The 72,089-nt window shown below is 33.6% G+C and overlaps 3 protein-coding genes and 1 long non-coding RNA gene across 4 annotated transcripts; all 4 read right to left on the minus strand.

Moving 5' to 3' along the window:
- Window positions 1–3,713: 3,713 nt before the first annotated feature.
- Window positions 3,714–12,076, minus strand: LOC113508466 (proton-coupled amino acid transporter-like protein pathetic). Its single transcript, XM_026891534.1, has 8 exons — window positions 10,691–12,076; window positions 9,476–9,626; window positions 8,072–8,193; window positions 7,687–7,771; window positions 6,144–6,388; window positions 5,447–5,659; window positions 4,425–4,594; window positions 3,714–4,092 (listed from the first exon to the last, which is right to left on the minus strand). The coding sequence occupies exons 1-8, from the start codon at window positions 10,765–10,767 to the stop codon at window positions 3,842–3,844; spliced, it is 1,314 nt and encodes a 437-aa protein (XP_026747335.1). The 5' UTR covers window positions 10,768–12,076; the 3' UTR covers window positions 3,714–3,841.
- An 869-nt stretch (window positions 12,077–12,945) lies between these two features.
- LOC113508467 (proton-coupled amino acid transporter-like protein pathetic) lies at window positions 12,946–21,352 on the minus strand. Its single transcript, XM_026891535.1, has 8 exons — window positions 20,919–21,352; window positions 19,406–19,556; window positions 16,725–16,846; window positions 16,442–16,526; window positions 15,290–15,534; window positions 14,638–14,850; window positions 14,152–14,321; window positions 12,946–13,292 (listed from the first exon to the last, which is right to left on the minus strand). The coding sequence occupies exons 1-8, from the start codon at window positions 20,990–20,992 to the stop codon at window positions 13,042–13,044; spliced, it is 1,311 nt and encodes a 436-aa protein (XP_026747336.1). The 5' UTR covers window positions 20,993–21,352; the 3' UTR covers window positions 12,946–13,041.
- A 1,476-nt stretch (window positions 21,353–22,828) lies between these two features.
- On the minus strand, window positions 22,829–26,949 carry LOC113508468 (protein yellow-like). Its single transcript, XM_026891536.1, has 3 exons — window positions 26,724–26,949; window positions 24,771–24,959; window positions 22,829–24,458 (listed from the first exon to the last, which is right to left on the minus strand). The coding sequence occupies exons 1-3, from the start codon at window positions 26,947–26,949 to the stop codon at window positions 23,341–23,343; spliced, it is 1,533 nt and encodes a 510-aa protein (XP_026747337.1). The 3' UTR covers window positions 22,829–23,340.
- Window positions 26,950–36,855: 9,906 nt separating this feature from the next.
- Window positions 36,856–37,748, minus strand: LOC113508469. The gene is made up of 3 exons (XR_003402026.1): window positions 37,537–37,748; window positions 37,084–37,288; window positions 36,856–36,928 (listed from the first exon to the last, which is right to left on the minus strand). It is a non-coding gene; the product is annotated as an uncharacterized LOC113508469 (long non-coding RNA).
- Window positions 37,749–72,089: the final 34,341 nt, after the last annotated feature.

Below are 72,089 nucleotides of genomic sequence, written 5' to 3' on the forward strand. Positions count from 1 at the left end.
TCCTACTGATATCAAACGCATTAGTGCACGAGTGCTTCGATAAGCCTTTGATTGAGCAATTTAATACGAGTTTAACTATCTTCTAGTAACTCTTGTTTATTTATGTTAACTTCATTATAGTATCTATCACAATGTAGGTAATACAAGTACTTATAATTCAATAAATTTATTATTACATATAAATTTAGGTATATTCGTTTGTTAGGTTATACAAATGAATCCAGAAAGTCAGTACATTCCTGTAAATTCGGAGTACTGCATTTAGGTCAAGTTTTTCCCACATTGTGTTGGCTTCGGCACCAAACCTCAATGAATTTTCTTAAACACTGACTTATAGAAGGTGCAACAATAATCTATTTAGTCTCCACGACTAATTTCTCTTGATATTTTAGCATCCTTTTGCATGTAATATCTGATTGATTAATTTCTGCTCTATGTTACGAATACAGCTGTATTTTAAGAGAAAAGTTAGCAGAACTCTTGAGGTAAGTTCTCCATTTGGATAAATATTACTAGAACAAGAAGTTAACAAGAGTAGGATGTGACAGATCTAGCGCCGCTGTTTTATTTTTAATATTTTGACTAATGTGTTTTGTATTTAAAGCGTCACTGTTATTGTTTTCCTTTCATACTTACGTCATTTTTAACGCTGGCAGTCATAATGTTTTTTTTTTTTAAACAGTAAATGACTTAAGAATTTAAAATAACATGGCACAGTATTTACGAACATAATATTTTAACAGGAAATTCTAAAAATACGACGTATTACGTCAGATAGTTTTTGAATCTCATAAAATATCTCGTTAAGGTAACACAGCATTAATTCAATGAACCCTCTCCAAATTTGACAGCATGTTCTTTTTGTATTCACCTAATAAGGTAAGACTTGTATTTAAGCCCACACCTACAATTATCGCAGAACAGATATTACGTGTATCAAATTAGTCTATAACAAACAGCTAGTAGAAATTAAGAAGTAAGGAGTACCTTTGTTCCTATTCTGCTTTATTACACATGTGTATTATTTTTTGTATGTTATGTGTTCATACTTAGATAACATATTAAAATTCAAAACGGCAGCATTTTCCAAAACACTTGTTGACGCTTGAGAGTCCATTGGCGTCGGTAATAGCTTAACGTCTGCTCGTTTGTCCTCTGGTACCATAAAAAAAACGTCAATTCGTGTTATTTCCTAGCTTATTTAGATTTCAGATTAGAGACAGCAGACGGTTGCCTCAAAAACCGTCAGTCACTGAAGCATTACTAGTAGTCATCATTATTCGAGATAAAGTTTTAACGCGCTTTAAGCAAACGAAGCGTCATAACGCAGTATCATGGAAGGCTTAGATTACAACTAAGTATTATCATTGACACCTATACCGCAGCTTATACATATTAGCTATGTTATAATTATATCTACTAAGTACTGCGCATTTGGCTCAATCTCATAGAATTAACGTATTACTTGTCCAAGATTGTCAACTACATTGTGACGATTATAGCATTATGTATAATGGGTAACTGACCTAATAATTGCTCACACGTGCTGTCTATTGAGGTAATAACTATGTCAGACTTTCTTAATAATACCACTTTGCAAGTGAGGTGAAAATTAATCGATGATTGATGAACGAAGTATTTCCTATGTAATTATTAGTGACCAAATCAAATTTACTCTATTTTTCGTTACATTGTATGGCAATTCCTTTCCATACTTTTGATCGACTTCCATTTGTTATCTGTCCTTTTTGGGTTCTTTTTATCTTCCCCCGAGTCTGCCTTCCTTGTATCAATTTTACTAATTTATTTTATGCCACAGTATTTTTCGTATCTCTTCGTAAAATTTATTACAATTTATTTTATACCATCGGGTCAAACATGTGAATGAAAATGTGTTTTTTTAACGATTTTTGCACATGTTTCCACACGAGAGAATTCAGTGAAAGGTGTAAATAAAAAGTTCAAGAGCATTCGGAAAAGTTTGAAAGTGAATAAACTCTTTTAATAGCTTAGCAACAGTAGCATCTAACGCAATTAATGGGGAGATTGGCAAACGTTGATATTTTGACTTTGAATGTAAATATCGCATTTCATGTTGGGAAGAAAAAAATAATGAATGACCTATCTTCGTATTAACGTTTATATTAAAAGTAGGTATAGGGATTTAATTAGACATTAGAATAAAGAAAATAATAATAAAATGGTCTTTATTCAATTTAAATTGTTCCTTCTGCGTTCCACCATAACTGGTCCAAATTAGTTGTTGGTGTTTTGTAAGTTAAGTATGCATATTATTTTGCGCGCTTAAAACCACACTTAATGATACTGTCGGGTGTTCGGAGTCTGCAGACTATTAAAATTGATTTTGGGTTATTTTAGTAAGTTCGTTATGCATCATCACTATCGAACTGGCTATGCCGAATTAATCCGGACATTTGACACTCACATCAGTAAATAATTTTTTTGTCTTTTTCGCATTGTGTTGCGCTGGAGGCAATTAAATATATAAAGGTTTCTTGCTTCCCATCAAATAAGAATCACCTTCTTTCGACTACGAGTCATTAAAGTATCTCTGCAATATTTGGAAGTATAAGGTACTCTGTGGGCAAGCATAATCTTTTGTGCTGTCCTTCAAAAGGAAAAGTTACCACTAGATGTAACAAGAAGGTTTTACCGAGACAGATTTTATTGATAAGGTTAACAAGGATGCAGGAACTGCGTACTTAATTATTATGTAACATCTAAATAATTTTGACCGTATTACCTCTTAATCGAAATGTAGCCAATATGAGACATTGTGCCAAATGTAAGGTCAATGACTACGACAATCAATGTCAATTTGTCCAAATACCCACCAGACAGATTTAGATCCAGCGGCTCGTGTCAGCTGTGACGTCATCAAATATTTTTTAATGAAAATGTGGCTTTAGGGAGTGAAGTCAATATCAACAGTCTAAGTAAACATTGTCTATAAATGTCTTGAACTAGCTTTTGGCTGTGATCCGTTTCGCGTAGGATACATTATATTTAGAATAAAATTACGCCATCTATTGGCAGACGAATGTCAATTGATGGTTAAAGAAATACTTTGATATTCAGGTGAGATTTTCAGTCACACTTTATCAGTGAACGAAGTTATTTTTAAAGGATTGCTAAATATACAAATACCGGCCAGATTGTAGGTCACACCAAAAATAAATAATGCGCGACAAAACACGATGTCTGCATTTTATGACGATTTGTCCGAAACTATGTGTTCCAACGATGTTTTCTGTCATCATAAACTTAAGAGATCATTTAAATTCAGGTCGCTTTCATTTTTTTGACACATTTCAGAAAAATAAATTATTATTTCAATTTATATCCCTTTTGCATCTAAAATTTATTCGATAAGAATAAATTTCTTTCAATTGTTTTATATATGTAGATGAGATTGAATATTGAGTTTGTTTGCACTCAGCTACTTAAAGATTTCAATTCGGATGGATACGATTCAATTGAGATGAGAAGACATTTAGCCTAGTTTTGGTTTTAGAATTGGAACATATTCAATTATTTGCTTATTTTCATTCATTGTTGTATTTGATCTCAATATTAACGGGTAGTCTTTTATTCAATGGGTAATTTATACTTCTCACGAGAATGGCGCGGAGAAGGGATAATAAAGAAATATGGAAAGTAAATAATCGTGTCTTTGATAATAAAACAGATGACGCACTTAACGCTATTTATTATTATTGCATTATTTTATATTTAAATAAATCACAGGCAACGCAAGGACTTCAGTATACTAAGACTATTCAAAATTATGCATCCAATAATCATTCAATTATAAAATTATTTACACTGTTTTCTCATGAGTTAGAGCGATTATATCATAAATGGTAACGGTACAGCCTGATACTAAGCTAAACATTCCACAGAAGACAATGAAAATGTTTTTATACAGAATCCAGTTGAATCTGCCGAGGTCTTCCCACCGGAACACAGTTTCCACTAACCCGGGTATGATGAGGCCAAGTAGAGAGTAGAATAGAGCTCCCACAAGGTTTATGATCTGTTCTAGATATGGTAGAGCGATTCCAATGGCACCTGAAATAAGTACAGAGTAATTAAACTTCAATAATAGGTGTGTACTCTGTAAACCATGTTTAATAGCAAAATTAATGCCATAATTTAAAGAAGATTGTCTCTACGATTGCAAGATTGATGACATTGCAAGTGAAGAAACAAGACCACACACTGCGTGGCTTGAGCTGTCTCTCCTTACACAATTTGCCATTTTTTTTTAATGAGGTGCTAAATACCCTGTAATTTTACCTTTTAAAGTTTTTGCCAAAAGTGCTCTGAAATTTGGAAACATTATTACGAGTCTTGAATGTAATGCGAGATTCCCTAAAATAATGTACGTTTTTTAAACTTACCACAAAAACATACAACGAAAACTCTTGCGCTGATTTGCATAACATTATGATACTTTTGTTGGATTCTGGGTTCCGCAAATCTTGAAATAATATCAATGACCACAAAAAAATGCAGAGGATAGGTGAGAAATATCGTCACTGATATAAATACTTTCGCACATATTGCTGGCCTGAAACAAAACAAAATAAATTTAAAAATGGAGATTTACATAAAAACAGTACTCTACGTCGAGTCTTTTTGAAATTTTATTGCTTTTTGGAATTGTAGAGTAAAGAGGATTTCAATTTTTTAAACTAAGTTCTTAGATCATGTGACTTCTTATGTGATAAGCATCATTACTGCTGTCATTTAAACTAAGACCTAAATAATAAAGAGATTAGAGATATAATCAACAAAAGATTCCAAAATAGTTTTCTTCATATCTTTTTATTAATTACCTCATCATAGTGAGGTACCTAAGTGTTAATTATACCAACGAGTAATAAATAGGAGCAAGACCCTGAAATTGAAAACGATTGTTTTAAGATTTTTAAGGAAGAATTCGATAAATTGTTAATGACAATAATTATGATTTGAACTGAATTTTCATCTCGACCTTATATTACATCGTTTGATGACATGCCTAATCATTCAAGGTCGACTTTATTTATTTTAAACGCTCTCTTTGTTTAACAATATACATATAATTAGACTCTACCTACAAAATTTCACGTAAGTAGGTATCTCATAGACTATTTAAAGTAGAGTTCGATCATAATTATAGTTTGCCTACAAATTAAGAACGGGTTTTTAACAATTTTACAAACCAGGTTTAAGGTAACTAGTTTATTCAATTGGTTTCTGAACTCAAATTCGTGAAAAATATTTAACACGAAACTTAAATACATAAATTTTTAATTTAACTTTTGACACTTTTCTTATGACTAGTATTCGAATAATGCCATAGTAAATTTTGAGAGAGCTGAGCTAATGTGTTTTTTGATAAGCACTTGTAAAACAAAAGTTAAACAAAATTACCTACCAATCATCCATAGGCAGGTTCAACGTGATCGTCCCTCTTAACACGTCTCCATATCTCAGGTATCCGAATACACCCAAAATGGTGTAGAGTAACATGACAAGAGTCATAGCTATCACCATCACACTTGGGCAGCCGAGGAAGTGCTGGGGTTTCTTCATGGTGTTCTCTACTGGCATCACCACGCCTATACCTTCCATTGCGAAGATTACTGTCCTGTAAGTTATCGAATGTTTTACTGTTGATGTTGTTTCCTTACTCAATGAGCTGGTTGGTATGATAGGCAACATTTATCTTTATGTTTTATTGGTATTCTGGCGAATGTGATGATAATGCTTTTCTGCTTTTTGCACATTGCTTTGTTATAGAAAAGATACCTGTTTACTTAACATCCTATTTCTTTGTGAAAGAGTAGTTAATTGTTTTCTATTACCTATTTATTTTCTACTAGAAAAACAAAGGTGGTAATAAGTAAATTCCCGTCAGGTCTTTACTCATGATTACTAGATGTTTATGAAACGTAATTCTTTTTCCTAACAAACAAACATATATAAGAATCAATTATAATAAATAAAACTAAGCATATGTTTGTGGCAATAAAAGTTCGAGAACAATGTGCAATAGAAATAGTAATTATGTAAAACGATTCTGTTACAATTCTAATATGTTGAAAAAACAAAAGACTATCAAAATGACTTACGATAGAAACGCAGGAAGTCTAGACAGATCTCCAACAACCCTCTTATCACTTATTTTGATTGGTTCTCTGAATATGTAGTAAAGGCATATTGCAAAGGTGGCGAAGAGGAGTAGGTTGGCAAGCAAAGAGAACGGTGCGAGCCATTTCAAGTGCCTGATCTGACACAGCAGGCAAAGTGGCGCGAGCAGGATTAGGCAATATTGTTCCACCGGTAGGCTCGCCTCTGTTAGGTATGTGTCGAACAACTGAAATATATGAAATATTAATTGTAAGTGCGAATCAATTCAATTAACAAGAACCATGTACACAAATAGTTATAAAATTGTACATATTGGAGACCTGCCTAAAGAAATATAGTAGGCAGAAGAGTGTAGAAGAAAATTATTGGACCAAATAAAAGCTATTTCAAGTTAAATGAAAACAGTCAAATAAATTGGTTTCTTCCAGGTCTAAGCTCTGAGAAACATAAGAAAAATACATTCTGCTGAAAATACACTCAGACCAAAAAGAAATAATTTATATCACCAATTAACTTGAAACATTTCACTATTCATCATGTTTAAGGAAAACCACCTTGTTTGAGTGTTTCAGAGATTTACTACGACATTGTTGACGGAACAATTTACGGTCGTAGTTAGACTGAGGTAATCACAGGTGCATAATTATGTAGGTAAATACCCCATGATTGCGACTACGTTGTATTTTCCAAACTACTTGTGGATAATGCTGACAAATAATGAGTTATATACAACAGCTAGTATTCACTTTACGTGTATTTAAGTAAACCTCCAATAAAATCACAATTCGTTAGTTTCTTTCATCTGGGCTGATTCGTGAATTTAAGACATTAAAAGCCACCCAAAAGCATATAATAAATCATTCAAATCAGTCCAGCCGTTTAGGCGGAGTTCAGTGACATTCACACAGAGGAATTATTTTATATTTATAAAGATAATACAAATATTTGTAAATCGATAAGAGATGGAAGCGCAGAGCTAGCATGAGTGGCAGATAATAGAGGAGACGACAATAGCAACAGTTCTATTGATACAGTGATTCTGGGTAGAGAAGTGTCAAGTTTGACAAATTAAGCGATTTTATAGCACTTTCAATATGAATCCCTAGTGGCAACACAGCTTAATTTTAAGAAAAAGCTCATATCCAGCATTTGGGTGGCGGTTGCAGGTTAAACTGATTGATTAAAGATCCTCTCTCATCAGTGAATTCACCTGCATAAAGGAGTATGTTGCGAATTAAATCTCGTCATAATGGTAGTGAAGTTGTAAAGTCAATAAAAGAGTCAACATTTGCTACAACCATAGCTTGAAAACACTCATAGACATTAAAAAGATGCTTGCAACTCAATTTACTAATTTCAGATTTTCAGATTTAGACCCCGCTTCTTGAGGGTGAATTAAACATGAAACTTGACACATTACATATTACAAGGCAAAACAACTTCTAGTATTTTATTGTCTGGCAAAGATGTGACATATTATTCGGTTGATTAGTTATGGTTTCTTATAACAAGACAAGTTCTTACCTGTTTTATTGAAGTTGCTATTAGCACGGTGAATATACAACATACACCAAGATATGTAAAAAATAATGAAAATTCGGCAAACAACCTGAAATGGAAACAAAATACTTTTTTCAGTTTATTGCTAATTATTATCTAGTGAGTAGTTCCATTTTTTATGTTTATTTTAAACTTGACGAAAAAAGAAAATCTATTGTATGTCAAAAATCAAAAGTATTAATAATTGTCAATTTGCAAAATGTTGATTTGATTACCAGGGCTTCTGGGATGAAAAATATATATGTTTATATTTCATCGAAATCAATTCATTTTGTGAATATAAGAGCATTTAATCTTGGTCCCTAAACTTCACTATAAATTGTATTTTACTTAAAAGGTAAATATTTACCGTGAAAAGTTCGCAAATGGCCGGATCCACTTGGGACCGTTAGCAACCGCTGCCCCACAGGTTTCTGCGTAACTTAACAACGGCTTTCGTTCCAATCGGCAACAACCTCGTGAGGTTTCTACCTGAAAAATGATGTTTTGATTTATCGAGTGAACTATTAATATATTTATAGGGTACCTGATGAGAGTAAGGATGTAGTTGTGAAAGGGAGATACCGAGAGCGCCGATATACTTGGGGGACTATCATTGCCGCGGCGGTGGTAGTCCCCCAAGTAGAACTATAAGCTGTGATAGGTAAATAAAAATAGCAAATTCTTAAATGGGACATATATTATATGAATATCATCTTATACTTGTACTATCTTTTAATCAAATTCTTTTAACATTTGTATTAAAAGAGAAGGCGAGAGATATTTTCTGGAGAATTTCAGTCATGTGATCTTAGAATCTCATAGAAGATAGGTATGATAACCGAATTCCCATGTGTGTGCGAAGAACTAAGTTGCGGTTTATACAATTTTATTTTGAATTTTATTTGAAGAAGTTTCATTTAACATTTATTATTTGTTTTATGCCAATCGGTTCACAAATAAAGTTATGCTGATTTAGAAAATCGCCTAGAAAAATTGTTTGAAAGATCAATCCAAAACTTAGCCCAAAGTAAAAGTTCCACGCGAACGAAGTCACTGGCATAGTTACTATAAAAATAGTTTTAAAACTATACCTGCCTTGGGTTACACATTAGTGCAGACTCAGTTCTAATATTGTTTAGCAACAACGTAAGTGCATTAGTATAATTGACGACTCATGAAATTAATGGATATCATTCATTCACCACGTGGTGATAAGTGCATCATCATTAATTCGGTTAAAACTAGAACACTGTGTCATTTAATATTAAATGACGTCAATAATTAGTAAAAACGCAAATTATTGAGATCGTTAGGAAAAATATATTGTGATACGGACAGCAAATATAGTCGATGAACTAAATCAGTTTTATTTAGGCACATAAGAGCTGATAGATATTTTAAAATTTACTAAATATAACGATTTTTTGTCTTTTATAAATAAAAACGGAACCCTTAGAAGTTTTTTTGTCCCTTACAAGGATGTATCTTATAAAATTATTTTAGATGATTTGTTTTAGTTGCCACTACAGTAACAAATACTGAAAATAAAGATCGAGTTTAAACAATAATTTTAAATGTGGAGTCATTTGTTTTGCTTTGTTGTATTTCTATGAAATTCTCAGTCTTGCGAATTGCACTTGACAGATTTTTGTTGTTTCGTCGTGTAAGTACTTTGTCCCTTTAGCCTCAATTCTCAGTTATTGTTTTTAAATGTATTTAGCGCCTTGAAAATCTTATATGTTTAAGAATTTGTACTGCTGGCTGTACTTACAAATATGTGTACACAATGGCCGCAAATGAAAGCTACGATGACTGTGCCGACAACACCAACACCCCAACCAGCGTTTGAGAACGCCAATGGCATGGCAAGGAGTCCCGACCCCAGCGAAGACTTTATTAGATTCGCTAGTGACCTGATGTCTCTGAAAAAGAAACGAGTGCTGAATTATTAGTAATTCTACTAATTATATTATAAACGCGAAACTTTGTTTGTATGGATGCTGGTTACTCTTTCACGCAAAAACCACTGAACGGATTTAGATCAAACTTGGTATAAAGATAGTTTACAGCCTGGATATTAACACATAGGATAGGTTTTATCCCGAAGTGATGTTCCCGTGTTATCATTTTCTATTTGTCCTTTTTGTATTTGTTATAGCTAGTAAAATAATAAATAAGAGAGTCGCGGATTGATGATAAAAAATATTATTTCTTAAAAATACTAGATTGCTTTACTTTTACCGACGAAGAGGAAAATGAATGAGACCTTTACTCAAGAACGATAAAAGAGAGTTTTATGATCTTTGATTTTTGGAAAAATAATAGGCACATAAAATCTTTTTATTTCTGAACTGGTTTGTTAGAAACGAATTTATTGTGTGACATTTCCTTCTTGTGATATTTTGACAGCTCAAATATTTAAAGGTCATAAGTGACCGGAGTAATTTAATTGTTTTTTCTGTTGGTAAAAAGAAGAAATAAGATGTATTTGATCATCAAAGAAGTAGATCACTAAAGAAGTGTTATATGGATTTTCGTACAATATTGATCAAGGCAAGACACGTAATTTTAGATTTAATTTATTTTTAAATAAGAGGTTTTGCTTAGAACGGGAGGATTTCACAGTTGTAAATGTACGCGATCAGTTCAAGCTAAATATCAGTTCTTACTTTCAATAAGTTCAATGCCAATTTTAATTCAGCAATAAAACTAAATGCCGGTACGATAATGTTCAATACATGAATAAACATAGGAATCCCATCTCGAAGATCTTTCCAGAAACGCGAAGACTTTGCTGAATAACATTTTGACCCTTTTTATCTGTATGCACAAATCAACTGAGCGATTTGTACATTACGGTTATGAAGCATTCAACATTGTAATCAAAGATAACAACCTTAACAATTCGCTCTGTTAAATGGTCACGAGGAATTAAGATTTCGGCATATATAAAATGGAAGAAAAAACAATAAAAAAATTTACTTACGAATTTGGTTTCACAACTTGCCGGTGTTCAAAAGGGTTGTACTCCTCCACATTTTTATCCTTTTCTTTTTCACCCATTTCGTATTTATAGTCGAATTAAACACAAAAAAAATCTGGACTTATCGAATCAGTTGTAGCTTGTAAAGCAATCGCACTGGATGGAATACGCCACTAATCTGCTATTACTAATCGTTTACAATATTTTTCCACCACTTCACTTCAATTAAGAACTTCACAATTAATACAACTTACATTATTTCACAAAGTGATCGGTCTACTTAATTGAAGGCTGCGCTATTTTTCTTGTTTGTATTGACAATTGTTTTACAATTATAATCTCTTATCTCTAAAGATAAATTCTCAAGAGGGATAATGTTTGTGAAGTGTATTAGTTTAAGGATTAAAAAATACCAGCACTCGAGAGACACAACCTTATTAGTCAGATGCCAGAAAAATAATATCCAAATGATGTATATTTTCACCTATTGCAATAAATAGCACGTTTTGAAGTCACGATTTTATTTCATTTTGCATTTTGAGACGAGCACATCGTGTACAAAAATGTGAAACCGTATTCTTATCACACCGTGTCAGATTTCATGAAACTAATTTGATTTCTTAAGGAGACGTACAAAATTCCATTGGTTCCGGTTTTTTTTCAATTATTGTTTTTTATTAGGCACTGGCACTCACAGCCGCAGTGAACACCTCACCTACTGATCTCGAATGGAACTAACGTCGTCTTATAGACACACGTGACCTGCAAACGTAACCATACTAATAACTCAGAACGATGTTACTTAAGGAAAGTAAATATCATTATTTTTTAATTTATAGTTTTACTGATAATTTTGAAACAACGGGAGTATTGTAATTTGTATTTATCTGTCAATCAATGTTAATAAAGGATTCTGTTTTAGTTGGCGAAAAATTGAATGTTGCGTGGTCCGATACGTAATAAGATGAATTAAAATGTTGAAGGTCGGTTTGAACTGGATCGCTATCCTCTTTAAATGGATCCCAATTACCTGATGTCCCACTTATGGGCTACTGTTTAGATTTGAGTGTTACTCTAATTGCTCACAGCGGGGACTAGCTGTTGTTGTGGCACAACTTGGAGGAGGACTGTATCCAGAGGGCCATATGCTGATATGCTGACTTGTTTGATCAAGCTAAGTGTGTGTACTTTCTTTCTAAGTATCTGTTTCTAATGAGATTAATACGTATAAGACTTTTTTTTAATATTATTTAGAACAAAGCCTATCTAATTTGCAAAAGAATTCTGCATATTTGACTGCGAATATCAACCACTTTTCCCAAAGCGAGTGTGCTGAAATGACGAATCTCTTATGAAATAAGCAAAAACCGTAAACTTCTTTTATTTTTTATCTGTTTTTGTTTCTATTCTGTGTGAACATCAACTACAAAATAAATATAGAGAGTAAGTAAAGAAGAGGTATGTATAACGTTACATTGAAGACAGTTGCAATGAGTATCTAGTATTGCGTGCGAGGCATCAAAACTGTGACAATTTATGCAATGCATGCATTCCAATATTTGCAGCTCTGTACCTATTATGGTTATGCAACATAAACAACTATACTCACATTGGTTTAGGTTCTTAAAAAAAGTAAACAATCATAGCGTGTCTTTTTACAAAAACACATTTTATAAATAAACGACTGATATATTTCAGTTTAAACTTAGTTCTAAATTAATAATCACCCAGATGGTATCTCTTTTTTTCAAGTAACAAAACGAATGAAATAATGTTTTATGTATATTTTTAACGAAATCCAAAAATATATTATAGCATAAAGCAAATAAATGTTTGACCTTGACAATGATACCATCAGCTGATGTAACAGACTCCGTTTTAATCGTAAACATCGCTTCAACAATTAGCCAGTTTTAATAAAGCCAGTTCAGATCTTTTAAGTATTGGACTTTCATAATGAAATTGTAAAGAAAAGTTTTTTTTTGGAATAGCCTTTTTTTGTACAAATGTTTTTTCTTCCTCTACAAAATGAGTATGGGTAATATTGTGCTGGAAAAGTTGTATCGATGTTATAAGAGGTATGGACTCTGATATATTCCGAGTGTAATCTATGTGATCAACGCTCTCTATTCTAATTTACTATGTATGAACTAAACGTTAAAAGTTCATTCTGTCGGTTGATAGCATTGCGACGATGTTTGCTCATGATTCAAATATCCCTTATTCTTACCTATAAGGTAAATAAATAAAACAAAATCTAACTCAAAACAAATTTTAATAACATTAAAAATAAATTATAGTCTTAATTATAATAAATATAAACTACTTATCTTATTCACCTATACTTACATAACTTACACTGTCTTACGATGTAAAATCTCTATGATATCAAGAATAGTGACGGTACACCCAGACACGAGGCTGACCATGCCAAAAATACCGATAAATAAGTTCTTCCATAACATCCAGTTCCATTTACCAAGGTTTTCCCATCGGAAGACGGTTTCAATGATGGCAGGGATTATGAGGCCAAGGATGGAGTAGAATAGTGCGCCGACGATGTTGATGATTTGTTCTAGCAAAGGTAGAGCCATGCCTATACCAACTGAAACAAGAAGGTGGAGGTTTAATGTCTAATGCCTAGTGCAGATGTTGAACCAGGACAGTACTATTCGCTGATATGACAGCGACTTTATTCCAAAACTTAATTGAATAGGTGGCGCTAGGGAGGGTCCTTGCACGGGTAGGTTTAAAGTGCTTTTTTTACGCAAAGTTCTTACAGTTAACATTTAGTCACTTGTCATTTTTAAGTTATCTAGAAATATATTGTAAAACCTTTTACTTCGTAAGTAATTCTTTTTAATTCTTAAGTATTAACTTTCATTTCATTTATCAATATTACAATGTAATAATGTAAGTGAAATTAAATCGTAGTTAAGCTCTCTATGAGGACATACATTTTATTAGCCTGTACTTTTCCGCAAAGGGTTTTCAGTACTTACGAACTATTAAACGCAGTTCTGTTTTATCGAAAACTATATCACATATAAGTGTGGTAGCAGATAATGTTATAAATGGGATTAATTCGATTTTGTATCGAGGTGAATTATGCTATCAAAGAGAGCGCCGCCCTTCTGTTTACGATCACATACAAAACACTTGAAATATTGTAGAGAATCCTTGTACTTGTGAAACTTTCGCTATTGTGTTTGATTTTCTGTTTATTTATTTTGCAATCGATTTCTTTTGGAGAGAGAACCTTTGCAGCAGCCTAGAAACTAAAAGTGCTCTAGATAATTTAATACATCAGACACATTTTAGATTTCTCTGCATGAATGAATGCTCACTTACTATTAGACTGACAAAACTTTGTTTTTTTACTTTCTAACGTACCTACTACCTGAATTTTATTCTAGAACTTTCTTAAAGATATACATATGGTACCGAATCAAAACATTCCTTACCGCAACAACATACACCAACGGTTCTAGCAATAACTTGAGTGATTTGCCGGTAGTTCACTTTGATGTGTTTTTGAGTGTACCTCGTGAAGATATCGATGACCACGTAGAATTGTAGAGGATATGTAAGGAATATTGACAGCGCAATGGAAACTTTTGCTAGGATAGCAGGCCTGGAAGTAAACAAAAACCGCTTATAAGTATTGTTCAAGTAAGGTTATTATAAATCGTAATAATTGGTCGTATTTCTCGCATTTGTTAAAACGAACGTCAGGATTTAAAATATTCAAAACCAATCCGTTGCTGATTAAAGGGACTAGTCATTAGATGTATTGTGGTTCAACTGAAAAACTGTCAAATCAGTAGACAAAAGTCAGGCGTAGGAAAAATGCTGTACGATTATGATAAGGATTAAAAAAGAGGATTACAGAGATAATCTGTTTCATATACCTTAATGCTTCTAACCGTTACCAGTGCGAATCAACATACCATTCGTCAGTAGGCAAGTTGAGGGTGATAGATCCTCTTAAAACATCTCCATATCTGAGATACCCAAACATTCCTAGAGTGCCGTAAAGAAAGACGATTGCTGACATGGCTACCACCAGCACACTGGGACAGCCTAGGAAGTTCTGTGGTTTCTTCATAGTGTTCTCAATCGGCATCACCACGCCAACGCCTTCCATTGCGAAGATCACTGTCCTGAAATTGTTAAAAGTGACTCATATTATTATTTTTTTGCAGATTTATGAGGAGAAAGAGAAATTTGAGGATAATGGAAATTCATCATGAAATTTTTCTTTTGCCACTAATAGTTGAGATAATACTGAAACTAAACCATTTTTAGGAATTTTCTTGAGTGAAATTGGAATTTTACCAAATTATTCACTGAAACTAATTAATTTAATTGTATTGTTTTTTGTTATTTTCTTTTAGTCCAAAGAGCTCAAGGTTAAGAAAAAAATCAGGTTAAGTTTAGTGATTATTTCGTTTAGTTTTATAATTAAACGTCATTTATTGTAATGAAGGTATTAACAAATAGGTTACAAAGAATAGGTATCATTAACTAAAGTATGATGATTCATTCAATGAGTCAAGGTTCTGTCTACTTTTATTATTATTATATATTTAATTTACTTACGATAAAAAGACAGGATATCTAGCAGGATGTCCAGCTGCAACTTTCCCCTCAAAGGATATATCTCCAGAGAAAATGTAATATAGGCAAATAATATATGTAGCCACTAGCAAAATGTTGGCAATCCCTGAGAATATTGCTAAGAACTTCAGGTACTTGATTTGACATAGTAGTATTATTGGTACTAGTATCATGAGGCAGTAGTATTCCACCGGTAGGATCGTTGATGGAGCGTATCGGTCAACCAACTGAAAAATATTAGACAAAATTAGAATTTTCTGCTTCGGCAATACCTTGGTTTGTTTTTTATTCCTGACGGCATCATGTATTTTAGACTAAAGAAGGAAACAATTTTTATATATAGCAGACATGAGAAGGTGCTATAATAGTTACGCTTACTATCTTTCTTGACTTATTCGACATGAATAGCAAGGTGGTAAAGGTCAAACAAACCAAACCAAATACACTGAACGAGACGAGCTGCGGTTTTGATCTCTGTGCTGGACAAGCATTTGTGTTATTAAAGAATGCTTGCTCAGAGTTTGAGTGGTTGTGCATATGATTTGTAGTCATGTACTGAATTCCGTAGTGCTTAAAGAATCTTCCTGGTTTCATTTAGTGTTCTACCTTTAGGAAACGTATTCAATTATATTAAGCATATTTTGCTCTCGTCACTTATATGTAAGGTTACTTTATTTACGCATTAGCAATGTCAATTATTCTCTTATCTATTAAGTTAATCTGCTGACAACCGAGGGGTACCGTTTTACTCATAACTCTACAGCTTATATACATGCTGAGAAATGTTGGTTATAAAACGATTAGCAAACGCAAATATGAATGAAACCTCTATCTTAAATACGACTCTTATATTGTTCCAAGCGGTTTATGATTTTAATCAATCCTCTTTGCGTTATAAACATTTATGGCTACTCTGCAGTGACGAACTAATGCTTCTTTTCTTAGGATTTACCACTTGTCACTACCGAAAAAGATAATGACTGCTGTTAGAATTCTTTTTATCCTTTCGCTGATGTCAGATACCTAAGTGCCTAGTTTTATCCTCAATATTTAAGAAGAGAAGTAGAACCATAAAGGAATGTTTTAATGATTTGTAAGATTGATTTAAATATTCATTGTTTTATTTTACCTTACCTGTTTTATTGAATCCGATATTAATACAGTGTAGATGCAGCAAACTCCAGCATACGTGCATAGTAATGAAAATTCAGCGAACACGCTAAAATAGAAATACATATAACGATAAAATTTAAAAAGGTGCGCAGTACGTCCAATATGTAACCAAACGTGAGCCTCATTGATCTTCTCATAATTCTTACTTTTATTTTACAAACAACAGTAGAATTTTGAACTATTTTACTCGACGAAATTGGCGGTACTTAAAATATGATTCATGTAAATATTATTGCTGTTTTACCTGGCAGTACTAGCGAATTTTCTCATGGCCTTCGGTCCATTCGTGAAGGCGGATCTGCATGTCTCTGCGTATCCTAACGACGGCTTCTTCTCCAATACACAACATCGCTGTGATGTTCTCACCTATGGAGGAAGAAGTTTCATAAATGAGGTTTGTGATTAATGACGTGATGTGATTAGATTAGAAGAATTAATTCAAGAAAAGTTTTTTTTCGAATCAGCTCTTTTGCTTAACGATGCTTTTAGTAACTATTTGTAATTATAGCGGCAACAAAAATACATGATTTGTAAAATTTTCAACTTTCTAGTTATCACTGCTGTTATCATAAGATAAAGCCTGGTGACTGACAGACGGACAGACAGCTGCCATAGGGCTGCTGTTACTTTTTTAGTTCGGAATCCTTAAATTAAAAAAACTTTTTTTGTGACGCTTGACTGCACAGATAGACAAATGGTTGAAGTCACCACGCCAAACCCACAGTGCGGGACGAGTCGCGAGTTCGATCTCCACGTAGAAAAAGCGTTTATGTACTCTATGAATGCTTGTCTACGCTCGATCTAGGCTCGATTAAAAAATCGTTACATCCAGATCCGTTCACTGAACTTCTAGGCCACTATGTTTTAATATAAGTGTAGAGATAACAAATTGTAATGTTTGATTTTTAAATATATACATGTGAAAATATTTGACAAGTGTTTAAGCGGACATGGAAAACTCCCACGGAAAACAGGCTGATATGTTTGCATAGTTGGCCAAACACTTATAACATAATTGTATTATTTTTGGGTGAATCTCCCGCATAAAAAATAATCTCACTAGAACAGGCATTCCAGGCATAGCAGGGGAACAGACAATCCATCATAATCACAAAGGTTCTCGACACTCAAAATTTGTCGCACAAATACTTTTGCGGGAATCGATCCCACTACCTGTCGCACACAGCAATAATTGGTGCGGCAACTTATGTATCTCTCTCTCATACTCTTATATCCGTGAAGCCAAAATGTAACACACGTCATTATACTTTTCATTTTGTTTTTATATGAAATCGGCTTACGTTTGCACGCGTATTGGACATTTGTCAACCAATCGTTCTAGAGAAGATTCGTGCATAATATGTGAAGGTGAGTTCGGGAATGGGATGAGCATGGCAGAATGTGAGTTACCACTCTGATAGTTGTTTCGGATAACCGCAGATGGTCGAGCTTTAAGTCCTTCAAATCTTTTAAATATATATGTCACTGGAAAATTACAAGAAGCGCCAACTTATAAATTTTCTAGGAAATATTTACATCTGATCAGATTGGCTATTTGAACAATAAGTTTACATTCATTATCGCAATACTTACTTATGTATTATTAGTAAGTAGTCATACATAAATACATTTCAAGTACAGCACAAGGTTTTGTAACACTTGGATGGCAGTACCTTATTATAATAAAAAGTAATGGCTTAGGCCTCCGAATATTTATTATAACCACATTTAATTAATATTATAATTACCTAATATCCGTTTTTTACTAGATAGCGAAACAATTAAGAATTATTGATGCCCTTGATATAAATGTAACAAACATTATGGAAAATTTATACTTATGTAAAAAGCGTTAATACAAACAAACAATAAGGTTTTCATGAAAAACGTATTTGAATCAAGTGCAATGTTTCTATTGTTATTTAATGATCGACAGTTGTTTATGCGTTTTACGACCTAATCGTTTAATTTTGGTTTAACATTGTAAGCCTACGTTTCTACCAGACATATGCGATGGCGTGCGACCTGTGCTGACCGAGTCGAGGTGAATGAAACGATTCTATTGGTTCTTCACCAACACATCCCTCGCTACGCGTCCTCGCTCATTGCTGGTAGAAACGCAGCCTAAAGATGGATTCGTATGTAGCATGTTTTTTGGCGTGATCGGTAAAGGTTCACTTTCATATTATTCTGTAATGTTACCTAACTGGAAACAATAAATATTAATTGATTTGTATCTGATTCTCGGACCTACTTGGAAGGCTTAAAGTGAAGGGAATCCTTAACTGTTAATAAACTCCTGCAGCTCACGTGCAGCGGTCAAGGGTTTAAATCCTGACCTTATGTACAAGTTTGTTGTCAACACGTGATTAACACGTGGATTCTTATAATTTATTGTTTTCTGATTGTAATTGGTAGCAGTGAAATTCTCGCAGATTATGGCATGTGTTGCTCCCCCATGTTAAATGAATTAAGTGTTTCTTAAAATATCCTTCAATACATCTGAGCATAAACGACTTTTACATACCTAGTGGAAAAAAGTACTTGAAGGTTTATACCGGAAGATAAGTGGATTTATTCCTCTTCCCGTTATAGAAATCTAAATAATAAGTTATTACTTAGATTTCTGTCTTCCCGTCGTCTTTAAATTTAGATATTTATATCACCGCTATTAAAATAATTCATTATTCATAGTTGGCCTTTTAACAAAAAAAAAAAATGTTTTACCGCTTAGAAAACTGTGTCAGTTAGATGAAAACTATTTTCAATGTTACTTTATATCCAATGCAGGATATAAAGTGACATTGAAAATAGTTTATCTTTCAAATAATATGTCTTGTGCCTTATATTAAACATAAGTACTTAAACCAAAGATAAAAAAACACTCAAAAATGATCACTCATGGAAGTTATTATTTAAGCTTACCAATATATGAATACAGTGTCCACATATGATTCCTACTAGGATTGTACCGAATAGTCCGACTCCCCATCCTGCATTTGCGAACGCTAGTGGTCCAGCAAGCAAACCAGACCCCAAAGAGGCTTTAATTAAGTTGGCTGTTGACCTTAAATCTCTGAAAAGATAAAAAGATACATAAGTAATGAATGTAATAAGGCCAATCGTGCATAAGGTGACTAACTCATTTAACGCGTTTAAACGCCAATTCGATTCTATGAGTTTGTATCATGGTAGTGCCTTGGAAAATAACTAGTGAACTATCTTCTGGTAGTGAATGCTCGACTAATAATCGACTATTTAGCCGAATGCTCGTGTCAGATCTTGTATGAAAAGATTAACGTCCTATTCTTAATGGGATAATTAAAACACGAATGACCTTACCACAACTTCTCAAACGAAAGTTGCAGTTGCAAAGCAGCGTCTCTTAGTTTACCAGTTGCATCAACGAGCATTATCAGCCGACTTGAAAGAGGTGGAGGTTTTCAATTCATCTTTTTTGTGTTTGTTACCTCAGAACCTCGGACTGAATTACCGATAATGTTTATTCCTTTTAATTCAACGTGAAATAGCTGTCATTTGGTTCCATTAAAATTTCATGAAGTTTAGTTTAGTAGTCTTTACTTGAAGTCGCTTGTACTTTTTTTTCATATTAATATTATTGTTCATTTGATAAACTCAAAAATGTTGTTTGTAGTTATAATAATGTATTATTTGTTACCTAATAAATTTGATTAGAGTGTGCATTTATGTGTTAACGATAAATGAATACTTCATTTTATGTAAAAATATTTGAGCGGTTCTATACGTTGTGAGCTGATAATGAAAAATGTTTATAGCTTTGTGTTATGCATTATGATTAAGAGTACAAATATGGAAAATAATCATGGTTTGTTTTTTTTTTCTTTACTTCACGTTTTCGCTTTGTATAACGTAGGTGGGTTTAACTGAAACAACTGTATTTATTTTTGTCGAAGCACGTGATTTATACCTATCATTTTGTACATCAGATTTGGTTAGCGATAACTATTGTAAAAAGATCACTTCTCTTTCGTTATACGTTGACCTTCATGATTTTCAGACTTTTTGTAAATTAGCCTTAATTCCCAAATATTGCGTAAGTCATGAATTTACCATTAGAAGCATTATATTTAATGTGTACGAAGACCACGAATTATTTACTTAAATTGTAACTTTTGTAACAATTTTATTTTTGATCATGAATTAGATCAAAATAGATAGGGGGAATCTAGACCTTGACTCATACTGTCACATTACACAAACTGAAATATATATTTCAAATGAAGAACCTTTGCACTCTTAAATTCACGACAATAGTAGGTACATATTTCATTTAATATTTGTCCACTATTCTATCGGAATGTCAATAGAAATAAAAAGTAGGCGTGTAATGCTTTAACTGTAATTAAAAAAACCTTATCAACTAAATAGCACCACAAACAAAATGAATGTCACTCACGAGTTTGGCTTCTCAACTTTTCGATGTTCAAAAGGATTGTAATCCCTTTTATTCTCAGCCTTTTCCACGTTCATACTGTTCAGTTTCCCATACACGAATGTCTAAAATAATAAATCTTTTAAACACATAATTATAAACCCTTGGTGAGCATACAGGCCGAATACATTTTATTAACTGACGCGCTTAAGCAGCTATTAAAAATCATACGCACGAAAAGAAACACCGGAGATAAAGCACTCTACACTCTCGGTTACTCTTAAAAGGTTTTTACACAAAGGTTCAATATTACACGTGAATAGTTTCATAAAATTACAACGCTTAATTAGTTTACAGAATGACGGTGTTTAGTGTTTTCTATTTAATAAAGACTGCAGATGTACTGATAACAACACGTTCCTACGGATTTTATATATGTTAACACTGTACATATAATGTGGTGAGCACACATTTGTTTTATAGATAGGCTTACTTCACGGTATCACTGGGTTGTTTTACTAAAACAAATTCGCCGTGACCGAAAAATATAATTGTCTTGTAAGGCATAGAAATGCTCTTCTTTGTAGGAATTATTGTTCACCAATTTCTACATAAACATAAGTTTTTATATTATTTCTAAACACTGGCATTTCTTAAAACTATTTTTTTGCTTTCAAATGTCTCATGAAAAAATGTATATCACTTCTTCTCATTAACAAAGATCCTTATGTTACACTTTAGGGTATGCTGTCTTTAGTTTTATTTTAATTTTAATAAAAAACACTTAACTATATCAAGAGTTGTGCCCTGAATACACACAAATCAACTAATTTACTTATTCAGTTCTAGAGAGCTAATAAATATATTTATTAAACTGGTTTTTGTGGTATTATCAACAATTACTTTTAACCGTAACGTAACTTATTTCGCTGGTTTAAATGTTTATAAATGACACGTCGAATATTTCAGGAATATCCTATTTTTGCAACTGTGAAATCGAAGACCGAGAAAGGAAGGTCTATACTCTCTAGTAGACCTCAACAAAACTAAAGATGATGATAGCAAATGCAATAATACGGTAATTTTGATAAACTACGATGCCTTTTATTGCGAATAATTTTGATGCCGTAATTTAAAATAATACAGAAAGTCACGCAAAAGGAAATCTGTGGGACTAACGCCATCTCTTATATCTCATTTATACGACGCTAAAATTATCGCTCAAGTTGTAATACATTGCTGGGGATCATATGCCATGATAGATATCCAAGCTACGCGAATGTGCAATGTATTGCAACTTCCATGGTATTTCTCGCATTGTCTGAATGGTAAATGGTTTAAAGTAAGATTGCTATTGCTGTGTAAGCGTGACAACGTACTAGAAGGCGTAGAACGGTATCTCTCTTCACACAATGGTTGCAACATTAAAAGGTAATTATTATTTATAATAATAATTTAAACGAATCAACCTTTGAATCTAATTTACTTTAACTTACCTAATGTAATCTACGAATGAAACACACATTTTGAAATTTGTTAAACAAGTTTTTTTTTGTAGAACCCAATATTGCCCAGAAATAAAAACATTACAATGTTTTGCAAAGTCCAAACACAGTGGCTTTAAAACCAGCCATAGAGGGGTTTTGGCTTTAGTATACTCTACTTTATAGAACTAACAATATTATCAAGACCTTTGTTTTCAGTTAAACTGGTATGTAGTGCTAGCATGAATAAGAAAATATTTCAGAATTGGTGTTGGCTATCTACCGTTCTATTGAGTTAAGTAATTCTAGAAAAAAATAATACAAATGTCAGAAACCTCAATAAGTACTTAGGGGACTTAAAAGGGGAAAACCTTAAAAAGGCATACGACCGGCCAATGTGGAATTTGAGGAAAAGATTACAGTATTTTTGGAAAAATAAAAGTAATAAAATAATATAAAAACATTTATTTATAAAAAATAAATAGTCAATCAACAACGTCGTATAGGTACTATTCCTGTTTCATAAATCACAGGTAATACATTGTTTTAACTTACATCTAAACTACAATATGGACAGCAGCAATTGTTACTTAAGTCTAAGATTCATATTCATCTCCTAAAGTTATTTTAAATATTACAGTATTTATGTCCGTTGTATATGTAAAGTTATTAAAAACTGTATTCTCCTGTCTATGTCGTCCAAACTGAATTAGTTTGTGTGTCGGTGTGTTTGTTTACATATGTTTATGTACATGTATTTATTGGTAGACACATTTAACTATTATCAAATAATAGATAATGTTCTACAACATGAATAATGCAAATATGTAAATGTATATTAAAATACAATAACATATCTACTTGGTAGCGTTATTTAAGTGTATGTTAGATCTTAATCTACAAAACAACTTAGTTTTAAATAGCATCTTTAAACTTATTCATGTTTCAAATTACTCGGTCTTTTAGTGTTCGAATACATCGTAGGTACGTTTTTCATAATACCAAGGCTGGCCATTACTGGGCTTGGATCGACTAGCGTAGTAAGGGCGAGAGGTTTGTTTCGGAGAGCTGAAGTAGGTGTGAACTGTAGGGATGACGTTCTTCAAGCCGACAGGGCTGTAGTTGAGCTGCGGCCGAGGAGAAGTAACAGGGGAGTATAACGCGACGGGTCCAGACAAGGGGTTGGCGGTCACACCCAAACCAGTGTTGTAGAACGTGAAAGGAGGCTGAGCAATAAGTTTCGGTTGAGGAGCGCGAACCGGGTCCACAGTCTCAAAGTACTGCTGCGGCTGACACACAGTCTCTTGAACCAACATGTCCAAAGGAGCCGTGTAGATTCTGAAGTTTATATCACTGTAATCCAAAGTAGACTCTAAGAACACTGGCATACGGTCAGAAATAACCCAGACGTTGCGATCGGCATCGATCTTCACGTCACTTGGGAAAATAAGTCCAGCGTCATCCTTGTCTACTACAGCGTGGTTCTGCGGTTTGTATGGAAGGTCTCCTCTCCAACATCCGATGGCGTTTTGGTCAATCAAGTTGTACAATTCGACTCCTGTGCTTTCGTCCATTACTTTGGAGGTGGTATGACCGTTGGCGCCTCTAGTTCCGACCACGTGGAAGTCTTTGTAAGAGCCCTTTACTTTGGTTTCATCTCGTAATATACGAGTGGAGACTGCGAATTGGGTGTGACTGGCGAGAGGACTGAAGTAAAGCGTTCTGTATCCATCAGGACCCATAGGAGAAGTTGTGATTCCGAAAATTCCTTCGGCGCTCCATTGGAAGTTAAGTCCGCCAATGTTGAAGTCACCAGTGAGGGGGTCGGGCATAAAGAATCCGTGGTTGAATCTCCATGATCGGTTTTCTTGCCACGAGTAGGCGATGAGCCCGTATCCGAGTTCGTCGGAGAAGTAGGCGAAAGTGTCGTCACAAGTTTTACCTTCGTCGAGAGCGATATTAGCGATGAATGTCGAAGCAACAATATCTTCGGAGCGGAAAACGTACCTCCGGATGCGCTGATCCGTGTTTAAGTCGTACACGTTAAGTGTGTAAGGGCAGAGTTGGGTAACGTTGGGATCTGAAATTATAATAACAATATTTCATGTGATGCTGATAAGGTTGGATCAAATCCGAATTCAAAATATTTATAAAATGTGTAATGATACTGAATTCAACTGAAACTATTTTCAGTAAAACAGCTGTAAAATTAACATTTCCTAGGATTGGCACATACCAGCAAATAGGTTTAATTATATGCCTAACGCATACAATTATAGTCCGCGCCTAAAGTAGAGAAACTCGCTAAATATACAAAATTACCTGTTAATATTTTTTCTCGCTTATTACACTAAATGGTACCTATCATTTAACATTTCAAATGATTGCTTACCATATCCGTATGTGCCTACATCTAAGACCCAGAGACGGTCGCATTTGTCAGCTTTGATTCTGTAGACGGTGTTCAGACCGCTCTGGCAGTTACCCAACTCGTTGCCTGCAAAACTTGGGTAGGGGTTCAACTTCGGTGACGGATCGTATGGCGCGTCCAGAGGTATGTAGTTAAGTGTTGCGGGTATACCTGTAGAGAAATTAAAAATATGCTTTATAGCCGAATATTTAGTTGGAAAACATATGCGGCCATGTTCAATAATGACACTTAAAGTGACGCCCAAACATGTCTGTTGACAATAACATAACAGCGCGACACTGAAGAGCGATATATTGCTCATTGATTTTCTAGACATTTTTGAAAGATTAATATCTTCAAAAACAGCCTGAGCAACTGCCTGAGCCAGAGCCACAGGATACCATGCCCATTCATGCTCAGCGAGACTCTGGCAGTTCGTAAATAGGCCTGGTCGTATCATAAGATATTTTCTTTATCTTTAAGACGTAAGTAGTCAATCTTACTTGGTACCATAAGAAATAGAGTAAAACTGTGTTTTATTTTGTGGTTTTATCTAAATTGTTTGTGTCTATGCGAAGGTGATGTTTAACTTACAATACATTTATTCAATTTACACAAAGAGTGGTTATGTAAATAGTTTCACATCATTCTTTGAAGTTTACTTCATTAGAGACAGTCATTTACTTAAATAACAGACCATGAGCGTATTACTATGAATCATCACCATAAAAGTCCGTTACCTATTATTAGGAACGCGGTTTACGAAATTTGCGTATCACGCGACGCTAAATATGCAACACACGCAAAGTGAAATGCAAGAACCGAGTTGTTGCAAGTTGAAACATAAGTCTAAAATAATTAATTCAGTCCGCCGAAATGATAGGATTACCTCTATTAATGACATAACTCATATTGGCATCGATTTAACCATAATGAATTCGATTATCGATTAAGTTTAAACTTTGGCTCTCGAGTTTCAGAAACGTTTGTAACTACAGATTTTATAATATTATAGTGAACCTTAGCACCTATATCGATTCTATCGCCGACCCACTTCGTTTAGCGATTGCAGTCATTAATCGTTTATTCGTCCAAAATGAAATGTGTTTTTTCCTATCCCCTATGTAGCAAGCAGCATTTGTGATTTGTTGTAGTGTAACGCTAAACGGTACGGTATACTGCATTGTTAAAACTGTAGAAAAAAACGACAGTCTGTTGTAAAACTATGATAAAACTGCCGGTTTTTTTGCTTTGTTTACAGTTTTTATACATTGGACTCTGCTGTTAATCGAATTAATGATGTAATTATCAACATTAATTAACTAGCTTAGATCGCACTGTGCGATGATTTTCAAGTAAATATGTCAAAAGAACAGAACTTACAAAGATACTTTCTTTTATGTCCTAAAATAAAATAGTGACGGAATCGCTTTCGTTGGAAAATTCATTTCACATTTTAACCTAAATCTTAAAATCCAATTATGGTTTAACCTAAGATTAAAATTCAATTAGGTACTAAATCGAAATAGAAAAGCGTGACGTAATCGCGCCATGGTTTCATTTCCCATATGACAGCGACGGCTTATTTAAGAGCAAATTATTATGCAATAATTTGATAATGCTTGATAATAAAAGCTATCAAACTTTAACTTAGTAATGACATAATTAGTTTTAATCCAAACTTTTCGTGATTTTATTTAAATAGTCATGAATCTTTATGACCTTTTCTAATACTGAGGCATCCATTCTTGAATGGTGAAAAAGAAGAAAATACTTTGCGGCAGCACAAGAAAGAGATGGCTCGACGAAAAAATATTTTCTCGCAAAACAGGTAATATACCGCATTAAATAAATATTTTTACCCTGTAGTGGGTTACTTTACTACTATAATAATTCTATTCTAATAATGATATAACAATCATGATATGTACATACCCGCTTCCCACCTAGGTACGCTAACGAAGAGCTTGTTCTTCCATCGCTCGATGCCCACTGGAAGGGCGTTTTCCTGAATAAGGGCTCCAGATTGTAAGGCCTGCTGCCTTGAGTAAAGGTCGGGGTAGTTCCAATCCACCACGTTCCATGAAAACATCTCTTGGAGCTTCACGGCTGCTGTCGCGGTTGACACCACGGCTAATAACACCAATAACTTTGTAGCCATTTTGTTGTTGTTGTTGTTGTTTCTGTAGAAAAAGTTGTACGTTGTATTAAAAACTCTTTTGAGTCTACTATTTTAGGCCAGTTATTTTACCGAACGAAAAAAAAATCAAAACAGCATTCTAATTTTAGCTCAACTGTTTAGTTAGATTCATTTAAACTAATTATGTGTCCTGATGGTTACATAATAACGCAAAAATCATAAACTCAGTACTGTTTCCAAACAGTTAGATATTTAAGAAATCCGCCTGTTTTCTTTGATAACACGCTATGTATGTTTAAAATCACCGTAATTATAGTGTTCTAGGCGTTACTGCTATACAAACAATAATTTGGTTAGACAATAACGACGAAAATGGACGTCAGTGTCGTAAATTAAATATTTATTTCATTGTGTAACACATAATGTGAATGACTTGCTTATTATAATGGGATAAGCTAGACGTATATAACGCCCTAGATAAGCTTTGAGAGCTTATGACCTTGCCATGTAAATGATTTAGGTTATGCTAAAAGTTAGACTAGAACTTTGATAAGTGATTTAAATCGTGTTTGTTTTGCCTACCTAAACCACTGAGAACGCCAACCAAACGGATGAAAACATTCAAATTGGTTCAGCTGTTTAGGAGGAGTTCAATGACATGAACATGGATAGCAGAATATAAAAATGTAAAAAAAATGTTAAGAAAAATCGAACTACAATATATGTAGTTATGATTGTGACTGTAGTTTGTTGAGTAACAAAATTCTGATACATCATATTTTTAGTCTTTCAGAAAAACTGAACAATAACAACTAAGTACATGATATAAGTATTATTTAATATTTCCAAGTCGTAACCGTTTAGAGCCATATTAATGCCAATTACATAGTTATACCTAACATCAATATTAGCCTGTCCTCCCTAAATATTGCGTGGAGTTAATCCCAGTTAATGTGTTACATAATTAGGTATAATACCCTAATTTATTAAACATCTTAGTCCTCATTTGCTCAATTTGTAAGCACATTAAAAATATTGCATGTCTATATAAACGCGTAACGTTTTTATCTCCTGTAATTTTAAAGGTTAATGTTCCCTGTACTCGAATCGTAAATTAAAAATCTTGACATGATATTCAATTATTTTTAATTAAATAATTCGAAGGTAGCAAGCAGTACCAGAAAAACAAATGAAGTTAATAGAAAAATGGCCAATAACAAGATATGTTTTGGGACTGTCTTTTTAATTTCTTTCTAAAGCTTTCTTTCACGCCTTATGTCATAGTAAGTAGTAGAAAATATTTTTTTAATTTTCGATGTAGGTACTGATAATAGCTTATGACAATCTAAAAGTATTAGCCAACTAAACTACGCCAAGGCCCATCCCGTTATAATTAGGCCATAACTTTTGTCTAATATTAACACTATTCTCTACTTGAAATTAGGTATCAGAATTTACAAGCTACATAGTTCTTCAAACCTATCATCAAATATAGTATAGTTTGACCTAATTATATTATTAACATCTAATTCCAGAATTCTAATCTCACTCAGTTACGAAATATTTTTTATTATATTTAAAAATGCAGAGCACAATATAATTTTTAAAATGAACTGGTTATTAATTGGAATACGAATTTAAGCATTAATTAAACACAAAAACAACTCATAAAGCAAGTAACATCCGAAAAAAAATCGTTTAACACAATTATCAATTTAAAAAACACACGTATTCACAGCCAATTTGAAATACGATCTTCATCAATCAATTCAACGACACACAACATTAAAATTTAACGCACGCGATCAACTTTAAAAAAAAATTGAGAAAAAAAATAACGTACATGGTTTCCGAATGTGCCCAATGGACGCGACAGTTGGTAATGGACTGAAACGGTAACATCTACCCCTTCTTTATAATACATAGCGTCCACCATCCTACCACTCACGCAAATGATCGAGCTGCGAAATTAAGAAAGATTACGATCTACCATAATCTCGCTTGACCACTTTAAGGGTAGACTTAATGAAATTCACGTTATGTTATGTTGAGTGTTTAGTTTTTAATTGTCATTTAATAGGGAATGACGATTGAAACTGACATTTTTTATTCATAGACTTTTTGTTTTTTTTTTGAGCCAGTTTTATTGTTTTTTTTAATTCTTATATTTTTAGTAAACAATTTTATTGTGCCTATTTTTTTAGTTTTTAATCGAAAGTGAAATTTATTATTACTATTTTGGTAGGTTGCTGTATTTTATTACTTATAGCTACATTATTTATGTATTTCATAAAATGTAAGGAACTCGTGAAGAATAATTACGCCTAATTACAGAAGAACTGGGCGTTGTCTGAATTTATGATTGTTTCGTAATAATTAGTACCTAAATCATTTCCTGAATTATTCATTTCTTGTCATAAGTTTCAAATTATAATTATTTATTTACTTTATTGCGTACGTGTTCAACAAAGTGGAAATATACCTAGTTTCTACATTTGTTAGGTATTCAAATTATAATAGAGTTATTTTATTTATGTGTCATATTTCGTGGTTTTGTACTTCTAAACCAATTGAAATTTTACTCCAGGTAGGTGATTCCTTAAGAAAAAATAGTGCATAAATAAATTAAACTTAGAAGCAATTGCTGAGTATGTAATCATGAGCATTTAAAAGTTAATAAATTATATTAGACGTTAAATGTTACCAGGTCATCTGTTTATTAATAGACGAAAATTTTCCATAACTAACTAGAATATATCCACCTAGTATTTATACAATTCAACGTTAATATTGACATTCCAGTTTGAATGAAATAATCGAGAAAAGTTGTCAAACAGGAACTAGCAAGTGGTTTAGCGATTCACCTAGGTAAGGTTATCAATTTATTCGTAACAAAATTTGGCAAAAGAAAGTTACAAACGCCTAGATGATAAACCGTAGTTTAACGAGGGATTCTAAATTACGTAGTAAGTGGAAATTATTGAAAAAAAATGTTATTGTTTTTTTTCTAGCCTATTACGATCCTATAGAGCGAGGCCGCTCTTCACCGTATATTCCTCTGTGAGAGTCCCACAACCATACTCGTAGTTATGTTACTTTAAGATTCGGGAAATAAGACTTCAAAAGTTATTATCTTTTAACTAATCAATGTTAGTATGAGAGAATCATTTTATTTCGGTATGTACTATTGCATATTTCTAAATCGACGTTTCTTCAATGTACAGAAGTAAAAATGTGTGGTGCGTTGTGTTGTCATAGTTATGTCAGTGATCACAGACACATAGCACACTTCCTAGAGAGGTCGTGAACGTTTTTAAAAGATCAACTGAATAATTCATGTAAATATTATTAATATAAAATATTATTTTTAACAATCTTTGTTCGCTATGAACTACTTTAGAATGTACTGTAAAAGAGTTTTCTACATATAATAAAAATTCACTGAATTCATACAATTTATCTAATTGTTTTTCCTATAATAACACCCGTTATATGACTCCCGCTGGGCACTGGCCTCTTCCCACCCATTGAAGGTTTGAGCATAGATCATCAGGCTAGCTCACTGCGGGTTTGGTGATTACTAAAAATATTTGAATAACAGGTTTCCTTCCGATGTTTTCCTTCACCATTCGTGAGAGATGTTTTGGAATAATTAAGAATATACTTGACAATATGATTTGAAAAAAGTTGCATTGGGATCCAAACCGCACCTCGTGCATAAATCCATACCAAACCAATTCCATGTGTAAAACCATAAGATCACCACCGACCACGATATTTAATTTCCCTAATTATTCAAATTCTTGTCAGCTCTTTAAGTTCTCCAAGTATACGCGGATACCGTGGCACGCGCTCACGCCGCATATTTGTTGCTCGGGCGCACTTCATCAATATCTCGTGAGTGTACCATACGAAAATAATCCCATTTATATTAAAATAACCTTTATTGTGTTGCAATAAAGTCGGTTTTCATCTTTGTTTGGTCAGCAGATGAACTGGTCATTGTAAGTGCATTGGTAAGTTTAGGGTAGCTGCACAGAAATCCTCGAATATTAGGGAAACTAATTGGTAAAATAAAGTATGATTTTCACTTAAAGATTAAAGATTGATTTTCAAGTCATAAAAAGTTTCCATAACCATTCCGGGGTCATTCCGCAACCCTTGTAGTTATTCTCTTATGCAAGTAGATTTAATTGAAACTGTAAGGGTTAATTAAAGAAGTTACAGTTTAAGCATGTATACATTTTACTTTATGTTATGAACTGAAGGAGTTTAGTGCACCAATATGCTGGGCTATTTCAATCGCTTTCGAAGTGTTCTTGCTTAAAGCCTTAAGTAAAGCTTTTGTGAATTGGATTCGGAAAATTTCTGCAAGTGCCCATGTGTCCTTGTATACAAATGTCCACCCAAAACTTGAGAATCTTGAAAGAGCGATCCAAGATTGTTTTGGAACCAACAAAATCAAAATAAAAACACCCTTAAATCAATTATTTCACAGTCCACAGGGTTTGTAACGATGACCTTTGCGTAGGAAGTCATGCAGCTAAGTACTGAGCCAATTGGGTCAATAATAATGGATTTAGTCTTTTAGGTGATTAGGAATTAGTGACGGTAATAAATTTAGTAAGACGTAGGTCAACAACAAATTAATATTGGGTGGGCAGATTAGCCGTCGAATATTTCGTGAATGTTCTATAAGATATTTATTCGATGGCTTTTTGAAGTTTTAGTTAAAAAGGCCTGATTTTACTGCCATTTCTTCTCTTCCATTCATTAATAAACAGATGTGTTGATCAGTAAAATAGAGAAATCTTCCATTTAATATGTATCGTAGGAAATGTATATGAAAAGAGTAAGTTTTGTAAATAAATGTTTGTTTGTGAGTCGGAATCAGAATCGGTTTATCTGTTTATGCGTGAACAGGTAGTTCACGCATAAACAGATAAACCGATTCTGATGAAATTTGGTATGGAGGTAGCTGACATTTTGGATTAACACATAGGCTACGATTCATACTTAATCCGACGTTGCTAAAGAAGGATTACGATTTGTAGTTTGTAGCTATAATGTGTTAAGAATAAAAACTCACGACATTATTTTTATTAATAAAAATAAGCTTAAACATAACCAAAAAATATTACAATAGCTCAAGGGCTACACGCAAGTTTCCTTATACAGTTGCCATGGTACTTAGATACTTAGAAAGTGCGTGACATTGACTAAGGTACACATAGGTACTCGTAAGGTTTGAACCCACAACCTTGCGTACAAACAGGTTGGTAAACTTTCGGGTTAGCAAGAGATAAATAAATTATTATGGAGCGCCATGGTTGCATACTTTTGGAAAAATTGAGAGCTTGCTTAAAAACCTGTAGTTCTTGATTTCAATTTTATTGTTTTTTTTTTATTAATGTGTAGCGCAGTAGACTCAGTCCCGATAGGATAGAGTTGTAATTAAGTCATATTGAGATGAGTACGAGTTAGTACTCCAAGACAAAACAGTAGCAGACCTAAGCTCGACAGCTAACTAGCTAGCTAGTTTGGTCTGATAACTACACTAAAAGATTCGAACGTAAGCCTGCTGAGAAGGAACAATCGTAGCGTGGATTTTGCCTTTCTTTTGGACGTCTAACATTCTGACAATAGATTATACAAAATATTAATAAACAATAACAATATCTTCTGTTTGCAGCTTAATAATAAAAAAAATCTTTCAATTTATATTTATACTATATTTATTTATTTTACTGTCTCTGTATCTTAAGAAACTCCTTTATTTATCAGTAAATGTGTAGAAACCTTTCATTGTTGACTATTAAGTTTCATCAAATTAATTTGTTGTAAAATACAAATCTCATGTTACTCCAGACATTTATAGGTAAGTACAAACAAAAAAAAAATGCGAATTTAAAATGTAACTTTTTTTATTGTTTTCGGAAATTACAGTTCTGCTCTAAACCATTAATGTATTAAACTGTATTATGTGCTGTGTTTACAAGCAATTAGTAATTTATTATGGCAATTAATTTTAATGCAAACAGGAATTCGTTATGTAGGTTGAGTTTTCACGCATTTATTGGCATATTTGGTAACACATGTTTACTAGATTGTATGATCTTTAGTTGAATATTTATCCTACGGTTGTCGACATCTTTCCCCGCAGTCTTGGCATACAAACTCATTCAGCGATATATCAATCCAGCCTTTGTCTGCCTACATCCCGAAAGCCTAACGATAATCGCGCATGCTATCCCCCTGCTGGGATCTTTTTCCTCCCCCTTTTACATTTGGCGTTAGTTCGACTTATCCTAACCACTTGAGCCCTGGACACGGAACGACGTCATTTTCTTTTCACAGCGTAATGAAAATAAGAAGCCTCACAAAAACTCTTAACTTAAGAATGTAATGGAAAACTGATACTCTATGCCTTATGGTGTGCTGTTTCAGTTCCGTCTTATTGTAACATCTTGGTCATGACATCCTGCTATCATTTTCTGGGCCAGGCTTGACGACACCGTTCGGTTTGTTTGCTAAGTCAAATTATGAAGAGATTTATATTTATACAGCATTGATTTAGATAACTTGTGCTACAAAAATAAAAATACTCTCACACCTACATGCATTCAGGCATTTGGGCATCACTCATATACACATACATATAGGTAATGGTTAAATATTGGGAATTTATTGCATCTCTTCTTAACTTTAGTTTATAGGCTGAGGGTAAGTTTTCATCGTGCCTGTATGTATATTACCGATTAACTTAAAAATTATTAAATTCGCCACTAAATACTCATGTTCATGTATTATTTTATCTAAATGTTGGCTCCTACCTGCTTAAGGTCAAACATTTCAAAACAGGACGTCCTTTACCCCATTTAATCGTAGAGGGGTAACTGTTTCTTATCCTGTACTTCTGTAACTTTCCGTAACATTGCGGAACAACCCTTTACTCAACCTTCAATACTTTTACAGCAAAAAGGTCGGTCAACCACGCGACCTCCAAGAAATTTCATTAACATACATGCTAATGACCTAAGGTCTGCTGAAACGGAACTGATTACTTTTAGAAAATGTTCGTTATACAATCCTGTAGTGTTACATCAGCTTATAATTGAGGCAACAAGGCGGTGCCGGATAGTACTAAGGCTATAACGTTTTACTGTGGAGCAGCCGAACCGCGACCGCACCTACCCGACAGGATACCCGCCGGTCTGAACTGTACTGACCCTGAAATACATGCAACAAAGTTTAGAAGAAAAAAACAAATGCTCGCGAGCTTATCAGCTTGTAACTGTCAACGATGACAAGTTGAAACAAGCATTAATCACCATGTATCTGTAGACTAATTCGTAGTTAAATTCAGACTATTTATTGCAGTGTAAAGATAATTTCATTAAGACTGTTTTATGTATCGAAAACTTGTAGAAAGTTTAGCATCTCAAACTAATGAAAAAAGAGATTTGTCGATCATTTGATAGCTACATTTTTACATTAAGATAAAGTAGGTCAAGATTTGATACGAGAGGGTGACATTATTTATAAAAAAAAACGTGAAATATATTTAAACTTGCAAAGATTGCAGGTCATACAAAAGTTGACCTTCGCAATGTTTAAAAAAAAATGCAGTATAAGTAAAAGCTGTTTGCCCCCTTATAATACATCTAGCTGCAAAATATTAAAAAAAGAATTGTACCCCTTCTTTTTTCCTTTCAGATTTAAATTGTAGCCGAGGACGATGTAATTTTTTTCCACTTCATTTGAATGATTCCATACCAGAGGTTCTTGTGAGAGAGGAATCTGAACACTAAGAAATTAATATCTTATCAAAGTGTACAGGTTCTAAGGAAAACGTCGTGTAAGTTTATATTCCTAAAGCGAATTTCTTAGGCTTTGAATTTTGATTTATTATATCTAAGATTTAAATTTACTGAATTAGATTTTCACTAAAAATAGATACACAAGTTACCAAAAACCAACTGTGCCATAACCTTGCTTAACGCGTGCCGGTATTTAAACTAGTTAAAACTATATGAAATGTTATAACTATCATAACATTTAAATGTTTGATGCAATAATAATATGTATATAAGGTACTGATGACGCACGAACACGTCCGATGTGAAAGGTGTTGTCTACAAGGCATAATTAAATAGATTTAGTGGTCTGTTTAATCTAGCTCCACTTGTCTATCTTATTTTTGATCGCTTTATAAAATACTGACCACCACGAAGGTCATGTTTACGTTATCATATCACATTATGTATTACACCGACATGACACACATCTGTCAAATATTTAGATGAAATTTGTAACGTGTTTAATTTCGCGCGGTATTTTTTATCTGTGGGAACTAATTAACTGGTTTGTTAGTTAATGACTTTTTTTTGTATTTGGTCTGTTATTGTAATGTTATTTGACTGGTTTTAGATGCAAAATGATTTTTGTCACGACATGGGTAATGCTAGAACAGCTGGAATAAATACTGTCGCTTTAATTATACTTGTAATAGCATAGTGATTTTAGTTACAGACTTTTTTTCGGTAGGTATACAAATTATGAGTCTTCTAGTCTATTATTTTTTTGGCAGCTGTACGGACTGTGAATGTAATGTCTGTATGTCAATACGTAAGTAATCTATGTCAATATGCAAGACGAGCGGAAATTATGTTGGAGAATAAATATGAACCCATTTTCATGACATAAAGTTGGTTCAAAGGTCATTAAGAAACATTTCTTTGATAAAATCTGTATAAAAAAACTTTTATCATATCGCACCAAAATATGACACCTGTTACAGTGACAAAAAATGTAACATTCAATTAAAAATCTAACCATTTCTGTCGTTGAAATGTCTAGTCTAATTTGTCATCATACGCTAAGCTGTGACATGTGAATGATTAATAGCCAAGTCATTAAGATTTTATCGCTTCAGTTGATGTGAACGATATCATAACGCATAAATTTTGCAAGTTTTATGTGTAGGCGGTAAACTTAAGAGGTAATTTTTTGAGATATATTTTTAAAAAACCTGATGACCAACAATATTGCATCGAATTAGAATTATTAAAGATATAAATTAAATAAGTCTGTTTTTCGACGAAATAAGTAATTTATGATGTGCTATTTCACCTTAAGGACCCTAGCCTTAACCCTAGAGCAGAAGTGTATTAAAAATCGTACTAAATGCACACGGTTTAGTATTAGAAAGTTTAACACTGATACAGATAATACAAATGGTCAAATCCTTTCCGCACAAAAAAAGCTTGTTGGATGACATCTTTATGACCTTAATAATCGTTTAGTATGTGTTGTTACACTGGCATCAGATTTATATCACCTGTAAAAAAATCTACTGTCTGGCTATCGCGTTACATGAGATACATCGTAATAAGGGACGAAAACATCGGTGTCTCAGTAGTAGGGTAAGTCCAGGATAGATGCCACACTTTTTGAAAAAGCTTAATAATTCCGAAATTTATAATCTTAGAGCATTGTGTTCTTTGAGAAATATTTAATATATTTCTTAATGCATTATTTTATCTGAATCGATTTGATATAGACTGTGTAGATTTTGTATAAATTGTAATTTGCTGGACCTCTAAAAAATAGGATAGACGCCTACTGTGGCGGATAGAAGACTTATCATGAAAAATGATGTGAGGATAGGTGCCCTTAGTGGGGATTGACGACTTAGTCAAACATTGTAACTGATTTGTTATGAAATGAAACAACTATATTATAATAATCAGTCTTTATTGTGTTTTAACATACATAAACATTATCATCTATTAACGATCACATATTTTTTTAATAATAATCAACATCTTTTACTAACTACTAGGTAGTAATTAACTTGCATGAACTTTAATACTTCTCCAGTCTTCTTGATATTAGTAATAATCATCTTAAAAAATAAAAATCAACTTTGGTATCAGACTAAATTATTCTTAAGATAGGGGGAGATTTTCGTTATCAAACCCTAGCACAGGGTGTTTACCTAAAACAAATAAAAATAAATGCTGAGTAGGTATATAGAATTAATTACAGTACCAATAAGACAGTAACTAAAATGATAAGATACAAGGTATAGTAGATCAAATTTAAATTAAAAGATAGTAAATATAGTAATTCTTAAAATAAACTAGAACATACCTAATGTCAATTTTTGTTGGTCATTTTTAAGAAATCTTCGTCTTAATGTTCTAGATGGTATGCCATAAATTTTAGAAATCTGATTTACACCCTTGTCTCCCTTTTTCATCTCTTCAAACGCTGCTAGCTTACTTTCTTCGGTCCAGGTAACAGCGCGAGGGATAACACCCGGTTTTCTTTTATATTTACGAGGCATTTTGCTCTCCTGCAACAAAACAGCTCTTATAAAAACAGTTGAGGATAGTTGCCCTTAGGGGCATCTATCCTAATAAAAAACGAGGCAACTATACTTTTTGTAGGGGATAGAAGCCCTTCTCAATAAAAACAAAAAATGAGCTTTAATGACTATAAAATTTATCAATTTACATAGGTTAATCTTCAATGCAAGCAGACTAATAGAAAAAAAATAGACATTATAGGCGAGAGAAAAGATACACTGTTAAAATTACTTACGAATCTTATTTTGGCGCCTTTTGTCGTCTCGCCGCGGAAGATTTTTACTCACACGGACGAAACGCGTGCGCTCCTGTCCACAGTCTGCCTGGCACTGAGGTTGGTGGGGGGAGGACTCGTTACTTATAGAGAAATTTAACTCTCACAGTGCTCCTAACATAGTGAAATAAAAATCAAGTCATCTATCCCACTGAGGCATGTATCCTGGACTTACCCTAGAGTTCAATTTTTACCCTGTAGATACTAAATCCTGAAATACGTTAGGACTAGAAACTAAAATGCGACAATGCGTTACATCAACTAAACTTTTCCACTCTTCAAGTTACTTAACAAAATTAAAAAGCTAAACTGTCTACCAGTTAATAGTGAATATGTAAACTCACACAAAGTTATATACAATTTTATGCTAATCATATGGTAATATATAAATTAATGCGTTGAATTAGCATACATGACGCACGCAGTACCTCGTAAACCAGCAATTGCATTGATAGTGACGCATGCCCTAATATCTGATCATCGTAACTTTTGTTAATGAATAAAATAGTTATAAATGACACAACTTTCTTAATTCTTGACCTTATTATAGATAATGACGTTTTAAGCTTCTCTTGATACTGTTTTTAATCATTTCCTCGTGTTGGATAATATTGGGAAATTTTGTACCATGGTTAGTGGTTGTTGAGATTTTGTTGTAACTGATGATGTGATGAAGACAGTTTAGGAGTGTTTATAATAGGGCCCTCTCGCAATGTTATGAGATGTGTTCAGACCTACGTTTAAAATATTTTTAAACGCGGCTGACGGCTTGACGTTAAACATTTTCAAGTTGAAATAGTTTTGTATGCGTGACTTTGGATAAGTAGCCCTAAAAAAATCTAATAGGGATAAATATATAAGTATTTATATTTAGAAGCCAAAAACCGCATTTCTTTAATTGATTATTCGCGCGACCAATGGCTAGGACAAAGAACAATGTTATTGTTTTTGTAAACTCATGTTCGATCCTTGTTTGTAAAACTCTAGGTCAGTACGACACTTAAGATCGTCGTGAAAAAAGGAATGATGAAGGTAAAAAGCTTGTTTCTTCATTGGTTAAAGCCTGGATATTCCTCTTGTGGAAAGAGATGCCAATGTGCGTAGTATAGCGCTCCGTCTTGCTTCCACAATAGCTATAGCGCCTTTAGAATCTTTCGTACAAGCAAAAGAGTTGTTCGGAAACCTGCTCTTGTTTGGCTCACGTGAATATTTCCACACGTGATATAGATTACATCATACGAATATCATACATTGGACTCGAAGACAATAGTCTAGGTCAATGTTTTTGAAGTGCTGAGAGATTGTTGTTACGGTATATTATATTTGCATAATTAGTAAACCACACATGTTAGTTAGGAAGAACGGAGAGGAATAGCTGGCCTTCTTTTACTTTTCTTTCTTTAAGCAAGTTTTAGACGTAAGTATAATAAGAATCTTCTTATCGTCTTCTGTTTCCAAGTTGAGAAATGCTGTTTGAAGCTAACGGTAGAATAACCTTGTGTGACAATTTGTGGTTTCAACCGATCAATTAATGTCATGTAATGCGTAAGTTCATGTGGTTTCTTTTTATAAAATAGTACTGTCGCGTGTGCGTCCAACCTGCGAGATTAAGGATTCCGTACGAGAAAAACAATTTTGCAACAAAAAAATTACCCGTCAAAACGACCATTACTAACATATCTGCGATGTTTATTTTTAATATAGAGGCAACAGAAATACTTCATCTGCAAAAATTCCAACGTTTAGATCCGCGCTTTTATGGGAATGAGATGGAATCCTTCATGTACTCATAACACACAGCCTAGCGTTTTTACCCTTTGGGTGCGGAACCCAAATAACCGAACATATCATTGTACCAAAGCCCTTTAGATCCGCAACTGCTCAAGTTATTCAAGTTTGACATATGCTTGTAATATTATTGTGTAACGAGTACCTTCGTATTTACATTAGGTGATAGTGTAACAGATAAGAATATTAAAGTATTAAAATGTACTTTATGATAAGCGCCTAAGGATCAAAGTTACTTCACATAAGTTATCTTCAAGCCCACGAATTTTCCGTTCAAATGTAATTCATTAGTTAAGTAACGATAGCATACAAAGTGCATTGAGGTAACTGTCAATTTTTACTTACCTCTTACTTTTGTTTGACTTGAAACCGCGGAGGGATTGTAGATTGAGGCGAAAATGAGTGTGTGCCTATATTTGTATTGCTCCTTATATTATCCGACTTTGAAAAAAGAGTGTTATATTTTAGCAGCTACAAAATCCAGGCGAGTGATGTCTCGACCAACATCTAGTAACATTCATAGAAGTGAAATTCATTATGTTTGTTGTTTAATTGATTATCTGTCAAAAAAAATATACTTGCCATCAAAGTTGCAAAGGTTCAACCATTTTACTTTTAAAGTCAAAAAATAGTATTAATGCGTTTGTGGAAGAGAGACACCACCCCGTAATGCTTCATCTCCCTTCTTCCCTTGTTCAGACAGCTTATAAAAGCTCCGTAGACTACTTTATCTGTCGACGGTACACGGATGTTGAAACTCCAAACAACACGTGAGTACTACAGGGCCTACACGAAAATATAAAATAAAGCCATGGTCAAAATAAATCTTATGAGATTAATACTTTCAGTTTTTGGTGCGTTAACAACCGGCCATTATGTGGCAATCCTTATCAGTCTATTTACTTATGTATATGTAAGTAGTATTGATTGTTGGAAACAACCTCTTTGTTCATTGTTATTGGAATTGATATGAGTCAGTTGGACTCTTCATATTATGTATAAATACACACACGTCGCACATATATAATATCATCGAGTAAATATTAAAAATAGCGACTTATTTACGAAATATAAAATTTAGATTCAAAATATGACTTTATTTAGATAAAAGTAATATAATCCTGTGATGTACATACTTATTAAGAGGTATAAATGATAAGGCTAAACCACACTGGTAAGTAGATCAAAATGAAGTTTTTTTTAAGATACATACGCGATAAATCATAAGATTAATATGGGCCCTGCGGGCAAGAAGTCATCATAAAGGGCTTCATTGCCTAATATAATATAAAAATAATTAATAACAACATATACATGATAATTACGTTTATATAACTAACACGCAGATACGATTAACCCAGAAAGTATAAGGTTCGGTTACATTTCAACAGCTTCTTACATTTGAATCGTCTTTAATCTCTGACAGTTAGTGTAATAGTCATAAAGCTTAGTAACACGGTGTTGTGAGAATGTAGTCGTCGCATGCCTTCTATCAAGATATCAAGTAATATTCTAGCCGTTGCTGAAGACAGACCAAGGTTTACGCCGACTATGATAGCAACAATGCGAATTAAATATACGGCGGAAGGTCCTTAGGTATTCTTACAATCCAGCTCATTTAGCATTAGTTTATTGTATAATCTGATTTCACAGGTAGGAAAATTGCTTCTTATCTCATTTTCTTTTCGATTTCCGTCAATCTTGTGCATCTGAATTGTTCAACTTACACGATGCGGCGCTGTCAATAATTTTATACGTTTTCCTTAATCATCAGCTAGCTAAAAGTGTATATTTTACATTTCTGTTATAGGAAAAAATGAGTTTCTAATAAAAAAATCTTTGCCTCTTACCTTATACTTATTATTCCTATACCTACTAATTATTAAAACCAATCAATTGTTTACAACTATAATTTTAAATCTTTAACGAATACGTGACAAAACGTCGACCTTACCTTTCGAGTATGATTTTCCGGTCCAAAAATATTTGGACTTAAACATCCATCAATCCAAGGCTTGCTCGCAGTACAGTACAATGTGCTTACTCATTTCTGATCGATTTAGAAATATATTACGTACGTTTTGCCCTCCAACTAGCTAATGACGTCAAGACTATTAAATGAATGGTCAAAAGAAGGCGGGAGGCATGTCGCAAGGAGGTCTTATATCATAATAACTGATTTATTAATTTTTATCGCCTTTACTTGAGCACGACTTTTTGTATTTGATTTATTTAGTTTTAATTTGATTTTGAAGTAAAAGGCTTACGCGTGGGCTTTAAAAAAGGCGTGTTAGACTTGATGCCCAGTCTGATCGGTATTTGTAGGAGCTGTAGTTATCGAAAGCAGTATGTGTTCCGTGGGAATATATTAGTTAAAGAAAAAGTTAACTTGTATTCAAGGTTGAATTTAAGCTATATTGCAATCTAGCATTAAACTAAGCAAAACTTGTATTATGGGAACTAGACAACTGATACTTTTGTATTTCTTAATGCTGCAGACAAATTGCAACCAGACACAGATCAAACGATCTTACTTTTCACACAAACATTTGTCATGGGAGGGAACCGAACCTACGTTCTCTGGTATACCAGTCAATACCACTAATCACTAGGACAACAGGGCACTCTTAATGCTTTTAGTTAATAGATCATTAAAAGCTTATAAAAAACTATGATTATGACTCTGATCCTTGTGATTTATTTGTCATTGCATAATGTTATGTAGACCAAGTTCAAATTAAAAAAAAGATTGACTCATTGGTAAATAAGTGAGTTAGGCTATTTTAAGATATGTTAGGTAAGCTTTAAAAATATAATTGGTTTAAATTTCATTATGTTATGAATATTTATATAAAGATTAATTATAATGCTTAAATATTGTTTTTACATAACATTGCGTATTAATTTGCACTCGTTTTTTGCAAAGCAACTCCAATTTCATTGTCATTTACCTAATTATAAGCGAAACTTGAGCATATGTATTAAAATACTATTAAAGTATTAATAAATAAACGTAACTTGACCAAGAAGTTTATTAGAGTGAGACTATTTATCTATGTTTTACTTTTGAATGGAAACCACACGAATGAATGGAAATGACATTTAGTTTATTTATTTTTTACTTGGATCTGTCATCTGCAAATTCGAGCGTTTTCTTTTACGATACCCAATGTAGATATGTAACTTGGCTAGGGAGGCTTTTCAAAGTCAATTCTTCCCTATTATACTGCGTAATTGGACCCATAGTAAAAATGAGACATGCAGAACCTAACCTAGTATCTAGTACTCTTAAGTAAATTAGGTTTTATCCTTATACACCGAGTTCCAGCGACATCAAAATCTATACTTCTATACTAATATATAAAGCTGAAGAGTTTGTTTGTTTGTTTGAACGCGCTAATCTCATGAACTACTGGTCCAAATTGAAAAAATCTTTGTGTTGAATAGACCATTCATCGACGAAGGCTTTAGGCTATAAACCATCACGCTGCGACTAATAGGAGCGAAGATACAATGGAAAATGTGAAAATGACAGGGCAGGTATAAATCATAACTTATACTTCTATCCACGGGGACGAAGTCGCGGGCAACAGCTAGTTACTAATATAATGGTTTCACCAGTTTCGGAGAAACGTAATTCAAATGATTAAGTCTATTAGGCCTATGTTATTATTATGCAAGAGGTAATATTGATGTACATATCAATATCTTTAATAGTGTAACAAAGGAACTTCGATATTATTACGAATAAATTATAATATAAACACACACGAAAAAGCGTCTTTAATTTAAGGTAATTGTAATCGTAACGCAACTTTAATTAACAGACTTTATAAATAGCGATTGACTTTATAAGTGTGATCGTTTACTTAATCTTTGCTAAACCTTGCTTTGTTTTACCGTGAATATACGATAAACGATCATACATAGTTTGTATGATCGTCGTCTTTTGCACTTTAGATTCAATGCTCATATTGTGATACTAGCCAATGTACACGGCTGGGCCTTTTGCCTTTAGCAAGATTATAATACGTGTAACGTGTACGGAGAATATTTTTGTTAAGAAGTAAGTTATGTAAAAGTACTGCGAGCTTAGATACATTATTTTCTTACGCCCTTCCCTTCCCCCCCTTCCCTTCCTCCTTGTTTTAAACGTAAAGAAGTGCGCTGTAAAACTGTTCCAAATTTAATGGGTCTCTATGGAAAGCGTCTGTCCACTGCTTCCGACACTGAAATAACAATGCATGTTAATTTTAGGCGATGTTGAAATATTTCTTTTTCGCTTAGACGATATCTTAAACACATGTTGGACAGCTGGCTACATTTCGTGCAAGTAAGCGAAGCGGTCTTTATCATCGCAATATCGGGCGCGGTGGACAAACGCTTTTTGTAGGGACTCATTTATATTTCAAACAGTTTTACATGTTACATGTTAAATTATGAAAAGAGTTTGCGTGATCGATTAACCAAACCCCTGTAATGCAGTGGTTTATGGTTGTCCGTTGCGTATTATGCGATCTACTAATTTAGTCCTAATGTGGGCAGGTTTTGCCGCGCCGATGAATCCGCACTGATTTATAGATCCGCACATAATTGTCTATAGATACCTATATTAACACGCGTACATGTAATATTCAATGTGTAGGCACTTGTTAAAAATAGATTAAATATGTTTTAGTTAAACCTTGGCTTAGTTTACTATTTCCTTTATTGACGTGGGTTAGTGACAGAATTGAATTCGAGGTCTTATTTACACATGAGAATATCAACAGATTTCATAATTCAGTAAATATTTTATTTAACTATTGCTACATGCAAAATTATGCAATAATTTAGGGTATGCCTTCGGCTAAGAGTAGGTCACCGTAGGCTAGAAAATAAACCGTTGCGATTAAAAACAATAAGCTCCTATTTTTTGAGAGAGAAAAAAGTATTTTCAGATTGCAAAAGCGTTTCTATGTAGTTCCCGGAATTTGAACATTTTCTGCAAAGACATGGTTTTGACTGTGTCAAGAAGACATCAAAGTCAGAAAGCCAATTACTGATTTTAATTATAACATCATTCATAATAATTAAGTATTGACTGATTGATTGTATAGTGTTAATTTATTACCTTGCATAATTGTCGATCATAATACAGTAGTACATATGTTACATGAATATTTAATTACTATCATTTAACAGATATTGATAATGTAATCGTCTGTAATCTCCTCGTTAATAGGGGACCAGTTTATATTGGAACACGGATATGTTTACAACCTCCATTGCAATTCATGGTTCATGTTATTTTGGTACATGTTCAAGTTAATTACAATTAATCCTTATCCTTACATATTATAAAACAAAGTCCCCCGCCGCGTCTGTCTGTCTGTCTGTCTGTTCGCGATAAACTAGAAAAGTACTGAACGGATTTTTATGCGGTTTTCAACGATAGATAGAGCAATTCTTGAGGAAGGTTTTAGTGTATAATAAGTTTAGGTTTTGTGTAAACACCCGATATTACAACGATATTAGTTAAACATGTCGGAAAAAATTAAGCCATTCGAGAGCTTTCATCGAGAACGCTGCCAAAACCTTTTGAGTTACAACAAAACAATGTATGGCGGGTTTGTACCTCTTTAATAGATCTACAAAAAAGTCCGGGGTGGTATATGTCTATCTTCCAAGGATAACCCAGAATAACCATTTTTATGTGTTTTCTTAATACAGTAAAATTATGGGTTATTTACGAACCTCTTTTTAACAATACATTATTAATCCTTATCCAAATAAATAAGTTAGATATATTATGCATGTAATATAGAACAAAATTGCCTTTTACACTACGCCAAAAAAGTTAATAGGTAATGAGTTATCGTAATATTAAAATCTCCGCGCGAGAAATTAAAAATCGATGAAACGTAGCGAAGATATCGTTTGAACGCGCTAATCTCAGGAACTACTGGTTCAAATTGAAAAAATATTTTTGTGTTGAATATACCATTAATCGAGGGAGGTTTTAGGCTATATGTATATCATCACGCTGCGACCAATAGGAGCGAAGAAAAAGTCATAACTTATATCTTCTAACCACGCAGACGAAGTCGCGGGCAACAGCTAGTTATGTATAAGACTTAATAGTTGTACTAATCAGTGATAGATTTTGAATAATGTAGGTAAGGATACATATCCTTAAATACAGTTTTTATTCAAGCTAAGAAGATTTATTAATATTAAAGTAAAGCGTGGAGTCGCATTTAAAAGGTAAATTCTGTTTAAAATTGATGTGTGTGAATAATGAGTGTACCGATGATAATGAGAGTCATCACTTGCGATTTATTCACGTTTAATGCGTTATCCGTTCATAATACATTTACATAATGTGGCACGCACGTATATATCCCGTTGTCTGACTTGTCTACTTATGCTAAATGAACTAATCCGTATTACGTGGATTACGCGAACCTGGTGCATTCGCTTTTAATAGCTTCGTCCCACAAGAGGGAAAGTTGTAGAAAATTGATAGCCGGACTTCTTGAGAAACTCACCTTGGTGAATATTTATACCATGACCATTTGTTTGAATTAAGGTTTTATGTGTAGGTTGATGTTGGTCAGTAGGTACTGTACTTAAAAGTTTGCACAGCTAAGTGTTTTAACAAAATATATTTAATTTTTGTGCCTTATAACGAGTGAATTATCAAAAAGAGAGGTTGTTATATTTGTTCCATAATCTTTTTGTTACGTGGTTAAAATAAATCCATAAAAACAAAACCTTTGACTTTTCAGTCCTATACCTATATTTTTTGTGAGAAATTCAATTTCGGTAGATTACCTGAAAGATATGGAATATTATTTTCTTATGGTCAGCGGTCAAAAGGAAAAAATATTACCTATTAGCTCAAACATTTATCAATTAAAAATCATTAAGTGGATATTCCACTCATGTAGAGTTATTTACTTTCGTAACACATTCCTTAGCTGGGCGTAGTTCGTCTGTTTTGTATGTAATTGTAGATATCTAATGTATGTCAATTATTATGCCAATCAAACTTTAATTCAAAAGTTCATTGAAATTAAATTGATATTATGTACTTCGCCGTATATAATAATAGATTTGTTTAAACGCCTGTGCGTAACGATTTGTTGAGAGGCAGCAGATATTAAATCGTAATTAATAAAATTTATAGTAATTTGAATGAAGTTGAATATATTTTTAACCAGAAAATATACTAGAGAATTAGTGTGTAAATGCCAAGGAATCATAAATTGCTTACTCCAAAGTAAGCAGTTCATGATTCCTTCAATAGTTGATGTCATAAGTATGTAGTATATCTAATCTATATATATCAGCATTTTGTTTTATTTATTATTTTTCGTTCCATTTTCATTAAATTATAAATTCACAATAAAATGTATAAAAAAATTAATGATATTAAACTCTCAAAACTAAACTCCAATCCTTTAATTTAATTGAAAATACGAATTAAGAAATAATCCACAAAAATCCATCGCCATCCGATATAATGTGAATGAACCTATGCGTTACGTACTGTATCTTACTGTAATTATATCAGCACAGTCATCAGTCGCAATCCATTAACCCCTAATGCGGCAGATGAGATACTTAAACGAACATCAGTAGCTCTGAAACTGCAAGTATAAACGAAGTGGAAATCACTGACTGATAGTGTTAAAAAGATTACGCATTGTATTGTGTGATCACGTACATTACATAGTTGCATGTTATCGCGAGCGAGTTTGGTTACACCTTAAAAAAGGCGTGGTTGCATCCTAACTGATAGCGCGTTACAAGCGTTTGGGTACCGCATTGTTGAAACCCTTGATAAATTGATAATATTTTTATTGCATTTTTTTTTTCAAATACTCGCTCTGTGCAATTTTGTGGAGTTTGATAAACATTTAAGTCACATACACAAAAGACACCCAGACTCAGGAAAAGCATTCGTGAATCACACAAACGTTTTTCTTACGCGGGGATCGAACCCGCGACACAACGCTTTCACTGGGTTTGGCGTGGTGACCTCAAATCAAATTTTATTAATTTGCGTTTGTTAGCTTATAAACGTGGGGTGGTTTAGGTCTTAGCTTTAGCAGAATTTGGTATTAGCTCTAAGAGAGCATGACTTGGGATTGAATTAAAAGAGAAACAAGTTTTGATTGTTTTTTTCTAATGGCTTCCAAATTACGTGATATCAAGACTTAGAGAATCAAGTATGCCACTTGATTCTCTAAGTCTTGGTTATGATTATTACGAAACAGACACTGTTTATTGCTACAATAACATACCTAGATATATTGTTTTAAATTTCAATAAAAAGGTACTGCAATATATTATTTTTGCAATCCCTAGTAAACAATTTAATTATGTATATGTCAAGGTAAACTTAAGTAGGTAAGTAGGTACTTATATTATTTAGATTAGATTGAATTGTTATTATTTCCTGCATTTATAATTGTATGTTAATTTAGGTAAGTAGGTATAAATTAAGTATGAACCAAATTACCGTTTCACATGTACTTGGTAAAGCTATTTTAATTGCCCTCAGGCTCTAACCATTCTAAGGTTTTGTTGTTACGCCTGTTAGACCTTCATCCTTCCTTATAATAGAGCACATATAAAAAAATAAATGTATCCGTTTGGAAGATAGAGACTTATTTGGAAGGCTTTTGAAAAATATAAATTGAATAAAAGCTGCAATCAGTACTCGATAGTGCATTAAGAAGAGAAGATTCAAGCATATTTGTATTGGCTCGTATTATAAGAGGAAATCGTATTGGCAGGCAAATTGCAAAGGTACCTTTTTAAGTTGGTCAAAAACTGCATATTAATCTAATTTAAAGCTCAGCTCTCAGTATATTCACATTCGTAGGTACAGAACCCCTAGCCATAGGTATGCTAAGTAGCTAATACGGCAATAATTTTTTAATGGAATAATTGAACCGAAGCTAAACATAATGAAAGTAGGTAAAACATTCACTTGTTTTACGACTTTTAGGTACAAATAACGTTGCCACTTGAACGATGATAAGAAATGCTAATTTAATATTATAATTAACACTTGTGTAATAGGTTAAAACTGTTACAGTTACTAATTGCGAGAGTATTACTGTATGTTTGATATCTCTTCACGCTCAAACGGCTGGACTGTTTTTGATGAAATTGTTTTGGAGATAGCTATCACCTTTACCACATATACACTTTTATCCAGTTTTAGCAACAGTCCGTTGTTAAATAATTACGGTTTTGGATAGACGGAAAGTGCAATTTTTTCGATGAAAAATAATGTTATATTGATTTTGGTGATCCTTGATTTGCTTGAGCATAATTACAGTAATTGTAACATTTTTTTCATTTTTTGAGTATAGTAATGAGTACGAAATTGTATCTAATTATTTGTCATCAGCGATATGTAAATATCATGTTTGAACAGACAAGACTTAACATATTAATGATCACCTTTTTGACATCCATCAGTATCAACTCACTAATACTAATCTTTAGCGATAACCTGATTGAAGTCAAGCAATTATAAAATTAGTAGAAACAACTCCACCCAAACATTTACAAGTATAAAATGATATGGTATTGTACTGTCTAATCGTGTGTAGAACCACGCCCAAATACCTCTTAAGGAATAATTGCTCAGAACATAAATATGAATTGGATTGGAACAAACATTCTTAGAGACAAAACTTTGATTTAAATGTTCCTTGCACGGAAAACTCAATAATCCAGTTACAAACGATTTATAAAGCAAATGAGACTGATTACGTAAATTATGCATGTTATACATTTGCAGTGTTCCGTATGTAGAAAATTGTTCGCGGTTTTAAGAGAAATTGAAATTGGTTGGATGGTAATGTGATGTTTATTACTGCGACCGATTATAATTATCTTCGAGGAAGACAGCTATTTGGTACCAAAGTGACGATTGGAGTTCGGATTGCACACTTTAAGTACAGTCTAGTGTTGCGTGACCGCGTTAAGTAATACGGAAATATCTACATGAGTATAAACTTAAACAAATTAATAGTTTATATGCATGGAGTTTAAGCTTGTAGGTTCTGACCTATTTTTATATAACCAAATTAAATATACAACAATAATTTGGACTCTCTAAAATGAAAAAACAAAATGATGTACCAAAATGCGCATGCAGCGTAAAAAATAATATAAAAAAATATTTTATGATAAGTTTAAATTATTTACCTATGCTTTGAGTAGCATTAAAATCATACAACAAGAGGTAATTGTCATGCGATTAATGCTCGATCAGAACTACTATAATTAGGTCCGAAACACAGTTCAAGCATTTTAATATTATGAATTTTATGCATGTGCACCTAAATTAAGGGTCGTCTTCAAACGGAGAAATAACTTTCAGTTTGATTTAACATTGCCATTAGGAGTACGGTAACTAACATCGTGAAACGGGAATTTTATATATTAGATAAACAGTAGCTGATATTATTGCTTTTAACAAATGATGAATGATCTTCATCTACAATCTTTACGTATCTCGATCACATATCATATTTTTTAAACCGATATTGTCTGCGATCGTAAAATGATTGATAGTATTTTTAATTGTCAAGCATTTTAAAGTCAAGCATTTTAATATTATGAATTTTATGCATGTGCACCTAAATTAAGGGTCGTCTTCAAACGGAGAAATAACTTTCAGTTTGATTTAACATTGCCATTAATTCATAATAAGGTTGCCATCGTACGTGAGCCTAACAAAATAAGAGAAAATTAATGAAAAATAACTGCGTCTAAAATTGAGCCTCATTACAGCGCCCATCTGCTTTCTAATCAACGAATACTTGTGTTTTGTGACCATTCGATTTAATATAACTTTAGAATTAGGACCCTTAAAGTCAACGATCGAACTGAATGAAATGTCTCTCTAGAAGTAATTAGAAATAATGGTGGGAACGTTAGAGTATAAACATCTAGGTGTGTTAAGAATACTGGTCTAAATATCTACATATATAACTAAGTTCATGTTAGGTCAACGTTTAAGTTACGAATATATCGATAGAGTTAGTAAAACGTTCACTAAAATGATTGTTGTAAACAAAATCTAGAGAGTTTTTGCCTTTACAATTCTGCTCAAGGATAGTATCGCCTAATAGTAACCACCTTATAAAAGCTACTATAGTTGATGCACCGTAAGATGATATGCGTGACAGGTCTCATATTCCTTGCTACGCAAATTCCTTACAAGTAAACAATAGAGGGGGCAAACGAAATAAATTATTTCTCCAGTCAAAAAATGAATTTTAAATTATTAATAATGGTACAGATATTATTTACGTTATTAAATTTAATATATTTTAATGAATGTTAATTTGAATAAAGACGAAATTATATCATAAAAATGTCAGATGCATGGAACTGAACTTTAGTCAATAGAGATTGACACTGTTGCATGTTGTTGAATTCCATGAATGGTGGAGACAATGGTTAGAAGTGGTAAGAGCGAAAGTCCTTCACAAGAAACAGTTAACAGATATTATAATTTCCTAAAGCTTTTTTTTTGTACTCACATAATAAACAAGACATTTTTAAAGTTGTCAGGACGAAACATCAAAATTCGATTTGCAATTAAAATCCGTGATTGCTTGCAAATAAAAACTATAATCTGCGGGATCAGCAAGAGATGCGAATCTTGATCACCGATACCCATTGTTACGATTTTATTGTTCAGTAATTTTAATTTTTAATGTCGTCTACGGATCACGGTTCCAATTAAAAATACTATCAATCATTTTACGATCGCAGACAATATCGGTTTAAAAAATATGATATGTGATCGAGATACGTAAAGATTGTAGATGAAGATTATACATCATTTGTTAAAAGCAATAATATCAGCTACTGTTTAAATCTAATATATAAAATTCCCGTTTCACGATGCTGGTTACCGTACTCCTCCGAAACAGTTCGAGCGATTTTTATGAAATTTTGTATACATATTGGGTAGGTCTGAGAATAGAACAACATCTGTTTCATACAAGTGATAGAAGTGCCTTAGCATGATTTTAATGCTAAATGACACACTAAAAAGAATATTTATTTTTTGGACATTTTTTTTTTGTTTTATTTTTTTATAATGTGGCATTGAAAAATACATACAACTAGAAAAAAAATATTCGGCAAAACAACGTTTGCTTAGCTAGTATCGTATAATTATCAAGACTTCGATGGAATTCGACATAATTTTTGGGCAAGTTGAAAGTTCTAAGAGTTATACATTTAAAAAGGTTGAATACGCTACAGGTAGCGTCTTGACGTCCACTGAGTCCAGCCTGGGTTTAAAGAATACAAATTTGATTGTATAGTAAATGAACTTCTATGCAGGAGTAAACTAAGAAACTTACCAGGATTATTTATTTAATTCCTTCATACGCTTGAGCGGGCTACTCACTTTTATTTAACGCTATTTCGTCTCTAATAATGCAGAATGTATCTCGTGATGTGCAGAATTATTCATTACTTTTAACTTAACATGGTTCAGAGTAATAAAATAGATGATGTTAAATAATAAAACGACTACAAGCTGTATCGCCTTTCCGAATTATATTTTACCTGTTATTATTTTATTATTCGGTCATATTGGATGCTTACTACCACCATTAACGTAACCATTTGCAGGAACGAGACAGCAAACTACACGACTCATAGTAGCGTCTCCCTTTCACACCTGCTAGTATTTTTTCGAAGTATGGTAGTAGGATAGTAGGCCTCCAGACCGCAATGGTAAATTAATTGCTGGACCATAAACAATCGCACATAAACTGTTATATCACCATTATACGAGCATAATTAATAAAACATGGGAAAGGTGGAGTTGTCTTTGTTTGATTACAAGTAACAGAAATCTGCTATTTCCTCGCCAGCGTTAATTTTATTAAGGCTTACATGATTGAATGCACGTTATAACAAGGGGTATAAACACATAGGTACAACTGCCTTTGTGTTGCTAACTATATTTATATATAGTATTTTTGAGGATACTTTACCCTAAATATTAAGAATAGTGCCTTATTATTGAAGCTCTTCAGACGTCTGTTTGTCTTGTATCTCATGAATCTTAATAGCTAAACAGTTGGAATTTTACAGATGATCTGTTTATGTTGCTGCTATAACAAGTACTAAAACTAAGATGGAAGTTAAGCAACGGATGTCAGCGTCATAATTTTGTTAGTGGCTGACAAGTAATTTGAGGGCTAACCACAAATTAATTTGTTACCCAACCTATTTGTTTTACTTTAGCCTGTGCGTACATAGGTCTCAGTGTTTTAGGTAAATATTTGATACTAGCTGTTGCCCGCGACTGCGTCCGCGTGGTTGGAAGATAAAAGTTATGATTTATACCAGCCCTGTTTTTTCCACATTTTCCATTGTATCTTCTCTCCTTTTAGTCACAGCGTGATGGTATGTAGAAAAAACCTTCCTCGATGAATGGTCTATTCAACACAACACAAATATTTTTTCAATTGGAACCAGTAGTTCATGAGATTAGCGCGTTCAAACAAACTCTTCAGCTTTATATATTAGTTTATAGAATGTAGAATATGTAGATAGAATAAATGTACACAATTTATATTAAACTGTCTATTAATATGAATTAGTCACGGTGTTACCTATCAAACCATTCTGACAGTAAGAAAAGTGGCAAGTTTTCCCATGGAAGGTTTAGCAAGATTCGGAATAATTCTAAGAGAATTTCCTATAGAAAAATAACTATTTCAATGGCCTTTCTATTTATGCTTGTTTTAACGTCTGTGTAGCGAAGTGGAATAAATATTATAATCTTGTAACACATGTATGATATTCAGCGTGTAACAAAGACGTCGCGATGTAATTGCAAATAACAAGCAATCTTATTGTTTATCTCACTCTATGTCAACTATGTTGCAGTTATTTTTAACAACTTGGACAGTTGACAGGTTTATTTCTCTATTTGGATAGTATAACATATATTGTTGTTTTTTTTTTGTAACAAAGTGAAAAGATATCATGTACTTTAAAATAAATGTAGAGTTAGAAAATTAAAATATATGTATGCTTTCTTAAACTTTAGGAGACGGTCAATGTGTAAAGTTTATTACTATCTTTACTTATGATGTGTACCTACCGTTTTAATAAAATGAATAGTGTTATATACTATTGGTTTTCAGATGAAACTATGTAAAAAGTTGGCATGTTGTATGAATATCTTTGATGAAACCAATCAATGTTTTGTGCATTTTCTTACCTTTAAATAAGACTTACTTAAACTACCTTATTTGACAATTACTTATTAAAAATAACTGTCAGATTGTTGACATTCTTTTGTCTAAAATTCTTTACGAATTCGTGTTGTCGTACAAACAACATACCTATACAACAGACATAACATAACATTATTTTCAACCAGCAACATTCCAGATAGTATTTATGAAATAAAAACGCTTAGCATAAAACCTTTTTACAAACAGCGTTAAAGCAAACATGTTTGGCATAGAAATGTGGCTCTAAGTTCATGTGAGTTAGTTAATAGGCCATATTAATTGTGAGTCAAAGTATCATGCTAATGCGACGACGTTTTTCTGGGTCCTTTTATTTTTCAATTCAGCATTCTTCGTAGTGGACTCCTATTTAGGAAACCCGTCAATGTTACCAGTCTTGGGGCTCTTGGACCTTAGTGTCGCGTGCCTAGCTATGCGGTGACAATCATATTCTAAGTACTAAGTACCTAGTACCTTTTACACGCTTCTGTGGAGTTTGCTGTTGGTTTTATTGAGGTAGCTTGTGTTTTAGAATTTTAGTTTTGACGATAAGTATTAGTTTCTCACTTTTTATGTGCTCGATCAACTTTCGAAAACCTAATAACAATACACTTCAGTACAATGTTTATAATCTACAAATAAAAATCTACCCACGATAAATGTTGAAGACTTCGACAAAAAAGGCCGCCATTGATATGAACATTTAGGCACAATCGACTGCATATTAGACCTATTTTAGTCTTAATGGTATGATTTCAAATTATCATAATTGAAGATGAGAGATGCAGCTCTACATACATCCACTACTGCAATAATATTTACTTAAGACGTGGAGGTCTTTTAGTTTGTACTACATTTGGTCACCCTACTGACAGAATCTATTAAAACACTCGTCTAAAAATAGACAAGCATTGTGAACGTCCAGTATTTTGATCTTGATAGTTGATTTTTAACGCCATCTAAAAACGGGTGTAAATATTAATAAATTCCACTCTGTATTTATATTAGTAATGAGACACGGTATAGTGCTTACTTAAAGGTGTCATTAAAAAGATAGATGACTACTAACATCTATTTTGTTATAGATTTTTTTTTTCACTTTCCTTGAATATCGTGTTTTGACTGTAATTGCGCTTAAGACCAGTGTCGAATATAATTAACATAGATCATCTCTAACGTTTATTATTCTAGCCTTTACTTTTGTCCTTACAGGATTATGACCTTTTTGTGTCATATTTTTTATTTTGAATTTCGGTATCAGTATGGTTTAAGCGTTCATATCATATTAAAATGCCTTAAAATAAAAAATAAATAAAAAAATAGTAACTATGTTAATGTTTTACAAGCGCTTGCGTGTTACTGATCGTATTTAAAGGTTTGAATGCTAATAGCAAATAAGCATGAGGCGTGTTGCTCATTCTAAAATGGTAGGCGTTTACTTTTTGAACAACGCCTGACTGACGATGAAAACCAACATATTATCGGAAACCTAGTATTTTTAAATATATTTTTATCTTGCTTTTGAACTACTGGATAAAATGTTCATGCAATTTAAAGTAAAGTACCTACCTTTTACATAGGTTATTTCTTATAGAGCGAAACGTGATGTCTAATAACTATTTTCAAACAAAGCCATGAAGGTGTTAAAGCAAAATTAACTTTGAATTGAATCGAACACCATACTAGTAAGTCGTATTAAAAAACTAAAAGCCACAAATACGCTTAAACTGGAGCGATTGCGCATTTTGAACAAATACCTTCTTATACCCCGCCGCGCTGTATTTTGTTACCGCGAATCTATTCTCAATAAATCACATGAATTTTTCATAGCCATCCATTTTCCTTGAGCCTTGTTTATGCTGTGCAGTGTTACATGCATTTAAATTGGATTTTAGCCACGCGTAACCACTTTATAATAGAGTGTAATCAATGCTATCTCTAGTCCAATTTTTTATTTCACGCCGAGGTGTCAAGCTACTGCCATTATTACTAGAATATGCAATGTAATGGATATGTATGTAGTTTTAACACATCTAGTTCAATATTCATGAAAATTCCTAGTAAATAATTTCCAAAAAGATGTCTGCCGATATTTCCAAAATAATTTCTTGACAGATGTTTTTATAGCTTATGATCGCCGTTTTAAGATCTGCTTTCAAATTTAATATCTTAATGTTATGCTATAATTCCCATCACAAAAAATCCTTTAAGACTTGACCAATAAATCAAAATTATCTTGACAATTGAATAAAAAAGTTCGACAAACCAGCAAATAGGTCGATTTCAGCATACATTTGAATTAAAGAAACACTTTAATGAGTAAAGAACATTGTTGTACAATTTTATTCAAGTCATCGATGTATAATCGTTCAATTTCCCTTATCGTTAGCACATTTAAGAAAAGAATAATGACAAGAGACGGTGTAATATTATTTTATATCGATAACATCTAACTTGTGTCGAAGACAGGCGCGACTACCATTCGGTAACAAAAAGTAAAGGAGGATCAAGTTTCAGCCGGTCCCAGTTATTTTAATGGGTTCACATATACGATGGGATTTCATATTCCGTTTACTGTACTTTTAATGTCTACAATTAAAGCATGTGTGTGCTATTTTTTCATTTGTTACTCAAAGAATACTCGAGTGATCTTAATGGGGAAATCTTACAGATTTTGGCAGTTCGAAATTGAAATGTTTCCGCTGTTCTTTTATTTCTTGTTTGGTTGAGGCATTTATGTCCTTTACTTGGTTGGAGTTAATAAAGTTTTAATTAAATCATTATTTGCGTCGTCTGTGTATGTGAATAATTTATGAAATCCAGTGATTCCTTGAATTGTTTTATTGCATCTAATTCTAAACATTGATTTACATTCAGCAGATTTTGTTCTTGATATATAAAAAGGTTAAATAAGGACAAGTTAGGATGGAGGAGGAAAATATTGTAACTGAAAACAATCCCTAAAATGAGACTGATAGATTGTCTGCTGTTTCGTATACGCGGCAGTAAACATAATGGTTAAGTAAACGTAAGAAGTATAATAACTAAAGTTTTATTTACAAAAATTCGCAAGTGTCATAAAAAATTATAAGGAGAGCATTATTTAGTTACCGTCGTTACATCTTATCTGAATAATGAGTGTAATTTCGTAATAATGAGGATCCTCATAAATTTGGTCTCTTTAAATTATTATACAAATGCGTTATCGTATAAGATGTCTTTTAGGATATGCTAATTTGGACAAGAAACGGGTGGGATTCGTCAAAGTAGTTTATGGTTTAGTTGACCCTTTCAGTTTTAAGGCTGTAATTTCAATGATCTAAGTGGTTTCTTAGGTTTATGCGAATGTTAGACATTAAAATGAAACTACTTTTACGGATTTTATCGCGATTTAATTTTAGATTTTAGTTCCCGACGTTTCGACACCTTTGCAGGTATCATGGTCACGGGCATACTAATCTAAAATTTTGCTCTTGATTATTCATCGGGATCGCCGGTTCGGATATAGCGGGTATTCATTCATGAGCTGTACGGTGGGGTTGCGAATCTAACTGATAAATCGTTGTATTATTTAAGTATGAATCATGCTCACGAGAGTTACTTTTAATTTAACCCGTCAAGAGACTGAGGGAATTTTCTAAAAAAGAAACAAATATAATATCATAAAGATATCCAAAGTCCCCCATCAAAACCATCAATTTTTTTTTTCAATCAATTTGTTTTTTTTTCATTTTTATATTTTTTTCTTATCGGTACCAGAAATAATTCATTTGTAAAATTTCAACTCTCTAGCTATCACGGTTCTTGAAAAAACCTGGTGGCAGATACCGGAGCTTTAGCATAAAGGTTTTGGTGCAGAACCATAACTCGGAAAACATATTTAGGCTGGCTGTCCCTTCGGTGATCCCCGTCTTTACAGGTATTCAAATTACTATAAATAATGACCAATGTGTTATAATAATGTAGGCGTTTACCGTTGTGCATTATTCAAGTGTCCCGCTCGGTGAAGGTGTAAAAGACCGGAGAGCTGTCACCGTTGCTTTTCACAAGACGCATTGCGCCTATCAAAACGGGCAGTTAACGGAAAGTATAGCCGTTTGCAACACCCAATTAGGGAATATAAACCCAGTAAGGACATCTCCGAAAATTCACTCCAGGTGAAGACACAAAAATAAAATATCGCCAATTACTCTACTACAGGTTGAAGTTAAAATGTCAAAAACTACTAAGTATAAAACTGTTTTTTCAGAAGCTCTTTGAATTTTATTATATGTATGTAGTTTAAATATTATTATCGTCATCAGTCTTGTTTACTATTACAAATATTTTTTATTGGCTGTATAACGTATATGTCCAAGAGAATACTTGAATTGACGTTCTTTCTTCAGACACGGCTGAATTTCAACAGTTCACAACTGAAAATGTTTTAGCGACCTTCATGATTTCGAAGCATAGTCTGGCGTCTAAACTATCTAAGGGGTACCGTGTTGACCAAATCTCTGGGGTGAGGAGGTCCAATAGGCAGTTGCTCCTTGTAAATCCACTGGTACTTAGAGACACTAACATAGTTGCGAAAAGGCTGATGATGACATATATTTACGTTTTTATTCAATTTTGAGTTCGTCATTGCACGTTAAGGTGCAAGTCTGTTTTTTGCAAGCACAACTCCCTCTGCGTAAAGATGTACTTTAATATTTTGTACGAAAATATCCGTACTTTGAAACGATTTTATTATTTAATTAAAGTTTCTGGGCCACCGGGTGCAACCGAAAAACGGGCCTGTGAATAAAATGAAAGTGTATAACTGGATGGAAAGAAAGGTGGTTGAATTAAGTGAAGGAACTGTATCAAACGAGTGGCTCCGTTGTAATTAAAGAGCCTTGTATATGAGGCAAGTGAATGATCATCAACTTTGGTCTCAACCTATAACCTATATGAACCACTGTCTTTCTAATACAGTCCCCTGTCGCGAAAATGTCGTAAGCGCATTGTGTAGATTTACTATTGAAAAGTCTGAAATTCAAATAAGAGTTAGGAAGTGTCTGATTTGTAACATGTAACGTTAGCCATAATTTGTAACCTATCTTCTCTGTTACTTTTATTTCATATACCTAGTTTTACTCAAATCCATGCTCGTTCTTTGTTTTAATTGGTTTTGGTGCAAAAAAATAATATTTTTTTTATTTAAATTTTTAAATCCAATCTACATATACAACACAATATTTATATGTATACTGATACAGTATACACGCGAAGGGTTTTATTACAGGATTTCTTAACTTTTTCCTATGGCTGGAAGTCGTAGAGGTCGGTTTATAGGGTTGAGCCACGTGCCTGTCTGTGGGCCAGCAGATGTCCCGTGACACCTGCCCTTGCCACCTCGCCCATCACTCTCTACTCCACACCAATAACTATAGCTCCGTCCCTCTCTAGCTGTGCTTATTTTTATATAATTTATACAAAGTGACGGTAACTAGAATGGACCCGAGGCGGTTATAATGACCAGTACCTACATCAGCTGTGTTATTAATTGCGCTGTTAAGTACCTGCAGAGGTTAAGTACCTAATGTGCTCGTTTGACTTCTGCGGTTCTAAGCTGCCTTTATGACCAATCATGGTAAATTTAAATGCCCTGTTCTAGCAAAACTTAAAAACTAAAACTCTTCAAGATGTTGAATCGTTGAAGAAGATTCATTGTTTTATCAACTACTAAGTAATTGTAATCTATGATATCAATATTACAATACCAAATGCTATTGTTGAAAAATGATAATATCCTCTAATCGTTAGTGCCTAATTAGTCAAAATGATAATTACATATAATGTATCCAAGAAAGTTAGTACATTTAGTACATTTTCCTCTCAATAGAAAACAGGTCCTAAGTAATATAATACCTGCAGTACTTACGTAGCCTAATTGGTTTTAGTAGATTTTCCTATGAATAAATTAGATAGTAAAGAAAATTGACTAAGATGTACTTCCAGTATTTGCTTATAGGCAAGCAATAATGGCTGTTGACTAGCGATTAAAAAGAAAAATTTAACAAAGAGGGAGTCTTTGTTCTTTTTGTAAATGACTAAAAAAAAACAAGACACAAGTTTTTCAGTAGCTTACATTTATGATTTTCAACATCCTCATTGAAGTTTCTATGTCCCCAATAGTACATGTTGACCCTTTGATCTTTACACAACACCTTCACTTGATGTGATACTCATCCTGTCCCATTTCCCTCACTTCCTTATACGTTTTCTCGTTTAATAAACTGACAAATGATCCTTTCACTTAAGTACTATAATTATATCTACTGAATGAATCCATCCGTTTTCGCTTTCCATTCAAGGGTTCTGCATCATGCAAAAAAACCATTAAAATCGTAGCTTCTCCAAATCTCGAGCATCGTTACAAGAATTCCCGTCGGTGTTTGGAAAGGTTGGAGTAATTAATTTTTAATTAGATACACTTAGCAGATTCCCGGAGCCGTAGTGATCAACTCTCGCGCAAGTCGCGCACGCGCAGGTGCAACTGTTATTCCATTTAAATTTAATACAGATGTCGCGTGCGCCGCCTTTTTACTCGGCGACGCTCCATTATAATTAAAGAATATTATTTTGTCGTAAAACTGTGGCAGCGCGCGTTTGCTCGCGGCCGCCACGCGCCGTAAACGCTATTGCCAACAACGGGACTTTCGGGATGTTATGATATTATTTATAGAAGACTTGATAACAAGTGAACCGGTTACAGAAGCTTTGAAGACAATGTAAGATAAGTGGATGCCGCGGACCGCAAGACTGACGACTGACGACCGCTCACGAGTATTGTTCTTAAGAGTTAATGCCCCGCAACACTCCGCTGTTTTTAATTTTACGTGCTGATTTGTTTTACAGATTCCATAATTATAAGACGAAGGATTAAGAAATTTTATTTAAAAAATTACTCGTGATTTTAATTAAAGATTGTTTCCAATAACACGTATCATAAGGATGTCCACGGAGATATTTAACAACATTCTAATTTGCAGATTTAATATCGGTATAATATTTAATCAAGACATAAAATACGAAACTTACACTTCAATTAACCGAGATACGTGTATTATAACAAAATTTTAATAATTTGATTCGGCGTTTCTTGTTTTCATTTATTTCCACGAGACCAAGCGAAACGCGCAACGATGTGACAATAAAAGTATTTTCGATAACTAAATTCTGCATTTGAAATTTATTTTTTGCCATAAAATGTTCATAAAAACTTCAACAAATTGAATCGTAATATACTTTGAAAACTACGTCTTTTCAAATTATACGCTAATAAAAGTTCGAGTCTTTTATAATGCTGTGGTTTCTTATTTTGTTTTTGTACTTACGGCAAGGAAAAATTGAGTAACTTCAGTATCACATATACGGCGGTGTGTGAACGGATAGTTCACCGCGGCTGTCATTGATTTAAATGTGGAACAGTTGGGCGAGCGATTTCCCGCGCTGCGCAGGCGCCGCGGGCGCGCCCCGCCCTCCATTGTAACCCTACAATGCGTCGTACCTCACGCTAACGAGCGCTCGCAGCAAACCAGACACATTTGTAAAAACCGCAATAAGCGTTCCATTTCGGCATATTGTTTTGACATATAATAAATATTTGCAAGATTACACCGCGCAAAGATTGCGGGTCTGATTTTAAAATCGATCGGTTTCGTTTTGTTCGATCGGCTATTGTTTCTCGTCCGGTATACGTGGGAGCAGGCAGCGGGCGCTGCGGTGGACTGTATTACACACGGTTGCGCTCGGCAGCTACACGCCACACGCTTGTGCGCGCCAGATCTTATCGTTCCCCGGCTTTGTTCTACAACCTGTAAGGCAAATCTTGTTTATAACATTCATTGATGACTTTTCTAGCTTTAACTTGAATAGAGGATAAAAACTAAAATGTTATTAACTTAACAAATATTTGTGATTTAAAATTAAAGAAGTAAAGAAGAAATAAATAATTACATAATAAATTCAACCAACTACAAAAATGTGGAGTTCAACGAATGCCATCATAAACTCTTACCATAATCACATTTCCAACGGCATTAGCACGTCAGAAACACTACATTTCTGTGCTAAATTAGGTTCAAAACAATAACACAGCACGAGTTAGAAATACGTGGGCGTATATTAAAGCAAATCAGTGCGGGCATACCGGCGCCCGCGCCGCCGCGCCGGCAGCGGACGTACTTACGTACCAACGAAGCCGCAACGCCTGTTGCACGTCTGGCAAATTGCAGGGTGCACCCCAGTTAGCGCCTCGTAGGTGTCAAGATTGCCATAATTTGCGTCCTGGTGTTGCCTGCAGCGTCTGTCGTCACGTGTTATCATCTAAATACTTTTATTACTGCGAAAAAGCACAGATTTGCATTACAATAAAACGTTACGCCCCTAAATTGTACCGCCGAAGGTATTAAATAACAAACGTATGAAATTATTGCTTTATTTATCGCTTCGAAACAAAATGAGGAGTTAATCTCGAACCTTATTAGCAGTATTGATTTTTCTTTGTTAACGTCTAACTATATGTAGAGTGTAGTCAGTCGTATAACTGAATCTAAGATTCCCCGTCGTTTCATTTTTGTTTTGATCAATTCTAAAACTTGATTCACCAGCTTGTTCATGCCAAACTTGGTTTCATGTTGTGGTATTAAATATAAGTTAGCTATATTTATTACTTTCACAGACTCTCATTTGTTACATGAATATATGATGTTTCCATAAAAGCGTGTGATTTATCTTTGCCCATACGCTAAATGTGAGGAATATCATATTATTATTAATTCTTGATTGATTTATCTACAGTTGCCGCTAAGAACAAGCATGCTTTAGTAAATTATTCAACGATTAAGGATTCATTGAGAGAGAGACGGGATTTCTGTTCGTATGGGGAAACAGATTAAATCTTATTCAATCACAAAACGTGCTTTGGAAGCGAATGTCTCCTGATTTTAAGCAGATTAAAGTCAACTCTGAGTCTTCTACAATGGGTCCGCCTCTTAAAACTCACATCCTCATTTATATTTAAAGTATTTTTTAAGTTTGGTTGTGTGTTTGTGAATAGTATCTTTTTGCCGTTCCGAACACGAATAAGCATAAACATATAGATAAGATTATTGAAATTATGACTTATGTTTTTGAGTTTCAAATTCAATTGTATTCTGCGGATGAAAACGAAATATTTTACTAACGAGCCCCCGCGGGTTTCATAAAAATATGTCACATGAGAACGGTATCCAGAGGAGGTGAGTTTCTTCACACATTAATAAGCCGTTTTGACTTTATGATTTCTCTAAGCATCGGCAATAAATTGTGAAAACATCAATATTGTATGACGAGATTAATGCCCATGTTTGGTGGACCATTAGGCCTGCATAATCCCATTGTGTTTTTTTCATCAGCTTTGAATTCGAGCTGAGAGCCGCCAAATTGACGTCGACTCTTCAGAAGAAATGATTAAAGAGTGATGAATTTATTTATAATAAGTCTGGTTCTTTTACATTTATTATACAAGGTATGTGCCCTCGGACCGACGTGTAATCTTCCTCCTAGCGGTCATTTTATTTGTGTTCAGTTTTACATCGACATTATTTTGATTCTAAATAACATTTAAATGACTTCCATTACACCGAGTATCGGAGCAATGTACTTAATAATGTTTATTTTATTTTCCGACATCAATACTCGAGTCACCCGTATCAGCGGCTTTCATATTTCAATTCATATATCGGCGGTTGTCAAAACGTCCCGTTTAAGGCGGTGGTTGAGAAGCGGCCTGGCCGTGGTCGGGCTCGGACACAGCCTGGGCCATCCTTCATATCGGTCCATTCACGAGGCGAGCGGGGCGTCCTACGACACTCGGATGACTTCGCTTAGATTTATGCTCCCGTAATATGGCGGCTTCTGTAAATGGACGAGTTCTCACCACACCGCCGAGTCAATCCTTTGAATTTATTAGTTTGCTCGCGGAGACCTGACTTATGTAAGTTCCTTTACCATACCGAGGTCATTGTTTGATTATTGATTTATGCATAAATCATATGTATCAATAACGTGGAGAGAATGGAACGAATACTTTGTTGTCTCTAATAAAGTTATCAAAGACATCTTTGATGCAAGTCACAAAGTCAGCTCTATCACCATGCATGCACCTGTAGTTATTTTTAACTTAGGTGATAAAAGTCTAGACTTAGAAATAGTTACAAAGAAGCCTTGGGTAACAAAATTTACTGGGTGCGTCAGCGTGCTCATAATTTAAGTGTTATCAAAATTACATGCCGCATAAATTGGTGTGTCGGTGCGGACGCGGTCTGGACGCGCGGACAGCGAGGCGTTTTAATAGATTCCACAGATTCGTGGCACAATGTATCGGGGAGCATAGCTGTCATAGCTTTTATTATCACTACATGAAATACGGCACACGTTACATTTTATTAAGTCATAATTTTGGGCGGAACGAAACGCGCCTTTCGTAATTTTATTTGAAATTCTAACATATTTTAATTACCCGTTCAATATTACTTACGTCTGTTCACATAGTTATTAAATTCTTTAATTTACATAATTATTTATTTAGCAGGTACAATTTTATCAGTGTCGTACATCGGTAACGGTATTTTTTATCTTCACGTGTCCGTGTACTATCGACTCATTAGCTACTAGGGAATATGCTTTCATTTTTGCACTTACGAGCTTATTGAGTATTTATCACTATCTCTGCAGCATTTCAACGGAGTTATTTTAAATAGCCAATGAATAAAACGTTGGCGAACTTGGTCGTCCCACAATTGTATCATAAATTGAAACCAGTGGACGGAACATCCAACTTTACTGCACACACTCGTGATAAATGTGGTTTCTAGTTGACAAATAGGAGCTACAACTTAACAAATTGCAGCAAAATACCGCGACTGCCTTGAGGTTGGAACCATTTCTCCTACAAAGTAAAAATGTGAACAACTTGCCTTATGTAATGAATATTAATAGGAGCTTCTAAAGATGTCTCGCTAAAAATAAACGTCATCAGTGTTGTGTGATTCATGCGTTAGATATTATTATCTATTAAATAGGAACGTATTACATATTAAAAACAAATGAAATCCTGAACCCATTAATATCACCATTGATCACAAGAATTTAGAATGACTCTTTTAAGAAGCAATAAAAATGAAATGACAAATAAAAATTTCGTAACCCCATTGTTGCTTACAAAATCAGGTCACGAATCCAGAAAAAGAACTGTAATATATTTTAAATAATAAACCTAAAAAACAGGTGCAAACAGTTGCACAAGCACGAATTGTGTGTGCTGTAATGGAAAAACAATAAAGCTCGCTTGAATGGTAAATAATAAAGGAACGAGTGAATGACATGTGGGTACCTATAGCCCGTGCGATATGCCGAAGACTGACGCCGGACGCCGGCGGCGTGACGTTCTCTTGAAGGTTTATTTAATCAAGAAGCGGTTCCATCGCACCGCCGGCTGCACCGTGCAATACGCTCCTGCCGTCTCAATCTCGACTGCCCCCGTACAATTGCATTGTCCTCGGGTGATAGAAAATTTAATGAAATTTCTTCACGGCCTTCATTCGATTATAACGTTCGCAGAGATCGGTAGTTGTTTAACTGTTTACATTTACACCCGCGAAGAATATACGATCTGTATTCGTGGTTTGTTATTGGAATGAAGTAACAGTATTTATTACAGAATTGTGCGAATTATTAAAAAATAAAGGCTCCGTTGTGTAATTGCAAAAAATAAAATTCCAAAACATGACTTTAAAAGGCGTTGTTTTAGTCCAAAATATTCGGTGGGAAGCTTGTTCCTAACGCCGTTTCGTCTTTAATGCATTTGAGGGATTTTAGTAGTTTAGCTCGGAGGGTAGTATAAAATTTGTATAACAAATGAGGGGCGTGGTTGGGATCCGTCACAGTGGCGGAGGACGCGGCGTGGGGCACTAGATGGGTGGCCGCTGTTGCCTTCCATTGTAACTTGCTAAAGAATAAAGCTAAATATTATACCCTGTGCAGGAATCTTAGGGAAGAATGCTAAAGTTCTCGGGAATATTACTTGTTTCCAACTGTTTTCCTTTACTGACAGCTTTTCCATATTTCTTTTGGGAGTTATTTCCTTTTAGTACTTACAAAACTGATAATATTAGCAAAATAGTAAGGTCAATCACGCTATAAATATAGCTCAAATTTCCGTATTATCTATACTCTATACTAATATATAAAGCTGAAGAGTTTGTTTGTTTGTTTGTTTGTTTGAACGCACTAATCTCAGGAACTACTGGTCCAAAATGAAAAACTCTTTTTGTGTTGAATAGACCATTTATCGAGGAAGGCTTTAGGCTATAAACCATCACGTTGCGACTAATAGGAGCGAAGATAGGTACAATGGAAAATGTGAAAAAACAGGGCAGGTATAAATCATAACTTATAACTTCTACCCACGGGAACGAAGTCGCGGGCAACAGCTAGTTGCAAGATAAGCGTTAGTAGTGCATATAAGTTTAACATTCAGTCTCGTGCATCTGCGAGTAGTCCGCTAAAGGAACCTCATTTTGCTCACAAACTTCTGTGTAAATAAAACAATTACGAGGTGATAATCGCAGCTTACATTAAAGTATAATTTTTATTTATCATAAAATAAATATTTATATTTTCGTTGATCTTGAGATTGCTACGAAACTGTAAAAACGGGTAAGTGTAATCATTACTGGAGATTTTTATCTGATTTAATGTTATCATCTGTTTTTCTTTATTCTTTTATTCCAATACCCTGGCTGTAGAGTTGTTTTTATAAATATTGTTATTAAGAACTTAAGAAGATATACATTTTATTTCATCGAAGTTTTGTCCCTTTCGCTTCGTCGTTGGCGTATCTAGATGAAACTTTAGTTAATGATATGCAATTATAAGCATGAATTGTAAATTGTTTCAAATATTTTTCGTATTTTACTGTTTAAGTAAAAAGCGGGTTGAGTTTAAAGAAGGTTGTTTTTACCTAAACTTCTGAATGTAGATGTACAAGCCCGATTAATTTCGGAAAAAATAAAATTATTTATTCCAATTTTTTTACATGTGACTTGAATGTTTGTGAATCATAATTATTTAATATCATAGTGTGGGAATCGCTCTAACAAATGTTTTTTTGTTTAGCAAAAGCTAATCCTGGATCAATAAATATTTTAAGAGATCGGTAAATAAACTGCAAAACCACTTTTTAATTTTGAAAGAAGAAGAGCACATACTCCATTATTCATTTTGATTTCTCCTTCATTTATCTTCCAAGCAATATTTGTTTTGCCGTTCTCAGACAATGCTTCGCTTGTAGGTTTTATTCTTCAGACAGTTGTTTGTTAAAGCCTCAGTTTCACTAATAACATGTATTTGGATAAACGGAGGCTCACCAGAGCAGCTCGCAGCCGAGAAAGCAGCCACCTTCACCGACACAACGTGATATTAAGCTATTATTTATCCACTCCGCGAGTTTTCGGCAAAACAAATAAACTCAGGATTAAACGATTTTACGTCGACTGATCAGTTTTGATACTTGGTGTTAAAATTAACATAGTTGTGTTATAAGTTAAAGTTATGACCATGAACGTTTAAGATCGATAAAGATATTAATTTTGAATTTTATTTTCACACTAATTACCTTCGTTTTTGATAAGCGAAATACTTATAACAAAGTCAAGAGCAGATAGCCGTGTGATTGAGGATACACACACTAAACGCAATGCGCGACGAGTCGTTGGTTCGATCCCCGCATAGGAAGTGGTTTATGTGATCCACTAATGCTTGTTCTGAGTGTTTGCGCGTGACATTAATGTTTGTGAAACCCCACAAGGATTAATTGGTTTGTAAAATCAGCAAATTCAATAAATTGCTCTTAATCTATAAAACTAATGAACTCCGGCAAAAAAAGACGCTTAAAAAGTATTTGTTGCATTACAAATTAAGTTTTATTAAATTTATCCACAATTATAAAATGATAATGATGTCCTTCTTAACATCGTTGAAGGCAATCTTTATTTACATTAATAATGGGACACTTAAAATTAAGTATTATTTTGAGTATAATAGAAATTGTTCGCGTGCACAACTTAACGAGCGCGCTTAAGTGTTCATAACATCTGATTTTATGAGGCGACTGCTTAGATTATCTATTTTGCTACTATTTATCCACATGATAACACTATGGCTGACCCGCGGGTTTTCTAGCTCACTTGGTCCGTCGAAACTCGTAGATATTTGAAAAATATAGATTATCTACTAAAAACCTTTCGTTGCCAAAAAAACTACATAAATCGAACAAAAGAAGTCTTCAGTTTGATTATAATTATTAAATAGATATTCTTTGAATTATCGGTTAGGTAGTTTTAATGTAAGATTATAGATTCTGTCAAACTAGTCAAGTATCAAAATCGTTTTCAACATTATTATCAAAGGAGATCAACTAAATACATCTAGATATGCAAAACTGTTTGCTTTATCAAAGTAAAAGAGTATTAATTTGGGACCTTATATCGGAGAGATGATCACACCCGAAATGGATACATCATTTGCTATTCAAATAGCCTGGAGCTAAGCGGTGTCGATAAAAACCCTGTGTTTAAGTTAAACGAATATTGTATTATACTTTCAAGTTGTTTGTAATACCGGCGACTGGTTTTATTTTATTTTACTAGCGTTTTCCGCGGCTTTGGTCTCTTGCATGTCTACTGTAGTTTTAAGAACTTACCTTGCAGCCGGTTTAGGAAGTATCCTATGCCTTATCCAGATAGTATGATAAATTCAGGACGTTATCTAGAACAAAATTCGCGTATATTCGCAAAAAGCTAGACGTGCGTATAATAAAGGATGTACACGAAACTAACTTTTGTTGGTCGGATCTCTAGGACGGACGCTATTAATAAAGTAACATTTTACAAAAAAAATACTTAGGTACATAAAAGGTACTTCTACACCATCCTTCGTTAGCTAGGCATTATAGAACATCGCGTCGCAAAGTTAAGTCCTGAAATTTTCACGGTTTTATTAATTCATTTGTTTTTTCTTCTGAAGAAAATAAAACACGCATGAAAAAAAAGTAACAAAATAATCTCTCTCCATTTCCTACTACAAAACGACAGAATATACATTAAAGGTATAATTTATAGCAACAAGTCTTAAGCTACTGATGAACCTGTGCAGTCTGATGGAAACGCATCAGTAGCTAGTAGACAAGTGAATGACTAGAATGCCACGGTTCGCGTACACGCATCCCATTCACCCAATACAAGTGTCACTCAATCACTTTCAAGCCTCACTTTGATTTATCATCGTCACTTTCAGCTTTGATCTTCAATTATTCTAAAGGAATGCTTGTGAAATTAAAGAAAAAAAAATGATGTCGACCCACACCAAGTGTAGCACTTTAGTAAAGTTTATCCGCTAGCTATTTCAAATTATGTAAATCAAACATTTCATCACTGAAAAAGTGCAATGACAACATATATATTTAAACATATTTGTTAAGCATATAATTTATTAAAATTTTACGACCGTAAGAATATGAATAAAATAATAACGGAGAACAAGGTCTCGTGCCAAACAAGACTGTAAAGAATGATACAGAAACTTTAACAAACACGATAAAAAAATTGTTCAAAAATAACCATCTTGTTCTGCTGCACCGCCATATTTAAAACCATCAGTTCCAGTACGATGTATTCATCAAAGCAATGAAATTGAAATATTTCTTTTAAAGATAATTACATGTATTAGTCTTACTTACGCATTCGGCGAGCAAACGAATGTCCGCGGACCTTATGAACCCGTTTTATTTAATATAACATACCGTATCATTTATTTGAATATAAGTGTTATTAGTCCACGGGGGGATACCAACACGTAAAACGAGCGAGAAGGCGCTCTACGCCGTGAAGTCCGCTGTCCCGCTTTCACAACTGCAACAGTCAACCTCAAAGAGGTTGAGGTTTTAGTAGTAGCCCCCAGATTACTCTAGATTGTGTTTCAGACAATTGCAATCAGACATTTTAATTAAGATCTGCAAACAAATCAAGGCCAGGATTTACGTCTGCGGTAGCATAATTGGCGGCTCTTAACCAAGGGTAGTTAACGCAACGAATATTAAATTATTATTTGTATTTACACCACAAAAAGTAAAAGACGAAAGGGGCAATTTCTGGTTTCACTAATTAGTTTCTGGTTTGTGATTGTTAATTTTTATTTTAAAATTTAAAACGAAGCCTCCGACTTAAGTTCGGAATTGTAAGAATTTTACTTTCTGGAAGAGACTGTTGTTTATTCAGTATTCGTGTTTCAATGAATAATTAAAATTCATTAGTCAATAGTTGTAACTTCAAATTAGTTAGGATCCCTGTTACATTCCATCATTTCTTCTAAGGTTTTTATTACTTGTAAAGTTTATGTTCTGAACACTCTTCGAATCATATAAGTGCTTTTCATCAGCTCGTGCTGATGGCTTTCTTGTTCACTTTCAACAAATGTTTTATTTGTATGAGATTATGGACCACTAATTAACAACGAACGATGTTGTTCCAAACACTCAGTTGAATACCAATAACCAATGATTTGTGGATATATAAAATTAACAAGATTGTTCGTATCGGTATCAAGTGCGAACGTAATTGGAATGGAAACAGCACGAGAGTGTGAATTTTGACAACTTAATAACGCGTTTTTCGAAAACCAATATAGTTGTTATTTAGTTTCATGTTAAACCAACAGAAAAACACGAAATGAAATTAGACTGATTTTGGTGTAAAGAAAAATGAAATAAGCAATTTAAAGAAAATTTGTTAGAATTAATTACCATCTTACAAGTATAAATAGACCCTGTAGACATTTAAAATAATCACGAAACTATGATGAAGCGAACTTAAAACATCAAATAACCATAAGCCTAACATTTAAATTGAGATGTAAGTTAAATTCGTGATCCCTATAACACGGGTCCCAGTGTTACTTTAATGGAGTATTAAATGTCTCTAAGAGCATTTAACGTCTCTATAAAGAGGGAGTGGATAAAAAATGAAGAGAACATAAAGTGTCATATGTCGGGTGACGATCGTAGCACCTTCGTATTGTTCGATTTCTTAGAGTTTTAGGCTATATATATATATGACTTATTAACAAAAGATTTGACGAAATTGTGAATTTTACTAAATTTCATGCAGGATCATTATTTGGTTTATAGATTGGGATTTGTTTACTAATTTGCGAGAATGTTGCGGAAAAATATGCAAATTAGAAATGTCATAAATAAATGCAAACAAAATCATTTTTGGAATTTTAGTTGGTTAGTGAAAAAGTAACAATCATGTTTAGTATATAGGCATTTATATAGTCTATTTTATACTAAGTTGTTTTCTACAGCCTTAGCCCTTCTCCCTCGACGTCAAGGTGAGTTAAGACAAGCTTTAAGTCATATCAGATTAAGATGAACACCGTATTTTAATTGTATTGCATTAGTTTTAGTCGCGATGTATTATTAACTAAGTGTTTAGACAAAAATACACGTCTAGCTTCTTTTCCTTTTGTTAGTACCTTAACCAATGGAGTTTAGAGCAACTGCCTAACTGAAAACAGCAACCCATTTTAATGGTTAACACAAACGTGTACTAAAAGGTGATGTTAATGAAATCTTTAATTCATTTAATGTGAAATCTTTTCAATGACAGGTAAAACCTGATTCAGGTTTCTTGCTCAAATTGATGAATTTAAAGAGTGGGACGTTTTATTCCTTAATGAGTTCCTTTGAAGAAGATTGGAATGTCTTCGTACGTGTGAATTATGTGTAATGTGAGTACTTGTCATGTTGTTTGAACCCTTAATAATATAACAATTGTAAGTTTTTCCGTTTGTTTCTTTGTTACGCTTTAACACCTAAATCGGTCAACCGATTGTGATAAATTTAGCATAGTGACAGTTTGATCAAGCGGAAAAAGTTGCTGGCATAATATTGCAGGAGTAATAAGTACATTTCGAAGCATAATTTTTTTTGTTCTACGACTTTAACATTTGCATCAGATGCACACATATTTGTTATTATTTACCGTATTGTACTGTGTACGGTTAAAATCTAGGTAAGCATCTGTCTACTCTCAGAATTTATTTGAATACCTGTATTCGACAGCGTAATTGGGGTTTTCATTACAGTAATTACTATTTGTTGGCCCCAACTAATTACAGCGCGTAAATTTATGTGTACTTCTCTTGTTAGTGAGGTACTAAATATTATTCATTGGTATGTTGTTACTACAAACGTGGACGTATATAAAATGTTCTTTGCTCGACCAGCCCGCATGTGAAAAAAAATAAAAAAAATTATGTAACCTAAAAACCTATTGAGTTGTAATTATAAAATGCAATTGGCATCCTATT

This window comes from Trichoplusia ni, chromosome 2, assembly GCF_003590095.1.
Source record: "Trichoplusia ni isolate ovarian cell line Hi5 chromosome 2, tn1, whole genome shotgun sequence".
In the NCBI taxonomy this organism is placed as follows: domain Eukaryota; kingdom Metazoa; phylum Arthropoda; class Insecta; order Lepidoptera; family Noctuidae; genus Trichoplusia; species Trichoplusia ni.

Bases quoted from the DNA above. Each gene is read 5' to 3' on its own strand.
- LOC113508467 (XM_026891535.1), bottom strand. From the start codon at position 20,992: ATGAACGTGGAAAAGGCTGAGAATAAAAGGGATTACAATCCTTTTGAA. The intron at 15,535-16,441 runs GTAAGGTAAAAT...AATATTTTTCAG, and splicing joins TATCGGATTCAATAAAACAG to TTGGTTGACCGATACGCTCC. The intron at 13,293-14,151 runs GTAAGGAATGTT...TTCTTGTTTCAG, and splicing joins CGTTGGTGTATGTTGTTGCG to TTGGTATAGGCATGGCTCTA.
- LOC113508468 (XM_026891536.1), bottom strand. From the start codon at position 26,949: ATGGCTACAAAGTTATTGGTGTTATTAGCCGTGGTGTCAACCGCGACA. The intron at 24,960-26,723 runs GTATGTACATAT...ATTTCTCTACAG, and splicing joins CGTACCTAGGTGGGAAGCGG to GTATACCCGCAACACTTAAC. The intron at 24,459-24,770 runs GTAAGCAATCAT...TTATAATTTCAG, and splicing joins TGTAGGCACATACGGATATG to ATCCCAACGTTACCCAACTC.
- LOC113508466 (XM_026891534.1), bottom strand. From the start codon at position 10,767: ATGGGTGAAAAAGAAAAGGATAAAAATGTGGAGGAGTACAACCCTTTT. The intron at 9,627-10,690 runs GTAAGTAAATTT...TTTCTTTTTCAG, and splicing joins CAAGTTGTGAAACCAAATTC to AGACATCAGGTCACTAGCGA. The intron at 8,194-9,475 runs GTAAGTACAGCC...ATCATTTTTCAG, and splicing joins GCCATTGTGTACACATATTT to GTAGAAACCTCACGAGGTTG.